The sequence below is a fragment of the Oncorhynchus clarkii genome, chromosome 19, assembly GCF_045791955.1.
Source record: "Oncorhynchus clarkii lewisi isolate Uvic-CL-2024 chromosome 19, UVic_Ocla_1.0, whole genome shotgun sequence".
Lineage (NCBI taxonomy): Eukaryota > Metazoa > Chordata > Actinopteri > Salmoniformes > Salmonidae > Oncorhynchus > Oncorhynchus clarkii.
In genome coordinates, this window is record NC_092165.1 from 28,879,414 (window position 1) to 28,951,502 (window position 72,089).

The following is a 72,089-nucleotide window of genomic DNA, read 5'->3' on the forward strand; positions in this document are numbered from 1 at the left end:
GTCTATGTCCAAAGAAACATCTTATGCTGACCTGAGGAGCTCTGGCCAGCAGGAGAGACACGTCTTTGTGGTTGTAGTCTCTGGCCTTGTCCAGGGCAGTCTTCCCTGCCTGGAACACACAGCAATTAATTGAAAGGTCGCGTTGCTGACAAGGTCCCTGCGCTGTTGACAATGCTCCTTTTAAATGCAACCCCCCTATATAGTACACTGGTCAGAAGTACAGCACTGTATGGTAATAGAGTAGCATTTGAGATGCATCCACTTACGTTGTTTCGTGCGTTGCCATCAGTCCCTGCCTCCAGGAGGAGCTGAACAGTTTTCTTGTGGTTTAGGGCAGACGCCACATGGAGAGCAGTGTCCCCTAGCTGGGGTATAGGAAACAGACAGGTGACTAACCCTAACCCTATCCCCTAGCTGGGCACAGGGAAGAGTTGACTATAGGTGTGAGAGCAGTCAAAGGAGCCCACCCCCCTAGGGTTAGGCAGGATAAGCTGATCCTACATCTATGTAAAGGTTACCTCTACCCAGAGTTGAGCAGTCACTGACTGGACACAGTCTCTCACTGACTGGACACAAACTCTACTGTGGCATCAAACTAAACAAGTAATCAATGACGTGAAAGGAGCTGTAGTAACAATATAAATCAAGCTGGGACCTACCTGGTTTTTCTCCGTAACAGAGCATAAGGCGCCCACCAGAATCTTGATCATGGCCAGGTGATTGTAGCGTGCTGCCACATGCAAACAGGTGTCCCCCACATTGTTCTTGATGTCTGGTCTGGAGCCTCCCAGCAGCAGCACGTGGGCGCTCTGAGCATTGGCATTCTGACAGGCCAGGTGGAGAGCTGTGTTTCCTGCCTAAGAACAAACACACAAAGCCTAGTGTGGCAGAACCGAGCCGTCAAGGAGGAAAGTCTGTTGATGTGCCCTTGAGCAAGGCACTTAACCTCTCTGGGATAGGCGGGACAGTCGCGTCCCACTTGGCCAATAGCGAGGGAAAATGCAGAGTGCCAAATTTTTAAAAAATACTATAAAAATCTAACTTTCATTAAATCACACATGTAAGATACCAAATTATACCAAATCTGGGGCGCTGTACTACTATGACTGACCCTGTGACACAACACTGCACCTATCCGGTGTATGTGTATTTTTATAAAAAATTACAGCGACACCCTATTATGGTGCACTACTTCAAAAGGAGTGCACTACATAGGGAATAGGGTGCCATTTGGGATGCAATCTGACAGTGGCATGAAAAACCTGTCAGGCACCAGACAGAAAAACATTTCAGTCCTAATGATTTTTACCATCATTGGTCACATTTGAATTGCTGTACCTTGTTCCTGGCGTGAACGTCAGCTCCAGCCTTGACCAACAGTTTGACTGACTGACAGAAGCCATGCCATGAGACCTCATGGAGCGCCGTGTTGCCTTCCTATCAGAAACAGCGAGACGTAAAGCACTGTCATTAGAAGGAGTGAAACATTTGTTTTTCTAATAATGTAATTTAATTAATCTGCCCGGACCTCATATAGATTGCTAATACAGTTCAGGTACATTACATTCCTCCCTGTGTTGTGAATGCTTGTATTTTTGGCCCTCCTGTACATTAAATTAAGGAAATGTGACTTTGTCTTCAGACTTGAAGATTCAGTGACATTTCAGTAACATTGCTTCAGATTCCTTCATGTGACATTCAGAGTCTGTGTCCCACGTGGTGCCCTATTCCCTCTATAGTGCAATACATTTGACCAGGGCCCATGGGGACCTACAGTGTATTCGGAAAGTATTCAGACTCCTCGACTTCTCCACATTTTGTTACTTATTCTAAAATTGACGACATATTTTTTTCTTTCCTCATCAATCTACACACAATACCCCATAATGACAAAGCAAAAACAGGTTTTAAGAATGGTTTGCAAATATATTCACAATAAAACACTGAAATATCACATTTACATAAGTATTCAGACCCTTTAGTCAGTACGCTGTTGAGGCACCTTTGGCAGCGATTAACAGCCACGAGTCTTCTTGGGTATGACGCTACAAGTTTGGCACACCTGTATTTGGGGAGTTTCTCCCATTCGTCTGTGCAGATCCTCTCAAAGGATGGGGCCAACAGAGATGGCCGCCTCGCTTCGCGTTCTTAGGAAACTATGCAGTATTTGTTTTTTTATGTATTATTTCTTACACTGTTACCCCAGGAAATCTTAAGTCTAATTACATACAGCCGGGAAGAACTATTGGATATAAGAGCAACGTCAACTTACCAACATTACGGCCAGGAATACGACTTTCCCGAGGTGGATCCTCTGTTTTGGACCACCACCCAGGACAATGGATCGGATCCCAGTAGGGATCCTATTTCAGGGGCTGAGTCACTGGCTTACTGGTGCTCTTCCATGCCGTTCCTTTTTCAGTCTCTCGGTCCCATTCCTTTACACTTGTGTGTATCAGGTAGTTGTTGTGAAATTGTTAGATTACTTGTTAGATATTACTGCATTGGATCTAGAAGCACAAGCATTTCGCATTAATTGATGCTAACCATGTGTATTTGACCAATACAATTTGATTTGATTTGAAGCTCTGTCAGGTTGGATGGAGAGCTTTGCTGCACAGCTATTTTCAGGTCTCTCCAGAGATGTTTGATTGGGTTCAAGCTGGGCCACTCAAGGACATTCAGTGACTTGTCCCGAAGCCACCCCTGCTTTGTCTTGGCTGTGTGCTTAGGGTTGTTGTCATGTTGGAAGGTGAACCTTCGCCCCAGTCTGAGGTCCTGAGCACTCTGGAGCAGGTTGTCATCAAGGATCTCTCTGTAATTTGCTCCGTTCAGCTTTCCCTCGATTCTGACTAGTCTCCCAGTCCCTGCCGCTGAAAAACATCCCCACAACATGACGCTGCCACGACCATGCTTCACCGTAGGGATGGTGCCAGGTTTCCTCCAGATCTGACATTTGGTATTCAGGCCAAAAAGTTAAATCTTGGTTTCATCAGACCAGAGCATCTTTTTTCTCATGGTCTGAGAGTCCTTTAGGTGCCTTTTGGCAAACTCCAAGCTGACTGTGAATTGCCTTTTACTGAGGAATGGCTTCTGTCTGGCCACTCTACCATAAAGGCCTGATTGGTGGAGTGCTGCAGAGATGGAAAGTTCTCCCATCTCCACAAAGGAACTATGGAGCTCTTTCAGAGTGATCATTGGGTTCTTGGTCACCTCCCTGACTAAGGCCCTTCTCCACCGATTGCTCAGTTTAGCCGGGCGGCCAGCTCTAGGAAGAGTCTTAGTGGTTCCAAACTTCTTCCATTTAAAAATGGTGGAGGCCACTGTGTTCTTGGGGACCGTCAATGCTGCATAAATGTTTTGGTACCCTTCCCCAGATCTGTGCCTCGACACTGCTCTACAGACAATTTCTTCGACCTCATGGCTTGGTTTTTGCTCTGACATGCACTGTCAACAACTTATATATAGACAGGTGTGTGCCTTTCCAAATCATGTACAATCAATTGAATTTACCACAGGTGGACTCCAATCAAGTTGTAGAAACATCTCAAGAATGACCAATGGAAGCAGGATGCACCGGAGCTCAATTTCGAGTCTCATTGCAAAGGGTCTGAATACTTATGTAAACACGTTTCACTGTATATTTGCACAAATTTCTAAAAACCTTTGTCATTATGGGGTATTGTGTGTAGATTAAGAGGGAAAAAATGAATTTATTCCATTTTAGAATAAGGCTGTAACATGACAAAATGTGTAAAAAGTCAGAGTCTGAATACTTTCCCGAATGCACTATATACAGTTGAAGGTGATTGAAGTTTACATACACTTAATTAAGTTGGAGTCAACCATTCCACACATTTCTTGTTAACAAACTATAGTTTTGGCAAGTCAGTTAGGAAATCTACTTTGTGCATGACACAAGTACTTTTTCCAACAATTGTTTACAGACAGATTAGTTCACTTATAATTCACTGTATCACAATTCCAGTGGGTCAGAAGTGTACATACACTAAGTTGACTGTGCCTTTAAACAGCTTGGAAAATTCCAGAAAATGATGTCAGGGCTTTAGAAGCTCCTGATAGGCTAATTGACATCATTTGAGTGAATTGGAGGTGTACCTGTGGATGTATTTCAAGACCTACCTTCAAACTCAGTGTCTCTTTGCTTGACATCATGGGAAAATCAAAAGAAATCAGCCAAGACCTCAGAAAAAAAATGGTAGACCTCCACAAGGCTGGTTCATCCTTGGGAGCAATTTCCAAATGCCTGAAGGTACCACATTCATCTGTACAAACAATAGTACACAAGTATAAACACCATGGGACCATGCAGCTGTCATACCGCTGAGGAAGGAGACGCGTTCTGTCTCCTAAAGATGAACGTGCTTTGGTGCGAAAAGTGCAAATCAATCCCAGAACAACAGCAAAGGACCTTGTGAAGATGCTGGAGGAAACAGGTACATAAGTATCTATATCCACAGTAAAACGAGTCCTATATCAACATAACCTGAAAGGCCGCTTAGCAAGGAAGAAGCCACTGCTCCAAAAACCGCCATAAAAAGCCAGACTACGGTTTGCAACTGCACATGGGGACAAAGATCATACTTTTTGGAGAAATGTCCTCTGGTCTGATGAAACAAAAATAGAACTGTTTGAACATAATGACCATTGTTATGTTTGGAGGAAAAATCAGAAGAACACCATCCCGACCGTGAAGCACGGGGGTGGCAGCATCATGTTGTGGGAGTGCTTTGCTGCAAGAGGGACTGGTGCACTTCACAAAATAGATGGCATCATGAGGCAGGAAAATTATGTGGATATATTGAAGCAACATCTCAAGACATCAGTCAGGAAGTTAAAGCTTGGTCGCAAATGGGTCTTTCAAATGGACAATGACCCCAAGCATACTTCCAAAGTTGTGGCAAAATGGCTTAATTGAGGACAACAAAGTCAAGGTATTGGATTAACCATCACAAAGCCCTGACCTCAATCCCATAGAAAATGTGTGGGTAGAACTGAAAAAGTGTGTGCAAAGTGTGTGCAAAGGATGCCTACAAACCTGACTCAGTTACACCAGCTCTGTCAGGAGGAATGGGCCAAAATTCACCCAACTTATTGTGGGAAGCTTGTGGAAGACTACCCGAAACCTTTGACCCAAGTTAAACAATTTAAAGGCAATGCTACCAAATACAAATTGAGTGTATGTAAACTTCTGACTCACTGGGAATGTGATGAAATAAATAAAAGCTGAAATAAGTCATTCTCTCTACTATTATTCTGACATTTCATATTCTTAAAATAAAGTGGTGATCCTAGCTGACCTAAAACAGGGAATTTTTACTAGGATTAAATGTCAGAAATGGTGAAAAACTGAGTTTAAATGTATTTGGCTAAGGTGTATGTAAACTTCCGACTTCAACTGTATTGGGACAGATCCAGATTCAGAGACATTTCTCTCCCTCACCTTGTCCTGCAGGTCTAGAGCGCAGCCTCCCTTGATGAGTCCGTCTATGATATCACTGTTCCCCACCATGGCTGCTCGGTGGAGGGCTGTCTGGTGGCCCTGTGATGACAGAAGGACATGGGCCTGGACTGCCTCCCTGTCACTCATCACTGCTCACTACTGTCAACACAACACACAGAATACTAACATTAAACACACACGTGTACACATGGACGCACACATGCATACGCACGCACACAAATGCACGCACGCACGAGCACACACATCACTAATGTGCAACCCAACACACATTACACACTCAGGTTAAAATGTTAAAAATGATAAACTCTATCTCAATCACAAAAATAGTGCATCAACCTCCAACACGCAATCTAAGATAAAAAGCCATTCATCTCTATGTACCAAATGAAGTCTGGTATGATCACGTAAAGATAGTGTAATGGGATGAAAAACTAATCTGGGTAACAAAAACATGATCTAATAGGGATTATTGTTTGCTGTATCAGATCATCAATAATGATTTCATTCTTTTTTTTTAAATAACATCAAGGACAATATCTAATGGTCGATATGATGAATATATTTAAAATCTAAATGGTCAATATTTTTCATCTGATCTGAAAGCATTGTTTTACCTCATCCAGGATGTCCGTGTTCCAGCAGGATGTATCCCAATCCCAGATTGATGCCTGAGAAAAGTCAAACAACAAACCGACGACTGATGGGCTCAATCCAAATACGTATTATAAAAAATATATAATATGGCCTCTCCTTACAAAAGGCATTACAGCATTGTAGTAGGCAAATAAACATCGACTGAAATGAGCTCAGCTAGACTGTAAACTGCAAATAGTCACTCACTCCTCACACAACTGTAATCTGCTGCTCTCGGACAGAGTGCCCGCTGTGTATGCATGCGTGTGCACATCCACGTGCATATGTACATGGTCATGTGTGTATGCCAGCCAGTATGTGCATTGGTGAGTACGTATTTATGTGTGTTTGTGTGTGTTGGCGAGTCTGTGGGTGTGTGTGCCAGCTAGCAGAATTAAAGGCAGTAAACAACTCCATGTATAATCCACAGGGGGGAAGCGGAGGAGATCCTACTAGCTGGCTCTGCTATCTATCTGTTACAGATAAAGGCTGGGAGTGGAACACAGAGCAGACAGGGAGCAGAGAGGGTTAAACCCTGCCCAGATACCACCACACAACCGCTCTGCCTCCAGACCACCCAGTATAAGCTATAGGCACAGAAGTTAATTGTATGATCGCTATGGTTATAAACCTGTCGGGATTATAAAATGACAGGGTAAAATAGATTGCTATTATGCATAGTGTTTCCTCATCTACCATTTGACTCGCCCCTGTCACTCCAATGTGTCCCAAATGGCACCCTATTCCCTTTACAGTGCATGGGGCCCTGGTAAAAATGAGTGCACTATAAAGGGAATAGGGTGTGATTTGGGATGCAACGCAAGTTTCCCCCCTTGGCATAAGCCCTAATTAAAAATTATTCTCACTCTGCGTCTGTCCTCCCTCCACCTTGGACTATTAGGAGACACCTCCTGGTTTAATTTTTCTCCTCTCACTCCCTCTATCCCCCTCCCTATATTGCCTCTCTATCCATCACCCACTCAGTCAGAGAGTGTGACCAATGTGTGCATCAGATCAGTGCACAAGTGAGATTTACACCACAGAGACAGAGCTATGACAGCAACACAGTGAGATATCCATCCATTTAACAAAGGCTTGATGGTAAAGTCTTCCAGTACAGTCAGAGAGGCAGGCAGAGGAGAGGAAAGGCAGTGACCCTGCTATGGGGCTTTAGTTGCCCTGTTCCAGATGTTGACTTCCTACCACTGCAGCTGTACACCGGGATGGACAGATGGAGGAAGGTTGAACTGGTTTCTGCTTGCTTTGCTGAATGCCTGGATCTACATTATGTTGTTCTAGTTATTTCATACAACAAACTGTGTGAAAAGTCTGCTCAGCTGATGTGAGAAGTGTATTTCACAATGTTTTTTGTATATCCACAGTCATATTGTCTTTTGCCTTGACATTAGTAGCTGATTTGGTTTTGGGTGCCGAGATACGGTATGAAAGTGATGCGTAGTTTTCAATGAAATAGCCTTGTAGTTTTTTACTTTTTACTCCCATCTTAATACATCCGGACCCGTCCCTTCAGCTCGTGGTGGAGGTTGACACCTCGGACGTCAGAGTGGGGGCTGTCATGTCCCAGCGTTCTGCCCAGGACCAGAAGCTGAATCCCTGCGCTTTCCTTTCCCATCGTCTTAACCCTGTTGAGAGGAACTATGACGTGGGAAATTACTCGCAGTTAAGATGGAGTTGTAGGAGTGAACGGCACTGGTTAGAAGGGGAGGAACATCAATTATTGGTGGGGATGGACCATAATAACCTGAAATATTGCCACACCTCAAATCCAGGCAGTGCCCTGTTATTCACTCGTTTCACTACCTCCTACCACCCGGGGTCCAAAGGGGGAGGAGCCGACTCTGAGCCGGATGTTTGTCCCGGACTCTGCCCATGTTCCAGTCCTGGAATGGGCACATTCCTCGAGACTCACGTGTCATCCTGGCTCCCGTCGGACCTTGGCTTTCGTCCGACAATGTTTTTGGTGGGCCACCATGGTTCCTGACGTCTCCGCTTTCATTGCCGCCTGCACTGTGTGTGCGCAGAACAAGACTCCGACGCAAGCTTCGGCTGGCCTCCTTCAACTTCTCCCTGTTCCTCACCACGCCTGGTCCTATATATCCTTGGACTTCGTCACGGGTCTCCCTCCATCACATGGCAACATAACCATCCTTATGGTGGTGGATAGGTTTCCCATTTTATCCCACTTCCTAAGTTGCCCTCAGCTAAGGAGACGGCCCAGCTCATGGTGCAGCACGTCTTCCGGATCCATGGACTTCCGGTCGACATGGTCTCCAATCACGGTCCTCAGTTCTCATCCCGTTTCTGGAAGGCATTCTGCACTCTCATTGGGTCGTCGGCCAGCCTGTCCTCTGGTTTTCATCTCCAGTCTAATGGCCAGTCGGAACGAACCAATCGGGACCTGGAGACGACACTTCGTTGCCTTATCTCCACCAATACCACCACATGGTCAGCAACTAGTGTGGGTTTATATGCCTGCAACACCCTTCCCTGTTCTACTACTGGTCTCTCGCCTTTTTAGTGTTCCCTGGGATATCAGCCCCCGCTCTTCCCGGAGCAAGAGGAAGAGGTCAGCATACCTTCTGCCCAGATGTTCGTCCATTGCTGTCGTCATACCTGGAAGAGAGCCCAGGCTACTCTTCATAAGACCACCTCCAGGTATCGACGACAGGAGGACCGCCATCATTTTGGGCAGAGGGTATGGCTTTCCACTCTGGATCTGCCCATCCAGGTGATGTCCCGCAGACTTTCCCTCCGTTTTATCAGCCCTTTCCCCATCTCTAAGGTCCTTAGCCTCTCTGCTGTTTGCCTTCTGTTGCCATCCGGTGTACATGGTGAGGCGCCTAATGAATGTTCGACCTCGAGGCAGGGGATTCCAGTACCTGGTTGACTAGGAGGGTTATGGTGTTGGGTGCAGGAATATCCTGGACCCAGTCCTCATTGCAGACGTCTGCCGTCGACACCCCGGTCGTCAAGTCCCAGGGTAGGACATGTCCCAGGGTAGGACACCAGGTAGCGCCCCTAGAGGGGGAGGGGGGTACTGTCAAACCCTGATCTGTTTCATCTGTCTTGTGATTGTCTCCAACCCCCAACAGGTGTCTCCCATTACCTAATGTGTATTTATACCTGTCTGTTGCCAGTTGGTCTTGTCCCGTCAAGTCCTACCAGCGTGTTCCCGTGTACTATCCCTGAGCCGTGATAGTCAGTCAGATTAAAGATGGTTGCCAGGGAGCATTTGTAGTCTGTGGTTCCTTTGATCCTCAGAAAGCCTATATGGTCTTAACCAGGGGGTTGTGTTGTGTTGTGTGTACGTACGTACAACAAAGCACCCTTCAGCTCGGCTTATCCTTATTCCTCCCTCAGTAAGGTTTCTTAGAACAACCACATCAGAGATATTCTAAAAGTCTGATCTCACATATCCTATTAGATTACCTGAATTTCTGGAACACCTGGGAATGTTTGTTAAAGGTACCAGAATTTTGCAACCCTACATGATCTGAGTGATAAGGAGAGGGTTTTACATTCATCAAACCCCCAAACTATCTCCGTCTCTGGTACCCAGTGTTCATAGTGGTGGTGCTGTTTCTCATCATGTTTCTCTTATCTATGTTACCCAACTAATTCTGATTATTCCCCAACAACCACCAGTTGTTTCACACATTTAATCTATTCGAACACTAGGATCAAGGGTTGTGGAAGACAACTGAGTTGATAATAAAAACATGAATGAGTCTTTCCTTCTAGAGAAATTAACAGTGTACATTCTGCTGTCCACTCCCAAGCCAAAGAAATACTAGCTTTTAGATGGTGCGGCTGGCTAAAACATTGTCAAGAGGGTTTGTGAGACAGAGGATCTGATAGCAAGTGCCGGTAAGGACGCTATAGAGTTAAGCAAGTAGCTATACAGTTAAGCCTGTTACATGAGTGCTAGTATTCTCTGTCTAGCTCTCTAGGTTAGCTGTACAAATACAATAATTTGGGGGTGCTTATATTTGTCCTGTTACACACAAGTGTGTAATGGAAATATATTTTTTTGCATATCCATACTCCCCCTGAGACTCGGGCAGGCAGTGCGGTCATCATTGTACAGCGTGGCTGGCGCAATTAGGGTTAACCTCCTTGCTCAAGGGCACAGAAACAGAGTTTTGTACATTTTCGGATCTGGTATTCCAATCAGCAATCTTTTGGTAACTGGCCCAGCGCTCTAACCTCGAGGATACCTTTCACCCCCTAATATACAGTATAAAGCTTCCTATCACAATGTAACCCCTATCAACTCTGGAGTGATTGGTTATGATGGCAGATTAAAATAAATAGGTTTAAAGCAAATGACTGGGAGAAAAGCTGCTTTCATTGAATGCGTGCACAGCTATTAGCCTGGGTAAGCATTTGCTATCACTGTCTCCACTAAGCAATTGAGAAGAGTCTTTCACAAAAGATTAGTGAAGACTTCACTGAGCTTTTGAAAATATGTTAATGCAGCATTAAGATCATATAGGGAGAGATGACACAACCCCCCCCCCCCCCCACCCCACCCACACACACCCACACACACACACACACTGAGGTCATCCACTCTCCTAACACACCTGGTGTCTTACCACGCCAGCCAAGCAGTCCCAGGAGTAGTGTCTGGATGAGGAGGGGAAGACCTTTACACTCAGCTCAGTGAACACTAGAGACGAATACAGATTTGCCAAGGGATTGCTATCAGTATCTACACAAATGTGCCAAATTGCATAGGTTCCATCAGAAAAACACATTTGAGTGTTCCATAATTAACAAAGCTGTGAAATTTTACATAAGAATTTGCAGTATTGAAGTATGCTTGGCCTTAGTAATACTTAGTAATGTTTTCTTTGCATGTGATTACAAATAGAGGTGGAGTAATGGTAGAGAAATACTACTTAAACCACAATTCAATAAGTATACTCGGCTTAATTGGTCAACTCAGTGCGGTGCAATCGTCCTGTCCACTTCTCATCCAGCAACTTCTCATCCAGCTCCACAAGTAAATATGTCATTTGAAAACACTCCTAAATGAGACAACCTCTATAAATAAAGGATAAATAAATACAAAGAATGAACAAACATATACAACTTGATTTGTGAGAAGAAAAGCAGTTTACTCACCGTGTCCCTGGACCCCTCGGCGTCAGTGTGTCCTAGAGTTTAACCCAGCTGCTGCTCTGGAGTAGAGCATCAGTTGCACGCTTCCTGAGAGAAAGAGAGCGAAAGAGAGAGAGAAGAGCGAGAGAATGGGAGAGAGAGAGGAGAGAGAGAGAGACAGAGAGAGAGGGGAGAGATATAAATGGGAGAGAGAGGAGAGATAATAGGAGAGAGAGAGAGACAGAGAGAGAGAGAGAGACATAGAGAGACAGAGAGAGGGGGCTATCACACTGTTGAGCCAGTATAGTTCTCACCCTCTCAGCTGTAGCTCTACTATACCCCTTCCAACCCCACCACTTACTACACCCCAACCAATGCCGTATCACAATGGATTTAGTTTAATCACACGCTTGTATATGTGGAGTGCCATGACAGATTAACACAGACCTGGCGGTACACTCGCCTGTCATCATTATTGTCCGAGACATCACATTCTCTGCACATTCTCTCATCGCTCTCAAGGGTAGACTGGGACAAAAATCCAGCCCTGGCATTTTAAGCACACCAGCCGCATTACCGCGTGTGATCTCCTCTGTTGTCACTCTCTCTGTCGTCTCTGTCTGTCTGTCTGTCTGTCTGTCTGTCTGTCTGTCTGTCTGTCTGTCTGTCGTCAACATATTAAGGAACTGGCAGTACATTTGTGTCTCTCTGTTTTCTTCCTACCTCCACTGCACTCACCTGTGAGCTGTCTTTGCTAAGCCTAGCATCCTTTCCCACAGCACTGTTACCAGAAGACCAGCGGACCACACTACCTGAATGAATAGAAGATCAAGAACAAAATTAGAAGATTTAGAAGATCACATTTAGAAGATCAAGAACAAAATGACTGAATAAATGCCTAATAGATGACCATTGGCTCACTTTACCTTATAAAAGTGCCTGACTTTCATACATGTGCCCCCCAATCCTAAGGGTTAATTACTATTACATACATAATATAGAGATAAAATATTAATACCAACTGGTAGTACATGTGTGTCTCTCTCTCTCTTTCCTACCTCCACTGCACTTGACTGCTGCAGTAGCAGCTGAGCTGTCTGTGCTGCTAAGCCTAGCATCACTGTAACAAGAAGACCAGGGGACCACACTGACAGTACTGAGCCCAAAACCATAATAAACCATTTATAACGCATTTACAAACCATTTATTCACCATTTATGAATCATTACCCCCACATTTGTAAATGTTAGTAAGCTAGTTATTCACACAGGTATTTACAGTGCCCTCTGTAATTATTGGGACAGTGACACGTTTGTTGTTGTTTTGGCTCTGTACTCCAGCACTTTGGATTTGAAATGATACAATGACTATGAGGTTAAAGTTCTTTAGCCAGCACATAAGGTTTCTTATTACACTCATAGTCCTTCGATTCTCTACAACCCTAATCCTACCCCTATTTTTCATACTGTTTAAGTACATCTGTACAAAAAGTGCTGTAATTTGTTAAACGATTCACATGATATGGATGAGAATACTCTGGAATTAAAGATGATAGTCTGCATTAAGGCCAGTAGCAACCATTATTTTTCATGGTCCTTTCGAGCTGGATCCAGATAACTGCTGAAGCCCAAGAATGACAGTTAACAGAGAAGATTCTCCACAAGATGTGGTCCGTCCGCGTCGACCAGCTCACGTGCCACAATATCTCGGAAATTGGGCGAAGGCTACAAGTCATGGCACAGACACACATCCATATACCACTCCTACGAGGGAGAGCAGCTAGAGGGTTTTCTTGAGCAGTCAAAGTGTCCGTCTTCCCCTTCAACAACTCATCACCGGTCCAAGTCACCACCCAGAGTGATCAGCAGACCTTTTTATTAGTTACTAATTCACTGAGTTCCCACCTCAGGCTAACCTCGACCAGAGATCGCCAAGATCAGCGTTGAACCTCAGGATCAGCATCTGACCTCAACCAAAGATCACCGGGATCAGCGTCGACCTGAGCATGGATCGCCAGTGACAACCGGAAAGGTCTCACTGCGTTTACACAGCCAGTGTGACGAGATTGATGTACTCATTGAGGCAGTCCAGAAGATGGAAGGTTCCTACAGTCCATGTGACCACCGTCGCAGTACTTACTTAGGTGTGAGCGTCTCAGCCTTCAATAGTTCTCTCCTCTTACAACTAATAGGCGTCTTAGAGGGGGAGTGCAAGGACCTGTGCCACCAAGCTGACGACATCATCTCAGAGATCGTCATCCAGCTCAGATGTCGAAAGATTTTTTTATTGAACCTTTATTTAACTAGGCAAGTCAGTTAAGAACAAATTCTTATTTACAATGATGGCCTACCCCTGCCAAACCCGGACGACGCTGGGCCAATTGTGCACCGCCCACGGCCCGGATGTGATGCAGCCTGGATTCGAACCAGGGACTGCAGTGACACCTCTTGCACTGAGATGCAGTGCCTTAGACCGCTGCGCCACTCGGGAGCCCTAAATGCTTGAGACACAGCGTCATTCTGCATCAGCGTCAACATGTGACTGGAGTCCCTCACAGTGGTGCTACAGCTTTCTCCAGGGCCAAAAGGAGCTACCAGAGTTCACCGTGGTGCAGCACCCTACCACTGTGCTCCAGCTGACCCCAGCCGTGCAGATCCAGCCGGTTCCAACAATGGAGCTCAAGTTAGTAGTGGGGCCTACTACACCGGCTCCTGCCATGGAGCTTCAGCTCGCTACTCCCACAGCTGTGCTTCAACCAGCTCCTGCCACGGAGTATCAACTGGTTCCCACAGTTGTGCCATCTCTAGTGACAGAGGTTCTGCCGACCCCTGTTCCGGACCCAAGATTTATCCTTACCTCCCTGCCTATTCGCGAGCAGGAAGATCTACAGCCTTCTTCAGGGACGGAGGAGATACCAGAGTTCATCCTGAGGGAGAACCCTACACCTACTCCAGCTGACACCTCTGGATGTCAGTTGGTCCATAATGCGGGAGCCCTGTCTGTAGTTGCTGAAGGCGCCATGACCAGCCCTGCCACTCAGACCTCTCTGGTGGGATCTGTCTACTCCTACCTTCAACATACAGCCTACTTGCTCTCCAAAGACGTCTCCCTGCTCCTCCCTGGGAGCCCCCTCCAGTCTCTGCTGCAGTGGCTAGGTCAATATCTGCTGTCCAGGCCCTGTCAGTCCCTGCCTGGTGGAACCTGCCAGTCTCAGCCCTGGGGTTCTTGCTATCCCCTCCAAACTGTTTCCTGCTAGTTTCAGCCTTGGGAGACCCTGTGGGGAACCCTCCTGACGTCCCCATGGGGGACCCTCCTGACCGAGGTGTTCAGTATCCTTTCGTAGGAGACACTTCACCTTTTGCCCTACTAGATCCCAAGTCTATAGCGCCAGGAGGTCAAGAGTATCTTAGCCCTGAGTTTCCTGATTCCCTAGTGGCTTCACAGTTTCTGGCTGAACAGGGTTGGACAGGACTCCTGCTCCTCCCCTGGGACATCTTACAAGCCCTCACCATTGAGGTACTCATGTTGCCTGTTCCTGGGCAGCGGGGGCAGCCCATTCCAGAACTCCTTCACAATCTGCCCTGGCCATACCAGTTTCAGTCGCCCTGGTCTGTTGACCACAAGAACCTTTGTGATGGGGTGGCCACGTTCACCAAAAGACAGGCCTTCTTTTGGACCAGTCGCCCGTCTGGTCTACATTCCTGCCTCTCTGGATGACCACAAGTATTCACGCCATTCCTCTCAGTGACTGTCTGCCCTTGCTGCCCTTTGTTGTTGATTTCAAATCTGCACAACTAATTTTAGGGCGGTTATTAAAATGGCCAGCTTCAGTTAGCTGATTCTAGCCGTCCTTTATGGTTAGTTCTAGTCAGGCAGCTTAGTCTCCTATTCAGAGGACCCCCACTTTTGTTAGTGTCTTCTTGGTCAAGGTGACACCAAATACTTATCACCACATCTCGTTCGGCCTATCAGCAGTCTTGATTCCTGCAACTTCAGTTTCAGTTGGTCTATGTCCCAGCACGCTGTGTGTACAGAAACGTGCCTTCCACATCCTGATGAGCACTTCCACAGTTTCCCCTCCTGCTGAACTTATCCTCCTGTGGACTGAATCCATGTATGTCTGATGTTTAATTGTGCATACATCTAAATGACCACATAGTCAATGTCAGTTCTCACTGGACATGATTCTCAGTTATCTGAACTGGTCAGGTGTGTGTGTGTGTGTGTGTGTGTGTGTGTGTGTGTGTGTGTGTGTGTGTGTGTGTGTGTGTGTGTGTGTGTGTGTGTGTGTGTGTGTGTGTGTGTGTGTGTGTGTGCAAGTGCGCGTGTGTGCAAGTGCGGAGTCACTTTTATTGTATGTATGAATAGAATATGTCTCTAAACACGTCTACATTAATGTGGATGCTACCATGATTCCTGATATTCCTGAATGAATCATGAATAATGATGAGTGAGAAAGTTACAGACACACAACTACCAATGGTCATCTACAAGGCATTTATTCAGTGATTTTCTTCTTTGTCTAATAGATGTGTTTATTCATTCACTAATGGATGAGTTACAGAAAACATAAAAAGAAAAGGAGTTCCTTAATGTTTTGGGAGTATAAGTATCTCTCTCTCCCGCTCTCTCTGTTTTCTTCTATTGAATTCAATATAAAACCTTCAGTGTTTCTCATAGAACGATGCCAGGAGTACTTTATGTGGATGCTGATAGATTTCCAGCGTCTGCTTCATTTGACAGTGCAGCTTATGCGTATCTTTCTGCCAAGAAGTGACAGGCCTTAGGCAGGAAATAGGCGGGACTTTCCAGCCTCCAGTGGCGGTGGCTATGTAATGTAATTCGACACCAGAGTCACTTGTTACTACAGCTCATAAATTAAGACCCACTCGCTGGCTGAAGACTCAGATTCAGGAGAGAATAAACATTGATAAAACAATTTAAATATACAGAGAGTCCCTGAATTGACCTTTCACAGAGGATTATTTAGCAATTATGGATTAATCCAGTGTTTCATGTTTTAAATTACTATTTACAAGCATTTTGCTACACCCGCAATAACATGTGCTAAACATGTGTATGTGACCAATAAAAGTTTATTTGATTGGCTTGATGGCTATTAGCTTATGTGTTATAAAAGCCAATCTAACAACTTTTAAGGCTATTGCAAGTTGATACCTGTCATATCTGTTCCTCCGAATCCCCCCTTCCATAATTAGGCCTAAGTGATAATAAAACTACTATTTAATATGATATACAGACAAAATATGAATTGGCAGCAGTAGGTTAAATCTGTGCCAGTGTGTGTCTTTGTTTTCTCCCTACCTCGACTGCACTGTCTTCTGCAGCATCATCTGATCTGTCAATGCGCCTACATCATTTCTCAGACCAGAACTTTTAGAAAATAAGTTGGTTAATTTTACACGTTTAGCAGCGTCAGGCTCAATAGCCTTTTTTTTTGTCTCTTTTTAGCACCACCTTTCTGTTTTTTATGATCCATGTTCTGGGCCGACTGATGAGTTTTAGCAGGTCTCTTTGCTGATGTGTGTTTAACTTTGAACTGGCCATTTTGTGATTTAAAAAGTCAATTTTGAACAGTCCACCCAACAAAAATATGTTTCATCTGGCATTTGCCAGAACTGCCAGATGGCCAACCCACCCATGATCGCTTTGCGTGTCTTTAGAGATTATTTTTTGAATGTATTATTTGAGGATTAGAGAGGCAAGCCTCCTCTCTCAAGACACCCTACTGTGGACTCAGTAAAATCAGAGATTTGCTGCATGCAATACAGTGGGTATCATAAGTATTCACCGCCCTTGAATTTTTCTTACATTTTGTTGCATTACAAAGTGGGATTTAAATAGATACATTTTTTTATCAATTATCTACATAAAATACTTAATTATGTCAAAGTGAAAAGAAAATTCTTCAAATGTTTACAAATTAATACAAATGTAAAAGCTAAACTAAATGTTGAATATTTTTTACTTTCACAATCACTATGTCAAGGAAATGTAGTATTCCTTCTAACAAAAGGTATCGACAGTTGAAGTCGGAGTCATTAAAACTAGTTTTTCAACCACTCCACAAATGTCTTGTTAACAAACTATAGTTTTGGCAAGTCGGTTAGGACATCTAACTGAAAAACTACTTTGTGCACGACACAAGTCATTTTTCCAACAATTGTTTACAGACAGATTAGTTCACTTATAATTCACTGTATCACAATTCCAGTGGGTCAGAAGTTTACATACACTAAGTTGACTGTGCCTTTAAACAGCTTGGAAAATTCCAGAAGATTATGTCATGGCTTTAGAAGCTTCTGATAATAGACATCATTTGAGCTAATAGACATCATTTGAGTCAATTGGAGATGTACCTGTGGATGTATTTCAAGGCCTACCTTCAAACTCAGTGCCTCTTTGCTTGACATCATGGGAAAATCAAAAGAAATCAGCCAAGACCTCAGAAAAATTATTGTAGACCTCCACAAGTCTGGTTCATCCTTGGGAGCAATTTCCTAAACGCCTGAAGGTACCACGTTCATCTGTACAAACAATAGCACACAAGTATAAACACCATGGGACCACGCAGCCGTCTTACCGCTCAGGAAGGAGACGCGTTCTGTCTCCTAGAGATGAACATATTTGGTGCGAATCAATCAATCCCAGATCAACAGCAAAGGACCTTGTGAAGATGCTGGAGGAAACAGGTACAAAAGTGTCTATATCCACAGTAAAACGAGTCTTATATTGACAACCTGAAAGGCCGCTCAGCAAGGAAGAAGCCACTGCTCCAAAGCCTCCATAAAAAAGCCAGTCTACGGTTTGCAAATGCACATGGGGACAAAGATCATACTTTTTGGAGAAATGTCACATTGCATCATGAGGCAGGAAAATTACGTGGATATAGTGAAGCAACGTCAATACATCAGCCAGGAAGTTAAAGCTTGGTCGCAAATGGGTCTTCCAAGTGGACAATGACCCCAAGCATACTTCCAAATTTGTCTTAAGGACAACAAAGTCAAGGTATTGGAGTGGCCATCACAAAGCCCTGACCTCAATCCTATATAACATTTGTGGGCAGAACTGAAAAAGTGTGTGGGAGCAAGGAGGCCTACAATCCTGACTCAGTTACACCAGCTCTGTCAGGAGGAATGGGCCAAAATTCCCCCAACTTATTGTGGGAAGCTTGTGGAAGGCTACCCGAAATGTTTGACTCAAGTTAAACAATTTAAAGGCAATGCTACCAAATACTAATTGAGTGTATGTAAACTTCTGACTCACTGGGAATGTGGTGAAAGAACTAAAAGCTGAAATGAATTATTCTCTCTACGATAGACATTTCACATTCTTAAAATAAAGCGGTGATCCTAACTGACCTAAGTCAGGGAATTTTTACTATTAGTTTACATGTATTTGGCTATGGTGTATGTAAACCTCCGACTTCAACTGTACATATATTTCAGGATGTTGTGTATCCCTTCGGAATTCATGTAAACATAACAGTTTTGAAAACATAGCTTGTCCCCGAAAAAAGTGCTGTCTTAGCACAACTTATCCCGGGTATGGGGTAAATTGAGCATAGGGACAGGGTAAGTTGATCTGCCTTGGGGTAAGTGGGTGATGGTGTCCTATAACAGTGGGTGATGGTGCTGGTAGGTCAAAGTTTAATTCATGGAATGGGGGTGTGGTACATTGTATGTCTTAAATGTATGCCTGCTTTCAGGTATAGATCTCTCTGTTCAATATCACTTACCTACCATTTCTTGACCAGTTGTCCGGGACAGGGACGTTGCTCCAATGTGCAAATTCATAGTCCAGTACTCTGCATTTGAGGCTACTAAGTCAATGAAACTGGTCCGCAACATTCTTTATATTTTTAGCAAGCTCAGACTGACTCCATGTCATCAGATAAGACCTTGTGTTCCTCTACCACTCTATCATAGCTTCTCTTTTGCACAGATACATATTCGTTTTCTTTATTGTCAATGTACCCCTTCAGTGTCATTCAGTCCATTTATGGTTACATCTTGCTTCTCAAATGGACTTCTTCCCTTCTCTCACTTCCTTGGCTGCTTTCAATAATCTCAAGGGGGGCTAGACCCCTGCTTGTTTTATATGTGTATACACAGTGCTCGGTGACGTCTGCTTGGTAACAATACAAATATTTTGTTAATATGCATGACACATTGCAAAAATACGCATATTATGCATAAAGCTGACAAAATGTCATGACCATTTGCATGGGGTTTGACAACCACTATCTTAACTTACCCAATGGCCATTGGCTCAACTTACCCTAAGGCTAACACTTGACTATATTAGCCCACACAGCTACATGGATGCACTTACATGCTAGGTTTAAGACCTCATATTGTAGCTTGTAGAGACCCCAACTGATGTATAAAAACAATGATAAAACTATCTACTTTGGTTTAGATACAACACCATGAAACCTATAAAACAATACATTATTTCGACTTTGTTAAAATCCCACGTGATTCATTGTGTGTATGGTTTCCCAAAAACAAGAGGTGGGTGCCTCAACTAACCCTTCCCTCAACTTACCCCACTCTCCCCTAAGTACAAAATAGTGTACACATCTCAAGATCCGCACGAGAGAAGAGCTAATTGATGGGACGAGGTGCATGCTATAATTTTTCATTTGCATTGCAAGTTTTGCCCCTGATCTGACTCGGCGCTGGCATCTTTCCAACAAGTCTGAATGTGGGGAATTGTTGCAGTGTTCTGCAATTTCTCTCGCAGGCGGACTGGTATGCTGGCCAGCGAGCATGCTTTATTCACACGGAGGAAGAGGGGGTGAAAGTTCATAATGGTTTGCACATATCAGGTGACAATGCTGTGGAAAAGTTGGTCAGCGTCTGTGGTTTAGCCTAACCAACAGAGACATTTAAGAAAATGACCAGCAGCAGCGAGGGGGTTTCGAAGTACACCGAGGTCGAAGACGAAGAAACATTGGCGATTGGTTATTACGATGACGACGACGACGACTTTGATACATTCACAGACGGGAATCTGGACTGTAGCTGCGAAGACGGAGGTAGTGGCAAAACTTTTCTCCCTCCGCGTCAGGAAGGTCATGAATATATTGACACAATGTTTCATCTTACTGTATCCCAGCTATGTAGACTACGAGGTGAATTGTGTCTAAACCCTTTGAAGTTCACTATTTGTGTGAAATGTTTATACATAGCGCAGCGTAAAATAACCTCCAGGCGCTTTCACACCGAACGCGTGGTCGTTTGGCAACTACATTTAAATGAGCTACTGTAATCTACTGTGTCAACGAGGCTAGCTAGGCGAGAGCTGTGTTCATATTGAGCGTTGGCCTATGAGAAACGTGTTGGCTTGCATGCGTCATGTTACCTAAAAAGGAATCATTGGTCAGTTTTGACTAGAGAAATTGAAGCCTGTCCTGTGGCGCCTCTGCATATTCACGGATTTGCTGCCTGACATTCAGTGCATCTGAATCTGATTGACATAGTCTTATTACATTTTTTTGGCATTATTGTTAAAAAAAAAAACACCCCAAACTATTTGATAATACCTTTATTAACGTTTGATAAGCGATTACAATCTATTACCATTAAAGAACTGCCAAAATAAGTGCATGTATTCCAATAGGTAGCTCAAACATTCTCACAAATCTACAGTTTGTTCTTTTAGATTTATATCCGGATTCTTCTCCAATCTTTCATTTGATGCAAGCAGACTCCCTGTCAGAGGTATAGGACTGTGTGACCTGCAGATAGTGAAATTATGTATTGAAGAGTCAATCCAAATTATACTATTGGATCAAATAAGCTACATAAGGTGTGGAATGTTTGCATCCCAAATAGCACCCTATTCCCTATAAAACGCACTACATAGGGCCCCTGGTCAAAAGTAGTGCACTAAATAGAGCATCGGGTGCCATTTGGGATGTTGGTTATGTCTGTATAATTACTCAACTGTCACATGATAGACAGCGCCTCTCTAGCCTCTCTTTCTCTAGTCAGAGAGTGTTGAGAAATTCAACGGGGGATTTCATCATTCTCCCAGACAATGTGTGTTCTGTTAAATGACCAGTCACCACTGTCTCTTACATTACAATGATCTTCCAATAATTCTGCAATAGCACACTTTCATATGCTCAGAGGTCCTTCTTTTTTTTCTTCTAAAAGTAACAGTGATCTCAATGCATACGCTGCTAATTGCCTAACTGGGCCTTCTCTTCATACCCCCCAGCCAGCCATTTGTCATGAATCATTCCAGTCAGTGAAAGAATAACCGATAGAACAGTTCCTTTTCCCGAAGCTATAAACTCCCGAATGCTCTTCAGAATCCATAATATATTACCACTGTGGTGCTACCCCATCTCAACCACATTCCATTACATGAGTGCCAAGTCTCAGTCTCGGTTTACATCCCAAATGGCACCACATTGTTTTTTACCAGGGCCCATAGGGAATAGGGTGGCATTTGGCCGCAGCCTTATAACGTTACAGCATTAGGAAGGCCAGCCCTGTGGTGACAGAATGCAGACCACATTCTTCCCTCAGTAGAGAGTTATCAAGGTCAGAGGAAGCATTTGATTGGGCCAGCTCAGTACCAGGGCCAGAGAAGGCACTGTCCGCATTACAAATGGCACCTTTTTCCCAATGTAGAGGACTACTTTTGACCAGGGGGCTTCGGTCAAAATAAGTGCACTAGAAAGAGAATAGTGTGCCATTTGGGTCAGATAAACTGTGGCTCTATGGGGCTGATGAGATTCCATGCTATATGATACACATCATGCCAACTGTGCTGTCGGAGTGTGAGCTACACTCATGTGGTGTTGGTTGGTCGGTGTATGTGGAGCACATGTTCCCTGAGTATGAGTTGCTCTTATGTATTTAATTGGCTTGCGGTAAAATCATCACCAGGCTAAATAGTGGTATGCGAGTAACCAGGAAGTCACCATTGAGGTTACAAGGCCTCTTTCACAAGAGTCCTGGCCAAGAAGGGCAGCTCAATTTTAAAAAAACAAATACACAAACCATTCATCAGTCCAGTGCATACACAGCAAAAATATAAACATCGATATTAATAAATACACACCGTTGTCATAAAACACATCTCTCCCTCCCTCCCCCAGGTGGTTTCAGTGACCCCCTCAGTGGGGAGGTGAAGCCCAGGATCCTCCTCATGGGTCTAAGGCGTAGCGGCAAGTCTTCCATCCAAAAAGTGGTGTTCCACAAGATGTCCCCCAACGAGACCCTGTTTCTGGAGAGCACCAATAAGGTAAGATGTAACCGAGTTAGATCACACCGTAACCTCACTCCCCAGGTAGAAATGACTCCACTCGTGCTATCGAATTGACCCAACTGGCTGAGATGTTGTCTCGGTGCGGTCACAAGACAGAGGATCCCTGGCCTGGTAAAGGACAGTGTTCCGTCCCAGATAGACTATGGAAGCCATTCTGTTAAGCATGCACCAGTGACTTTTGTCACACAGGGACAGTTGAAGCTTTTAAATCACGTTTGAAAACCCACCTTTTTCGCGTGGTGATGATTTTACTGTATTTTTTTTTGACTGCATTTTTTATGTTATTTTATACATCTCTTTTTATTGCCTTCTGTTTGTTTTCTATCTCCATCATTGTATTGTTTTACTGAATTTTACTGATTTTAAATCCACTCTAACCAAAGTTGAATTTGATTTGAATAAGATCTGCAGAGAGGACGTGTCCAACAGTTCCTTCGTCAGCTTCCAGATTTGGGACTTCCCTGGACAGATCGACTTCTTTGACCCCACCTTTGACTACGAGATGATCTTCAGAGGAACAGGGGCCCTCATCTTTGTCATCGACTCACAGGTGACTACATGGAAACGGTGGTGTCCATGTTAGGGTTTCAAAGTTCCCAAAACTTCCAGAAAATTCTCTGGTTTTCCATAAATCCTGGTTGAAGAATGCCCGGTTGGAGGATTCCTTCTGGGATCAATAAAGTTCAGTTCGGTTCAGTTCAGTTCAGTTAAATTCAAAAAAGTTCTCAGAACTTTTGAGTGTACAGCGAAAGTAGAAAAGCAACGTCTCCTAGGTCTCTAATAGAAACTAGGTTGTTAGATGTGTTCCACACCTCTTTGATAAGGAGTCTTGCTGTGAGAGCTTCAATCAGCAATCGGGAATCCTTTTGGTGACTTGGCTGTCTTTGAACCATCTATGTGTTATTGAAGAGCTAGGGCCAGATCTCGTCTAAGTCCTTGGTGTTATGCATTGTGAATGCATCAAAAGGCATTTATGCATTTGTATACAACAATTGTATTAATGTTTAAAGCATGTCTAGGGTGTAGCCTCGGATGCCCAGACATCGCTCACGTTGTCAACGAGACGAGATTTGGAAGGAAGGACTCAAGCGACTACTAGGAGTGTAATACTAACCATATAAGGCGCTATAAATGCATTAATTACACACAGGCTGTTCATAGAAAGCGCTACCTTCCCTCTGTTATAACAGTAACTGTCCATCCTGTCCCCAATGTCTTGTCTGTAGGATGACTATGTGGAGGCGCTGAGTCGGCTCCACCTCACAGTAACCAGGGCCTACAAGGTCAACCCAGAAATCAACTTTGAGGTGTTTATCCACAAGGTGGATGGGCTGTCGGACGACGCTAAGATCGAGAAGCAGAGGGACATACACAAAAGGGCCAATGACGACCTGGCTGACGCTGGCTTGGAGAAGATACATCTAAGGTAATACCACAGATAGAACAATGAGCTAGATATTTCACCAGATGTATAAATGTGAAGCATCCGGTTGGCATTTCCACAAACTACCAAATATAAGAAGCTCAGTGGTCGGCAGTGGGAGAAGACGGAACTAGATGGGTTTTGTGCGACATTCTTTACATTTTCTCATCGATTAAACATTTGATCTCCATACAGTTTTCTGTTTCCAAAACTAAAATCTGTAACATAGTGAACTGCATTTTTAAAATGTTTACCCTTTGCCAAAGTTTCTAAAATTGCGTTGTTTAGAACGAGTACAAGGGCGGATTGAGTTATTGAACACGTGAACGTCACAGAGTAGGCGTTCCCTAATGGAAATATGCAAATAAATACTAGAACGCACCAATTGGATTTTTCTAGCTCGTACTTGGCTCTGCCCACGTCCTTGCTTGTTCTGCCCACTATGGTTTGCTCCCAGTGGAAACGACAGTCTATATTGGGTTAGTTATAAAAATCTTTGGTAATACCGTCAGCGGCCATTTTGTAAGATGGCTGCCACATCCCCCTAGGGCTAAATCTCTGGTTGCTCCATATTTCAATATTTTCAGGGTAAATAAATCTACCTCTGTAAAAAATGTGGCGCTTTTATCACAAAATGCACAACCGATTTGCTTATCCGCTCGACTATAAAGAGGTGTTTTCAAATGAAGCTACCATAATGTGGATTACTAGTGTGTGGCCAGAGTGTTCTCTCCAAGCTACATTACCTACATTTTGTTCACATTCATTTTTGCTATGCACTTGTGAGTAGATCCAGTCTAACTGCTGCTGTAGGTGGTTACAGTTATACCCAATTGAAAGGAACTGACTGTTTTCCCCTTTGACCCTTCAGTCTTTACCTGACCAGCATCTATGACCACTCCATATTTGAGGCCTTCAGCAAAGTGGTGCAGAAACTCATCCCTCAGCTGCCCACTCTAGAGAACTTGCTCAATATCTTCATATCTGTGAGTACACTCAACCTTACTCAGTTAGCGTGATATCTGTGAGTATGTTACACGCCTCGGACTGAGACGGGTCAGCAGATAATAAACCCAAATTAACAGGATAGAATGATGAGACGCAGAAACGTTAGTGGTGTTCAGTAGTAGGCATTCTACAATGTTTTAAAAAATATGGTTGTCTTTTGTTAATATTTTTGTTGTGAAAATCAATTCCACACTACAATTGCATTGTAGTAGTACGTTGTTATATTTCCATATTTCAGTATCAAAAATAAAGTAAAAAAACCTCTCGCCATACATCTACACATTCAAACACATTCACATATTACCTTTCACTAATGGCCAAACCAATAGTGCATATAATCTGAGGCTATTCAATCAGTAGTATTTAGCATCTAGCAACAAAATCTATTTGGCATGTAAAACCATCAAATTGTACCATAAGAGGCTACATTACATTATATAACTTACTGTACTAGCAGTATCAATTTTCAAAAGCTACAAATGACTGGAGGCCTGTGCTAAACAATGCTACAACCATGACCTTTTAAACCATTAACACATAAGCTAACAATAGCTGAAACCCACTAGCCTAAAGCTAGCTAGCGCTTAGCAAAGCTATATTTGGTTAGCATAAAGCTAACAAACTGTTAAACTTTAAAACATTTTTTTTTACAAATATCAACAATTTAACACATTGTATCATCACATTGCATATTTACATATACAATTGAAGTCGGAAGTTTACAAACACTTAGGTTGGAGTCATTAAAACTAGTTTTTCAACCATTCCACAAATTCCTTGATAACAAACTATAGTTTTGGCAAGTCGGTTAGGACATCTACTTTGTGCATGACACAAGTAATTTTTCCAACAATTGCTTACAGACAGATTATTTCACTTATAATTCACTGTATCACAATTCCAGTGGGTCAGAAGTTTCCATACACTAAGTTGACTGTGCCTTTAAACAGATTAGAAAATTCCAGAAAATTATGTCATGGCTTTAGATGCTTCTGATAGGCTAATTGACATCATTTGAGTCAATTGGAGGTGTACCTGTGGATGTATTTCAAGGCCTACCTTCAAACTCAGTGCCTCTTTGCTTGACATCATTGGAAAATCTAAAGAAATCAGCCAAGACCTCAGAAAACAATTGTAGGCCTCCACAAGTCTGGTTCATCCTTGGGAGCAATTTCCAAACAGCTGAAGGTACCACGTTCATCTGTACAAACAATAGTACGCAAGTATAAACACCATGGGACCACGCAGCCGTCATACCGCTCAGGAAGGAGACGCGTTCTGTCTCCTAGAGATGAACGTGCTTTTGTGCGATCTTGTGAAGATGCTGGAGGAAACAGGTACAACAGTATCTATATCCACAGTAAAACAAGTCCTATATCAACATAACCTGAAAGGCCTCTCAGCAAGGAAGAAGCCACTGCTCCAAAACCTCCATTAAAAAAGCCAGTGTACGGTTTGCAACTGCACATGGGGACAAAGATTGTACTTTTTGGAGAAATGACTTCTGGTCTGATGAAACAAAAATAGAACTGTTTGGCCATAATGACCATTGTTATGTTTGGATGAAAAAGGGGAAGGCTTGCAAGCCGAAGAACACCATCCCAATCGTGAAGCACGGGGGTGGCAGCATCATGTTGTGGGGGTGCTTTGCTGCAGGAGGGACTGGTGCACTTCACAAAATAGATGGCATCATGAGGGAGGAAATTATGTGGATATATTGAAGCAACATCTCAAGACATCAGTCAGGAAGTTAAAGCTTGGTCGCAAATGGGTCTTCCAAATGGACAATGACCCCAAGCATACTTCCAAAGTTGTGGCAAAATGGCTTAAGGACAACAAAGTCAAGGTATTGGAGTGGCCATCACAAAGCCCTGACCTCAATCCTATAGAACATTTGTGGGCAGAACTGAAAAAGTGTGTGGGAGCAAGGAGGCCTACAATCCTGACTCAGTTACACCAGCTCTGTCAGGAGGAATGGGCCAAAATTCCCCCAACTTATTGGGGGAAGCTTGTGGAAGGCTACCTGAAACACTTGACCCAAGTTACACAATTTTAAGGCAATGCTACCAAATACTAATTGAGAATATGTAAACTTCTGACCCACTGGAAATGTGATGAAAGAAATAAAAGCTGAAATAAATCATTGTCTCTACTATTTTTCTGCCATTTCACATTCTTAAAATAAAGTGGTGATCCTAACTGACCTAAGACAGGGAATTTTTACTGGGATTAAATGTCAGGAATTTAAATGTTTAAATGTATTTGCTTAGGTGTATTTTAACTTCCGACTTCAAATGTATTTCCTGAACTAAACTGAGCCTTCGGTCATAGAAAAAAAATAAAAATAGGAGCTAAAAGTACAAAACGTTTGTGCGCCATCTTAATCCCTACATGTAAATCATGAGCAACCTAGCCAACCTACTTACAATGGGGAACGTAACAACACGTTTTCCCTCTCTATTAAAACTCCCTCCAATTGCCTTAAAACGTCACCAAACTCACAGACTATGTAAGTAACCATGTTACCTCAATATTTTGAGAGTCATCTTGCACTTTTGCACATTACATACCATAGAATGATAAGACGGAGAAACGTTAGTGGTGTTCAGTAGTAGGCATTCTACAAGATTGAAAGAGAAACCTCCAAGATCTCACTAACTCTCCCATTTGAGGTCACCGCTCCCCGTAGTGGCAGTCCTCATGCACATTCATTTACATGCAAATACCTAGGAGGCCTAAAAAATGATGCAAGGGATGGTCCAATAAAATAACAAATGAAAATAAAACATAAAAAATATGACCAGACATATTTGTTTGTCACAAGTACACTACTACTGTGCTGTTTAAAGTCGCAGTTTAAACAAAAGTTTCTCCTGGCCGATAGACTACTTTCAGGGTGAGAATCATCCAACAGTAAGTTGTCAATATACTGAACCTACCCTTTAATATTTTTCTATGTGTGAATGCACAGAACTGTCCTCATGACACCTCTAGAGTGATTGAGTGAGTGAGTAATAGGGTATATTTCAGACAAATGGCACCCTATTCCTAGTGCACTTCGAACATGGCCGATAGAGACCAAACAGGCTGGTTGTTTGGGCAGAAGTGCTTTGACAAGGCCTGAGCAAATAAAGCAATTGTAATTTGGTCAATTTTGTGCTCAGCTGAATGTGAGTGATAGCATGGCACTCACAAAGCCAAGGGTCATGTGTTTGTTTCCCGCTGGGGCCACCAATACAAAAAATGTATGCATGCGTGACTGTAAGTCGCTGTGGATGAAAGCGTCTGCTAAATGGCATATATTGTTGTTGTTATTAATATTATTATATTATTATTATTATTATTATTATTATTGCTGAATCAAATGGTTTATTATGAACACTTTGAATTTCATCCAGAAGGTGGCAGTAATAGGTAAGAATGGCAGGGGTTTGTAGAAAGAGGCATGATCCCATTATACTGTGTAGAGAGAAGATTGAAAACAGAATACATCATTCAGTTCATTTATTGTATACACATAAATTAATTTACAGATTTTTGTTTTCATTGGATGTTCATTTGTGATCAAGCTACACAGAAAATTAACATCATGAGAGATATTGGTCACTCACATCTTAGGTGAAGCCAAAGTCATACCCTCGCCTTCAGTTTATAACTACAGACATATGAGAAAACAACTTTCTATGATTTAAATCATTATTCATATCACGGGTACAAACGTTTCTTAGAAAAATAGATTTAAAATGTTTTTTATGCTTAGTGTGGAAGATTGGGGCAGCAAACGCCTCTCTCTGCTTTTGTGCCTTCAGTGTAATCAGCAAAGCGTTTGTAGTATCTTGTTGGTCTGTGTATGTTAATAAGTACAGTACATGAGAAACCATTAATCTCTTAATGGACATTACATTAGCAACGTGCATGCCACGCCCACCTGAGGATCTGTCCTTTTCAGCCATCCATTTCCTGTGTTAGAGGGGTTCAAATGCACTTTCCACTTAAATCTCGCTGGATTCAATCCTGCTTTCATTTTAATCCTGTGACTCTTTCATACTCTTGCTTGTGCCTGTCGTTTTTCCCCATTAACGTTACACTGTTTGTGATGACCTGTCAAATACCCTGGTAATGGCTGAAAATGGGCTCAATACATTGTCTTGAATACATCTTACCGTTGAATCAAAAACAACGCTAAAGTTTCTTTGGGGATATAATGCACCATCTCGACACTTACATCACAAGAAAGATAACTTTATTTTGATGGGTGTTAATTTTTTGTGTAATTGAAAAAGTAATAATTTAATACCGTTGAAATGTTTACAAATTAGATGCGCTGAAATGAAAGCAACTCCCGAAAATGAGCATTCAGATTATAGTGATATTATCTCTGATTTCGCAAACAATGTAAAGCAGGGGTTCCCAAACTTTTTTGGCCCACTACCCCATTTAGAAATCACATTTATTTCCCGACCCCACCATGTAACTATATTTTTTTGTAATCAATGGCCAATGTTGACTTTTTTATTTGGGCTATGACAGTCTATTAGAAATCAGTCAGACAGTATTTTTTTGATAGTATTTCAATCTGAAGACTATGGTTTGAAGTGACTGAAATGCATCAGAAATGTATTCAGAAGAGCATCAGGCAGTAAGTTCAGAAGAGCATCAGGTAATAATGTTGTATGATCTTCTGTGTAGACATTTTTCCCCCAGTCTGGTTTAGTGTCTGGTCTTGTCCACTCGGTTCTAACGGCTTGTGGGCATAGTAGAGGGAAACAGTACGTACATACATACATGTTCTTATCTTTCAGTGATGGAGTCATAATAGTTTGTAGCTTAAACCATTCAAAAGCTAGAGCCACATTCGTAGGAAGAAAACAGAAACCACTCTATTTATTACAACCGCATCTAGCAGCTACCCCGGTTCTATTAACCAAATGTAATTTTTTTTTTGGGGGGGGCGACCCCAAGTTTGGGAAACCATGATGTAAAGTATGTTTAGATAGGCGTAATCTCCACCCAAGCATGTTGATTTTCAATCTGAGGGTATCCTGCTATTGACACACTTGTTGAACGTGACAACAACATTAATTAATGAGGCAGTCTAGACAGTGCAGGTGAGTGCAGGAAGGGAGGGTAGACAGAGCAAGTGTTTGGTGGCTGCAGCCCTCTTCCACCCCTTTATGTTAATGTGTTCATATATGCAAATAGAGCCATGTATTTATTCAATTTAGGTACATAATTTAATTTTAATTTTAACTCAAAATATATTCTCTAAATACCTGATACAATAAGAAAATGTACAGTGCCTTGCGAAAGTATTCGGCCCCCTTGAACTTTGCGACCTTTTGCCACATTCCATGCTTCAAACATAAAGATATAAAACTGTATTTTTTTGTGAAGAATCAACAACAAGTGGGACACAATCATGAAGTGGAACGACATTTATTGGATATTTCAAACTTTTTTAACAAATCAAAAACTGAAAAATTGGGCGTGCAAAATTATTCAGCCCCCTTAAGTTAATACTTTGTAGCGCCACCTTTTGCTGCGATTACAGCTGTAAGTCACTTGGGGTATGTCTCTATCAGTTTTGCACATCGAGAGACTGACATTTTTTCCCATTCCTCCTTGCAAAACAGTTCGAGCTCAGTGAGGTTGGATGGAGAGCATTTGTGAACAGCAGTTTTCAGTTCTTTCCACAGATTCTCGATTGGATTCAGGTCTGGACTTTGACTTGGCCATTCTAACACCTGGATATGTTTATTTTTGAACCATTCCATTGTAGATTTTGCTTTATGTTTTGGATCATTGTCTTGTTGGAAGACAAATCTCCGTCCCAGTCTCAGGTCTTTTGCAGACTCCATCAGGTTTTCTTCCAGAATGGTCCTGTATTTGGCTCCATCCATCTTCCCATCAATTTTAACCATCTTCCCTGTCCCTGCTGAAGAAAAGCAGGCCCAAACCATGATGCTGCCACCACCATGTTTGACAGTGGGGATGGTGTGTTCAGCTGTGTTGCTTTTACGCCAAACATAACGTTTTGCATTGTTGCCAAAAAGTTCAATTTTGGTTTCATCTGACCAGAGCACCTTCTTCCACATGTTTGGTGTGTCTCCCAGGTGGCTTGTGGCGAACTTTAAACAACACTTTTTATGGATATCTTTAAGAAATGGCTTTCTTCTTGCCACTCTTCCATAAAGGCCAGATTTGTGCAATATACGACTGATTGTTGTCCTATGGACAGAGTCTCCCACCTCAGCTGTAGATCTCTGCAGTTCATCCAGAGTGATCATGGGCCTCTTGGCTGCATCTCTGATCAGTCTTCTCCTTGTATGAGCTGAAAGTTTAGAGGGGCGGCCAGGTCTTGGTAGATTTGCAGTGGTCTGATACTCCTTCCATTTCAATATTATCGCTTGCACAGTGCTCCTTGGGATGTTTAAAGCTTGGGAAATCTTTTTGTATCCAAATCCGGCTTTAAACTTCTTCACAACAGTATCTCGGACCTGCCTGGTGTGTTCCTTGTTCTTCATGATGCTCTCTGCGCTTTTAACGGACCTCTGAGACTATCACAGTGCAGGTGCATTTATACAGAGACTTGATTACACACAGGTGGATTGTATTTATCATCATTAGTCATTTAGGTCAACATTGGATCATTCAGAGATCCTCACTGAACTTCTGGAGAGAGTTTGCTGCACTGAAAGTAAAGGGGCTGAATAATTTTGCACGCCCAATTTTTCATTTTTTGATTTGTTAAAAAAGTTTGAAATATCCAATAAATGTCGTTCCACTTCATGATTGTGTCCCACTTGTTGTTGATTCTTCACAAAAAAATACAGTTTTATATCTTTATGTTTGAAGCCTGAAATGTGGCAAAAGGTCGCAAAGTTCAAGGGGGCCGTATACTTTCGCAAGGCACTGTATTTCTACAACTCTGTGGTCAATTTAATTGATTGGACAAGATATGGAAAGGCACACACCTGTCTATATAAGGTCCCACAGTTGACAGTGCATGTCAGAGCAAAAACCAAGCCATGAGGTCAAAGGAATTGTCCGTAGAGCTCCGAGACAGGATTGGGTCGAGGCACAGATCTGGGGAAGGGTAGCAAAACATTTCTGCAGCATTGAAGGTCCCCAAGAACACAATTGGCCTCCATCATTCTTAAATGGAAGAAGTTTAGAACCTCAAAGACTCCTAGAGCTGGCCGCCTGGCCAAACTGAGCAATCGGGGGAGAAGGGCCTGGTCAGGGAGGTGACCAATAACCCGATGGCCACTCTGACAGAGCTCCATAGTTCCTCTTTGGAGATGGGAAAACATTACAGAAGGACAACCATCTCGGTAGCACTCCACCAATCAAAGCTTTCAGTGCAAGATTCTCTGGTCTGATGAAAACAAGATTGAACTCTTTGGCCTGCGTGCCAAGCGTCACGTCTGGAGAAAACCTGGCATCAGTGAATCATGGTGGTGGCAACATCATGCTGTGGGGATATGTTTCAGCGGCAGGGACTAGGGGACCATTCAGGATAGGGGATAGATGAACGGAGCAAAGTACAGAGAGATCCTTCATGAAAACCTGCTCCAGAGCGCTCAGGACCTCAGACTGGGGCGAAGGTTCACCTTCCAACAGGTCAACAACCCTAAGCACACAGCCAAGACAGCACACAAATACAAGTTCAATCTGTACTTCAATGCACATCTGGTGTGCATTATAAAAACAGAGGAAGAAAGAGGTGGCGAGAGAGGTGTGAGAGTGTAAAAGACAGAATGGGAAAGTGGTAAGAACAGAGGAGCATGGAAGACAGCACATGATTCATTAATTTCAGTGCTACATAACTTAATATTTTCTCAGTTCATCACAGTTACATAATAGTGTCTCTAGCGGTGTCTCCTAACCAGCCTTGGGCCCCCAGTTGGCCCGAAGGTTATCTGAAGAGCTGGTGAGATGGCAATGACGGGACTGGGGGTTGGCATCCTCTCTCACATCAAAACATACCTGAAGACAAGAGACAGATGGAGAAGGAAATGGCATGATTGAGCCCTTGTTTTTTTTTATTCTAACACTGTCAGTCATCATAATCATCAGGAGGTGAAATGCAAAACTGACCTTGGATCATTAACTCTGGCACTACTACATCTCTATCTGTATTTCAATGTAAAACATCTCTTTAATAATACTTCCTGTTGACCTGACCAAGTGACCTCTCACCGCTGATCATGCTGTGCCCTCTATGTAGCCAGTTCGGATGCGGGAGGGGTTTCACAGATGATGCGGGAGGGGTTTCACAGATGATATAACCTAGAGCAGGTGTGCCCAACCTTTGATGAGAGATTTACCTTTTCATTTGCCAGCCTGATGAGATCTACCAGTCTCAACATCTAAACCAACCAACAAAATGTATGAAACGCAACACACCACTGAGTATGGACCTGCCGCTGTGATACTTATTTGATACCCAAATGTAATGTGGACTAATAACATGTCTTCCACAAATAAGTGCAACTAGTTTAATTTCCTGCCTTAGTGTGACTTTTGGCATTGTGTGGAGGCAAGTAGTTTTTCATAGTCAGGGCTGTAAGCAGCTTGTTGCAAGTCTCATGCAGGCCACAAGGTGGTCATCAGTCAAAGTAGATCTGTACTTGGACTGTATTATTTTCATGTGAGAAAATGCAGACTCACAGAGGTAGGTTGATCCACCAAGGGCTGATAAGTTGAGAGCACATCTTATGTTGGGATACTTCTCATCTAGCAGTAGCTCCCAGAACTCTTCTTTCATTTCAGTGGTTGCCCTGGATTTCCGCTGAATGTCATTTTGAAGGGGGAGAATTTCAGTTTCTGCTATAGTGAGTGGTGTCCAACTGAAAAAGGTATCCCATTTTGGAGGCAATGACTTCCACATTTATGTCTGTGCCAAACAGAAAGCACATATAAGTGGCAATAGGCTCAAGTGATGCAAAGTCAGTGAAACGACTGTCAAACTCAGATAAGATTCTCTGGACTTGCTCCACGGTACGTGCACTGTCAAGCTGTGTTGTATCTGAATGCATGTGTTGAAAGAAGTGCAGTTACGTTGCCGTTTTTTGTGAGCAGTTGAGGTTTGCATTTAAGTGTTCACAGAGCTGATCATGTCGATTACATGTTTGCCTTTTCCTTGCAGTTCTACATTCAATTAATTTAGCATGTAAGTTAGGTCAGTGAGAAAGGCTCAATCCAGGAGCCTCTGTGTGTCCTCTAGCTGTGCATATTCTGCATGTTTGACCTTCAGAAACTCCTTGATTTCAGGCAACAACTCCCTGAGTCTCCCTAAAAATATAGTTCAGCACATCCGTGTGCACACATCCGTGTGCAGCAGCAGGTCTGTGTGTTCCGCTTCAGTCTCTTCTAAGTGAGCTCGAAATAGCCTCCGCTGTAGGCTTCTTGCTCGAATAGAACACACAATCTTCATTGCAACATTCATCACCTCTTTCATGTTTAACATCTTCCAGCACAAGGCTTGCTGATGAATTACGCAGTGATAACTAAGAAAGTCAGGGAAAGAATCATCTTGTTTGCACAGTGCAACGAACCCACTAATGCGGCCTAACATAGTGGGTGCCCCATCGGTAGTAATGAAGACAAGCTTTACAAAAGGGCCGTTGGAATTTGTTAGCAAACTCCATAAAAGCTTGGAAAATATCTTCACCCCTTGTTTTCTTTTACCTAGGCAAGTCAGTTAAGAACAAATTCTTATTTACAATGATGGCCTACCGGGGAACAGTGGGTTAACTGCCTTGTTCAGGGGCAGAACGACAGATTTTTACCTTGTCAGCTCGTGGATTTGATCCAGAAACCTTTCGGTTACTGGCCCAACACCCAACACTAGGCTACCTGCCGCTCCTTGTATGTCCTTTCAGTGGCAAAATGGTGAGTAGTTCCTCCTTTGTACTCATGTTGTCAATGAAAATGCATAACTGTGCCACATCTACCATATCTGTGGACTCGTCAAACTGGAGGGAATAACACTGGCAGTTGTCAATATCCTTCTTCAGTTGATCCTCGAGGTTCTCTGCTATTCCCTCACATCTTCTTGTCACTGTATTTCTGGACAACTGAATGTCATTGATGGCAGCCATCATTTTAGTCTTATTCTTAAAATCCCCAAACAGCGAGTCTGCAGCCTCAATAAATGCTTCCTTGATCATCTCCCCATCTTTTGGAAGGACTTTTTATGCTTAGCAAGAACGCGACTCACACGATAAGATGCTATGGTTGCCGCCTTCGCTTTGGTCACAGGCCGTGTGAAAATTGACTGCTGCACTGCCAGTTGACCTTTCTTCTTCGTAATTCAGTCTTTGCTGGAAAATCTCTTTCCTGGGCTTTGTGTGTGGTTTATAATGTAATTCTATGTTACCTTTCTTTGGGATAGCGATGCTATTATGGCAGATTTTATTTTACCTTTATTTAACCAGGCAAGTCAGTTAAGAACAAATTATTTTTTTCAATGACAGCCTAGGAACAGTGAGTTAACTGCCTGTTCAGGGGCAGAACGACATATTTGTACCTTGTCAGCTCAGGGGTTTGAACTTGCAACCTTCCGGTTACTAGTCCAACGCTCTAACCACTAGGCTACCCGGCACACATTTTGAGTTTGATTTGACAAAAAAGTAATCCTCCTCCCATTCCTTGTGGAAATTATACGTTTTCAGTTTTTTTGTATCCTTCCCTTCACTAATTATTGCTGCTGTTGACTACACAATTTAAGAACAACTTAAGAACGGATCTAGCTACAAAGTTACCTGCCTGGCATCACCTTGACCTCGACTTGAAGTTGGCGGGCGGCATCTGACCACGCCAACTAGTCAATAAGTGGGCAGGGACTGGTCATATTTTATGTAAATCACATGACTTTTCAGACATTGCTGTGAATGGAGGACTGTCGAACGTTAAAACAGAAAGAGATTATAGGCATTGATTTGTTGTGGCTGAATTTTAGTAGATGTATTATCATCTCACGATCAACTGGCAAGCACTCCACGATTGACCAGTAGATCGCAATCGACTGGTTGGGCAACCCTGATCTAGAGGATTTAGGGAGAAGGTGGGAGAGTGATGAAGTGAAGGAGAGAGACTGTTATTGAGAAAATAAGTTGGTTAAAAAGACAGTGTTCAACAGGAATCTGTGTGTGGCCTCACCTGGTGTCCACACTAAGTGGCTGCAGAATACTTTATACTGAAAAACATGCACAGACACACAAGGACAAACAATATAGCGTAGTTATATAAATAATGAAGTGTCTTACTATCCTCCTGTTTATTCTTTGAAGGTGGAAGGAGCTGCAGTTATACACCTGAGACACAATCCATCAATCAGATTGATACACAAGTGTGTACAGTAGGTGTGGGTTATAGGGTGTCTAATTGTTTCAATATACAAAAGTAAAAAATAGCGATAAAATTAATCACTTACCTTTGATGATCTTCATATGGTTGCACTCACAAGACTCCCAGTTACCCAATAACTGTTTGTTTTGTTCGATAAAGTCCCTCTTTATATCCAAAAACCTCTGTTTTGTTGGCACGTTTTGTTCAGTAATCCATTGGCTCAAAGGCAGTCACAACAGCCAGACGAAAAATCCAAAAAATATCAGTAAAGTTTGTAGAAACATGTCAAACAATGTTTATAATCAATCCTCAGGTTGATTTTAGTCATAATAATCAATAATATTTCAACCGGACAATTGTTTCGTCAATATAAAAGAAAAACAAGAAAGGCATGCTCTCGGTCGAGTGTAGAAAACAGGTCTGGGGACTTTCCACTATCCACTGACTCAGAGTGGTCTTACTCCCTCATTTTTCAGAATACAAGCCTGAAACAATTTCTAAAGACGGTTGACATCTAGTGGAAGCCGTAGGAAGTGCAATCTGAGTACTAAGTCATTGGATACTGTATAGGCAGTCAATGGAAAATTACAAACATAAAAAAAATAATCTCAGGTTTTCACCTACCATATCAGTTCTGTTATACTCACAGACATTATTTGAACAGTTTTGGAAACTTTAGAGTGTTTCCTATATGCGTATCCTAGCTTCTGGAGGTGAAAATAGTGCCCCCTACCCTAGTGAGGTTTAATTGAAATGCATTCCAGGTGACAACCTCATGAAGCTGGTTGAGAGAATGCCAAGAGTGTGCAAAGCTGTCATCAAGGTAAAGGGTGGATACTTTGAAGAATCTCAAATATAAAATTATTGTGTTATTTCATAGTGTTGATGTCTTCACTATTATTTTACAATGTAGAAAATAGTAAAAAAATAAAGAAAAAACTTTGAATGAGTAGTTGTGACCAAACCTTTGACAGGTACTGTAGCTAAGTATCAGGACCCGGTGTGAGAAACAGTCACTTAGCAAACTGAGCCACTAATAGTCGGCAGAACCCAGAAGATGAGGCAGACACAGCAGTACTTGAGACAGTGTTTTTAATAAAGTAAAAAGGAAAGTATTCATGCAAAAATATAATTCCACAACGTCAAAAGTAATTCCAAGAGAAAAAGGTAATCCTCCAAGTGAAAAGGTAAATCCACAAGGTGATAGGTACAGCAGGAAAAAAGCCTCAAAAGATAATCAAAAATAAATAAACGAGAACAAAAACAAAGTACCACAAGAGAGTCCAACTGGAGTAACAAATGTTCACAGCATCGCTGGGGCTGGGTGCTAACATTCAAACACAGAGCAAAGATCTGAGGAAAACTAAGGGTTTAAATACATCCAAGGGAAACGAGGCACAGGTGCAAATAATAACTGGAAACAAGGGAAAACAAAAGGGTCAAAAAAGCACAATGGGGGCATCTAGTGGCCAAAACCGGAACAATCCTGGCCAAATCCTGACACTAAGTAAATGGAGGAATACTCTTACTCTTAAGAGCCTTTGGTTGTGCATAGTGTAGTCGTTTGTGTTGCCAGGGAACAGCATCCTCTTCGAAGAAGTAGGAGGTGAAGGCCTCCGGCACATGGATTGCCTCTCTTGCTGCGTTGTTGACCACCCTCCTTGAAACATCCTGCAGAGCAGCAGACTTCTCCTCTGGCACACAGCGGCGAGCTGCAGAGACCCTCCTGGTCCTCGATCATTTTGAAGGAATCTCCAGTTACAAGGTATCTGTAGGAATATGGAAGACAATGTATTTATTAGACTTTTACATCACCAGGTCATTGTGGATTACTAAAGTATAATATCCCTTATAACGAATCATGATAACATTGGATTGATAGAGGCATGTGCACAGACATGTGCATGTGTAACATGTGACAACGGCAGGATCATGTCAAGGATAGCATCACACATGAATACATAAATAACACTTGAAGCTTGATGATGAGTTGATCATTTGAATCAGCTGTGCAGTGCTAAGGCAAAAACAAAACTGTGCACCTCTGAGTCCCCAGGACTGAGAACCACTGCTCTTCATTGGGACCTCTTCATCTGCAGACAGGCTTTCACAGCTCTCTGTGTCTGAGGACAGAAAACATCACAGGAAACAGACTTCATTATACTTAAATAATACAGTACTGAATATTATGTTACTTTTATCTCCATCCTCATTTCTATGTGCTGGAACTACACAAGTACCTGCCCTATACTCTCTCACTTTGACAGTTGGGGCCGCTATCCTTTCACCCTCCTTCATGGCTGTTAGCTAGCTACCTACAAATGCATTTAGAGTTAGTTTTTTACAATGATAACTACATCAAGATAGCTAGCTAATATGAAGTTAGGTAGATGGTGACATTTAATTCGCTTACTGTAGCTAACTATACTTTATGTAAAGTTGGCTAGATTGCTAGCGAGCTACGTTAGCAGCTCATTTGAGTTAGCCTGTAGCACTGTAATAAATGCATGAAATGGAGAATGGATTCAACTATTCACCCATTTAATAACCAGAACTTCATACAAACTTGCTGTGCTGAATTCTTGACGCACAATCTAACGTGCTGCTGCTATATGCTGCCAGCACACCCACAAGCGAGCCACTCTGGGCGGCTGGAGCAGCAAGCTGCAATTTACCACGTACTAATGTACACGTACGGTTAGGCTATTGATTATAGGACTAATTAAGTTGGTTTCCTCTGTCCTCAATTTTCTTAGACAAATAGGTTAAGGCAAGGGCTGTTTCCTTGTCTCTGCTGCTGCCACTGCCGCATTGTTCTCAATCCCAATATGCTGGTTAATTTTGCTATTATACCCATAGCAACATAGGGAAAGGCACCAATTTTAGGGCAAAGTGAAGATTATGTTTCAGAACCACGGACAGGGACCGTATCCAACGCGGGAGAAAGCACATTTGTTCTAAAATAATATTAGATGTATTAGTGTTGCACCATTATCTTTACATAATATAACCATATACAATTTCAGTATCACATTTCTTAGTGATCGACTGTGCCATCCCCATGGCCTCTGCAATGGATTAGTCCACTGAGACAGGCGTGAATCAGACAGGTGTCTTGTGTACCGTGAAAAAATACATTGCGACTGCTCGACTAAAGAAATTTCGGTCGACCAACAGCTTGTCGACCAAACAGTCGACTAAATGGGGTCAGCCCTAATAAGTATTCACACCCCTGAGTCACTACTTTGTAGAAGCACCTTTCGCAGCGATGACAGCTGTGAGTCTTTCTGGGTAAGTCTCTAAGAGCTTTCCACACCTGGATTGTGCAACATTTTCCCATTATTCTTTTCAAAATTCTTCAAGCTCAAATTGGTTGGTGATTATTGTTAGACAACCATTTTCAGGTCTTGATTTTCAAGTAGATTTAAGTTAAAACTGTAACTCGACCACTCAGGAACATTCACTGTCTTCTTGGTAAGCATCTCCAGTGTAGATTTGGTCTTGTGTTTTAAATGATTGTCCTGAAGAAATATGAATTAATCTCCCAGTGTGTGGTGGGAAGCAGACTGAACCAGGTTTTCCTCTAGGATTTTGCCTGCGCTTAGCTCCATTCCGTTGATTTTTTATCCTGAAAAACTTAACGATTACAAACACACCTATAGCATGTGCAGCCACCATTATGGGGCGGCAGGGTAGCCTAGTGGTTAGAATGTTGGGCTAATAACCGGAATGGTTGCAAGTTCAAATCCCTGAGCTGACTGTAGTTCTGCCCCTGAACAGGCAGTTAACCCACTGTTCCTAGGCCGTCATTGAAAATAAGACTGACTTGCCTAGTTAAATAAAGGTACAAAAATAAAAAATGATGCTTGAAAATATGGAGAGTAATGTGTTGTATTGGATTTGACCCAAACATAACACTTTGTGTTCAGGACCTAAAGTTAATTACCCCATTTTTTTGCCCCATTTTTTGCAGTATTACTTTACTGCCTTGTTGCAAACAGGATGCATGTTTTGGAATATTTGTATTCTGTACAGGCTTCCTTTTTTTCACTCTGTCAATTAGGTTAGTAATGTGGAGTAACGAAGCTAACATATGGAATTGTTTTAAGATGGTCATACCATGGTCATGCCATGAATTTTAAGGCCCCTTTAGGTATATACAGTTGAAGGCGGAAATTTACATACACTTAGTTTGGAGTCATTAAAACTCGTTTTTCAACCGCTCCACAAATGTCTTGTTAACAAACTATAGTTTTGGCATGTCGGTTAGGACATCTACTTTGTGCATGACACATTTGATTTGCACTTTTCGCACCAAAGTATGTTCATCTTTAGGAGACAGAGCGCATCTCCTTCCTGAGCGGTATGATGGCTGTGTGGTCCCATGGTGTTTATACTTGCGTACTATTGTTTGTACAGATGAACGTGGTACCTTCAGGTGTTTGGAAATGTGATATATATATATATATATATCACATTTCCAAACACCTGAAGGTACCACGTTATATATATATATCACATTTATATATTACATTTACATAAGTATTCAGACCCTTTACTCAGTACTTTGAAGCACCTTTGGCAGCAATTACAGCCTTGAGTCTTCTTGGGTATGACGCTACGAACTTGGCACACCTGTATTTGGGGAGTTTCTCCCATTCTTATCTGCAGAACCTCTCAGGCTCTGACAGGTTGGATGGGGAGCGCAGCTATTTTCAGGTCTCTCCAAAGTTGTTTGAGCAGGTTCAAGTCCGGGCTCTGGCTGGGCCACTCAAGGACATTCAGAGACTTGTCCTGAAGCCACTCCTGCAATGTCTTGGCTGTGTGCTTAGGGTCATTGTCCTGTTGGAAGGTGAACATTTGCCCAAGTATGAGACCCTGAACGCTCTGGAGCAGGATTTCATCATGGATCTCTCTGTACTTTGCTCCGTTCATCTTTCCCTTGACTAGTCTCCCAGTCCCTGCCGCTGAAAAACATCCCCACAGTATGATGCTGCCACCACCGTGCTTCACCGTAGGGATGGTTTCCTCCAGACGTGACGCTTGGCATTCGGGCCAAAGAGTTCAATCTTTGTTTCATAAGACCAGAGAATCTTTTTTCTCATGGTCTGAGAGTCCTTTAGGTGCCCTTTGGCAAACTCCAAGTGGGCTGTCATGTGCCTTTTACTGAGGATGTGCGTGCCGGTTATGATTTTTATATGCAAATTTTTGTGGAACGGTTTAATTTCCTTTATATCTCAAAGTAGTATCATGTGGTTAATCAAAATTCTAAAAGTAACTTATATTTGCCAACTTTGTAAAAATAGCCTACATAAAGCCAAGAAATAAAAACATTGCCGGCTGCAGATAGAACATTTCCTGATTTAAAATAAATATCCTATAAATCACATTGGCTACGCATGGCTTGTCTGAAAGTAACTTGAAACATTCTATCAACTATTACCTTGGGTACAGTCTGAAGATTGTTCTAGAAAACTTGCAACATTGTATAACATTTTCTGGGCCCTCCGTTTCCTGCTCCAATGAGCTCCAGACAGACATAGCTGTAGGCTATTTGCACAAGGGATAAGAAGTAATCAGGTAGGCTTAATATATGACGTTTCCACCGGATCAGAGCATGACATTTTTTTCCCCCCTTCACGCTGAGCTGTTATTGAAAGAGAGATGGAAAGATTTTTCAAATAGGCTACGTTGAGGAACTATTGTCATTTTCAATGGATGCTAAAACAGACTTTGTTTACTTTCTGTTTGAGGTGAAGAAAAAAATCACTTTGAGAATTTACACACCGGTAGTGGGTATAGCCCATATTTCTATAGCCCATAGAAATGCATTGAATAACATATTCATAAATTGCAAAATACAGACAGTACATATTTTTTGTGAGGATTTTAAAAAAAAAAGTGTTTGTTCTATGTCTAGGAGATATAAGAAAGATCAGGAAATATTTTTGTTATTTTGGACACATATTTAACCCCTTAATTTGTTGCCAAAAAACTACCTCCATACTTCCATGAATTTGGTTACCTTAAGACGAGTCCCGTGACACTTGTGGGTCGTCTTTTCATCTTTCCATAGAGTGGTCATATAATTTTTTTGTGACAGATGTTTTTGTGAGTAGACCAAATCTTGGGCTGTTTCATAGTCTGACAACACCACTGTTGCCACCTTCCACCACCAACAGCCACCTTCCACCGTAGATGCTGAAGGCCGACATAGGCGGATGCGGCGGATTGAGACGGATATCTCTAGCTTAAACTGACAGATTTTGATGGGGATTTTTTTTTATGTTACTTCGATTGATGCACTGGTGCGTCAATAAAGTCTTAAGGATTAAACTCTGTAACTGTTTTACATTCACCATTGTCCTCATGGTGAAGTCCCTGATCCCTATCTTTGCAGTAAATGGGTGTATGTATTCACCATCCAAAGTGTCATTTATAACTTCACCATGCTCAAAGAGATATTTAATGTGTGCTTTTTTAAATTTGTACCTATCTACAAATAAGTGCCCTTCTCTGCGAGGCATTGGAAAACCTACCTGTTCTTTGTGGTTGAATCTGTGTCTGAAATTCACTGCTTTACTAAGGGAGCTTACATATAATTAGTTATATGTGTAGGGTACAGAGATCAGGTTGTCATTCAAAAATAATGCAACTTATTATGTGACTTGTTGAGCACATTTTTACTCCTGAACTTATTTAGGCTTGCCATAACAAGGGGGTTGAATACTTATTGACTCAAGACATTTAAGCTTTTCATTTTAATTTAATTTGTAAAAAAAGTAAAAAATACATAATTCCGCTTTGACATTATGGGGTATTGTGTATAGGCCAGTGACGGAAAAACGCTCAAATTGAATCAATTTTAAATTCAGACTGGAACACAACAAAATGTGGAAAAAGTCAAGGGGTGTGTGTACTGTACTTTCTGACGAAAATGCCCTATTCTTATTGTGACACCTGGAGGACACATTTGGGTTTACTTGTAGTATGGTATGGGGTTATGGGTAAAGATGGCGCTCTAGTTAATTGGACCTGGTGATACTGTATTTAAGATGACTTTAGACCAACCCGTTTTCTGATTTTATATTTGTTCTATAATATAAAATGGCAAGGCCAAAAACAAAGCAATGCATATAAAATAACTAAACAGGTACCAATTAACTAAGAATAAAATATTTAATTTATAATAATAATTAGCAAAAACGTTTACTCTCTTGACACTGAGGATGTGCTTTGATTTTTTTTGCCCCCATGTGCTTTTTTTGTTGTTGTGACATTCTATTTTGAATATTCACAAATACAATGTACATCTATTGTATTCAGTTTATACAGCATGTTACTGTTGATCATACAGTATAATTTACGCTGACAAGTACATTATATTTTGTTACAGTAGCTGGCTATTAATACAGAATTTCTTCACATTTGAAAAAATGTATTTACCTACTTGAATAGGTTCTCCCAATAATGGGCAATCTTCAAGATATTTTCAATGGTAGCTGAGCACAGCCACGTGGACAGGATGAATGGAGGCAAGGAAAAAAGCGTTTGTCACCAGAGGGGTTTAGAACATGTTGTGCTGTTTGACTTGATCAGTGTAATCCACTTTCAGTTTTAATAAATGTACATCGCAGTCTGTCGACCACACTTGATAACTTAAAAACTAGCATAGGTAACAGTTACCTGGTAATGCACGTAACATAACAGCTCTCATTCTACGGGTGTGTGGGGAGAGAGTTCTTGAAATGTAACATCCAATCATAATCTTGCCAGAGGACTATTCAAACCGTTTTTGCAATACAACATTCTCCAGACCTCCAAGGGAGGCGTGACAACAACGTGATTTTGGAGGTATGGCAACACGAGACTAGGGTATGCCTGACATCAGCAAAGACTGGGATGTTTTTCAAGATAAAAAGAAGCGGGATGGAGCTAAGCACAGGCAAAATCCTAGAGGGAAACCTGCTTCAGTCTGCTTTTCCTCAGACTCTGGGAGTGGAATTCCCCTTTCAGCAGGACAATAACCTACAACACAAGGTCAAATCTACACTGGAGTTGCTTACCAAGAAGACTGTGAATGTTCCTGAGTGACAGTTTTGACTTACAGTACATCTGCTTGAAAATCTATGGCAAGACATGAAAATGTATGTTTAGCCATGATACCCAACACTTTGACAGAGCTTGGAGATTTTTGAAAAGAATAATCTTCAAATATTGCACAATCCAGGTGTGCAAAGCTCTTAGGGACTTACCCAAGAAGACTCACGGCTGTAATCACTGCCAAAGGCGATTCTAACATGTATTGACTCAGGGGTGAATGCTTATCTAATCAAGGTATATTCGTGTTTTATTTTTCATACATTTTAGGATTTGTGTAGATTGTTGACAAAAAAAAATGACAATTGGCTACATTTTAAACCCACTTTGTAAGACAATAAAAAGTGAATAAATCCAAGGGGGGCTGAATACTTATGATTGGCACTGCACAGTATGTCTGAAGATTGAAGTTACTCTATGTGCGTAAATCTACATTTACAATGCCAATTTAATTCATTTAGCAGACACTGTTATCCAGAGAGAGATACAGTCAGTGCATTCAACTAAGTTAGTAAATAATAACCACATATCAGCGTCAGTCCAAGTAGACTTCTTCAAAATAGTGGAATCAGTGCTCGGAAGAAAAACAAAACAAGTGAGTGCAAGAAAGACAAGTATGTTAGGATTAGACCCAGAGTGATGTAGACTTGTAAAACCAGATGAGTGGACTAGCCAATCAATTGCATCAACTGGTCGTCAAAGTAGGAGGGAGAAGAGAGAATACCTGTCATTCAGTGTCAACACAGATCATACAGAAGTCACTTTACCTCATCAAACGTCAGTAATCTCTTGCTGCCCATAGATTAGTACTGTATCTAAAATACATTATCGACATATGGAAAGAAGGTTCAAAAGCCACATGGGACATATATTTTTTTGGGGAGATTTTAGTTAATGGGAAGAATGTCTGAAAACCTTGGCTTTGGGGCTTTATTTCCAAGCTTTCAAGTGAGTGCTCTTTCATTCTCTCGCTCTCTCAATTCAATTCAATTAAAAAGGCTTTATTGGCATGGGAAACATATGTTTACATTGCCAAAGCACGTGAAATAGATAATAAACAAAAGTGAAATAAACAAGCCTCTCTATCTCTCGCTCTTTCTCTCTGTCTCTCTCCCTCTGCTTATGTAAATTGTTTCCAGTGATCTAATATTCACAGAGGAGAGGGAGACCCAGATGACTGTGTTAGTGCTATATCTTCAAAGTGTAGACTCTGTTGGAGTCCTTTTCCCACCACCGACCCCTAGTGCTCTGGAGTTCTTGGTTCCGTCCTGAATGGCACCCTATTCTTTATATAGTGCACTACTTTTGAATGGGCCCTAGTCAAAAGTAGTGTACTATATAGGTAATAGGGGGCTATTTAGGACGCAATCCTTTTCATATCCCTGGTTGGTGCTCGGTGCTCTCTACTTTCTCTTCTTTGATTTACTTAACTTTGGTCCTCCCTGCCCCCCTGGCGAGCATACACCATGGCTCTCAACCTCACTCGTTAGTTCCTCTACAGGGCTTTTTGGTCTTGCCAAAATATATCCCTCCCTGCTGTTTTGAGTTCTTAGAAAGTAGAGCATCTCCAGTTTAGTTTTTGCCCCGTCCTTGCTTTCTTTTCCCCCTGTGTGAGGTAGTCAAGTGTCAAATGTCGGAGAGAAAACACACCAGAATGATGAACTGTTAAAAAGCAGCGGGTGGCTGCAGTGTTTTACGGATCACCTGCTGGGTGGCGGCGAACTGTGGCAGTTCAACATGTAGAATCGTCAGGAAATTGATGGATGATATTCTAGCAGGAGACAATAGCGTGCCCACCTGCTGCTTCTAATCGCTCTGGTGTATTTGCTCTATTATGTGTTTTCCAAGTGTAGCGTGTCATCTCTCTCCGTGTACTTTCAGAACTCGGGCATAGAGAAGGCCTTTCTGTTTGACGTGGTCAGTAAGATCTACATCGCCACAGACAGCAGTCCGGTGGACATGCAGACCTACGAGCTGTGCTGCGACATGATCGATGTGGTCATAGACATCTCCTGCATCTACGGGTGAGTTGAAAGTTGTGTGGAGGTACTGTGCCGGCAAAAACCAACACATTTCTGTTGTATCCTGAGTATAATGGACCAACAAAGATGTTATTGTCTTGAGTCTCACAGTCACAATCATACCTTCACACCAGGCAGGGCCCTTCAGTTCTAGTCCTGGGGACCCACAGGCTGTGCAGGGTTTTGTTCCAGCCCAGTTCTGGTAATAAAATTGTCATTTAGCAAACGCTTTGCCCTCAGAACAGAGTCTGTGTGAATCCTGTTCTTCATACTCACTGTGTCTCTGTTCAATTTCACTCCAGCTGAGACACTAATTAGATCCTAATCTGAGTTCCCAGTCTGTTTTAGTAGATAGTTATTCTCTTTCACACACACACACACACACACACACACACACACACACACACACACACACACACACACACACACACACACACACACACACAAATGAAGAAATTATGAGTACAAGCACACCTTCATCTACGTTATTCCTCTCACGAATAGCTGCATTCGCAGTTGAATGTTATATTCTCTAAATCTAGCCTTTATTGATATTGGGGAAAATCAAAAAACATTTACTTTCACTTCAAAGTCGTTTTAGCAGACATTCTTATCCAGAGTGACTGAAGGTTAGTGGATTAAATGAAGGCAGCTAAGACAACCACATCACAGTCATTGCAAGTAAAAAACAAACACATATTTGCACTCTGAGTTTATTTACATAGAGAGTTCATATGGTAATGTAGGTGGTGCTAAACACGGAAGGCACACAAGTGTATCCTTTTGAGTTGAGCCTTTTAAGCACGGTGTGGTGCACTCAAGAGTTCTGCTTTGCTTTGCAAACACCTCTCTTATCTTTCCACCTGGCTGCCTGTCAGGGAGCTCTATTGCATCAAAACCTGACAAACACAGCAGGTGATCATCTGTTTTATGTCTCCTCAGTCTTCACCCTAGCCCTGAACACACCCACGCGCGCACACACACACACACACACACACACACACACACACACACACACACCTACCTACCTCCTGTCCTGCCATGTCCTGTCCTCCTGTTCTGTACATCAGGCTGATGGTAGAACCTTCCTCGTAGCCATGAGAGGACGGTAGTAAACAAGCCAGCCCGTGGTAAGCCATGTGGTAACGTTAGCTCCCTCTGGGTCCGTTGACCCAATATGAACCAGGTCTGATGTGCCTTCGTTGGGCTGCTGTGCCCTGGCAGGGAGGCTGCTGCTGGGGCTGGGGATATAGGCCGAGGCCTTACCCAGGGCACTGCAGCTGTGGGTTGGGATGGGATGGAGATATGCCACGCTGTGGTTTAGGAGGGCTGAGCTGGGGAAGGCTGTTGACTGTGTTTACGCTTCAGGGCACAACACTCTAGATGAGATGAGCTCTCACCGTATATAAGTCTGGGAGACTGCACAGACTTTGAGATATTTTCCAAGGGGGAACGTGTGTGTACAGTGACTTCAGAAAGTATTCACACCCCTTGACTTTTTCCACATTTTGTTGTGTTACAGCCTCAGTTATAAATTGTGTCACTGGTTTACACACAATACCCCATAATGTCAAAACAAAACAAAAAACAAATTAATTACAAATTTAAAACTGAAATGTTTTGAGTCAATAAGTATTCAACCCCTTTGTTATGGCAAGCCTAAATAAGTTCAGGAGTAAACATTTGCTTATTAACAAGTCACGTAATAAGTTGCATGGACTCTGTGTGCAATAATAGTGTTTAACATGATTTTTGAATGACCACCTCACATCTGTACTCCATACATCCAATTGTCTGTAAGGTCCCTTAGTCGAGCAGTGAATTTCAAACACTGATTCAACCACAAAGACCAGGGAGGTTTTCCAATGCCTGGCAAAGAAGGGGACCTATTGGTAGATGGGTAAAAATAAAAACAGCAAACATTGAATATCACTTTGGATGGTGTATCAATGCATCCAATCACTACAAAGATACATGTGTACTTCCTAACTCACTTGCCGGAGAGGAAGGAAACCACTCAGGGATTTCAACATGAGGCCAATGGTGACTTTAAAACAGTTACAGAGATTAATGGCTGTGATAGGAGACTGAGGATGGATCAACATTGTATACTGAACAAAAATATAAATGCAACATGCAACAATTTAATTGATTTTACTGACTTACAGTTCATATAAGGAAATTAGCCAATTGAAATATATTCATTAGGCCCTAATCTATGGATTTCACATGACTGGGAATACAGATATGCATCTGTTGGTCATAGATATATAAAAAAAAATATAGGCCTCACAATGGGCCTCAGGATCTCATCACCGTATTTTGTTTGCATTCAAATTGCCATCGATAAAATGCTCACTAACAGAGATGTAAACAAATGTTTGCACAAAATATGTGAGAAATAAGCTTTTTGTGCGTGTGGAACATTTCAGGGATCTTTTATTTCAGCTCATGAAACATGGGACCAACGTTGCGTTTGTCACGAATATTACCGAAGGTGGCTCCCCTTCTTGTTCGGGTGGCGCTCGGCGGTCGTCGTCACCGGTCTACTAGCTGCCACCGATCCTTTGTTCCGTGTTCGTTTGGTTTTGTCTAATTGTTTTCACCTGTTCATTGTTTGGTTGTTAGGGTGGTGTTATTTAAGTTCGTTTAGCCCGCTTCTGTTTGTGCGGGCTTGTTCTTCTATATTTGTGAGAGCTGTTAGTGTTTTGTTGGGTTTTCTCGCTGTCCTGGTATTTTTACCTAAGGGTACTTATTGTAGTAATAGTTACGCCTGTGTTGGGTATAACTATTTTGCTCTTTTTGATTTTGGACATTAAAAGGTGTTTTTTCCCTCATCCTTTGCTCTCTGCGCCTGACTCCACACCCATTCACTCATTGAGCGTTACAGAAGCCCGCACCAATCTTATGGAGTCAGCAGGAGCAGCGACCACCCCTCTCCCCACGATGGAGGAGAGAGTCCTTCATCACACGTCCATCCTCCATCGTATCAGCGATGGATCAAATGATGGAGAGGATGGACCGTTGGGAGAGGAGTGGTCTCCCTACTACCCTCCCACCAGCAACTCTACCATCTCCTCCAGCGGGATCCGGTGCCAGCGCTCTGCGCATCACGCTCCGAGGGAGTATGATGGAGCAGCGGCGGGGTGCCAGGGATTTCTGCTACAACTAGAGCTCTACCTGGCCCCCGTTTGGCCGGCTCCCTCGGACGAGGAGAGCGTGAGTGTCCTCGTCTCTTGCCTGACGGGTAGAGCCCTGGAGTGGGCCAATGCTGTCTGGAACGGGCCCGACTCAGCGAGTGGCAACTACCCGGAGTTCACCCGCCGTTTCCGGGCCGTGTTCGATCACCCTCCGGAGGGCCGAGGGCGGGTGAGAGGTTGTTCCATCTCCGGCAGGGGACGAGGAGCGCGCAGGACTTCGCGCTGGATTTCCGGACCTTGGCCGCTGGAGCAGGGTGGAGCATCCTCTGCTCTCTGCGCCTGACTCCACACCCATTCACTCATTGAGCGTTACAGCGTTTATATTTTTGTTCAGTGTTGTTACTCCACAATACTAACCTAAATGACAGAGTGAAAACAAGGAAGCCTGTACAGAATAAAACATATTCCAAAACAGGCATCCTGTTTGCAATAAGGCACTAAAGTAAAACTGCAAAAAAATGTAAAACTGCAAAAAACTTTGTCCTGAATACAAAGCATTATGTTTGGGGCAAATCTAACACAACACATCACTGACTACCACTCCTCCAAACATTGTAGTGGCTGCATCATGTTATGGGTATGCTTGTCATCGACAAGGACTAGAGGTTTTTGGGATAAAAATAAATAGAATCGAGCTAAGCACAGGCAAAATCCTAGAGGAAAATCTGGTTCAGTCTGCTTTCCAACAGACACTGGGAGACAAATTCACCTTTCAGCAGGACAAAAACCTAAAATACAAGACCAAATATACTGGAGTTACTTGGGCTCTTTAGTGGCGGAGTGGTCTAAGGCACTGCATCTAAGTGCAAGAGGGGTCACTACAGTTTCTGGTTCAAATCCAGGCTGTATCACATCCGGCCGTGATTGGGAGTCCCATAGGGTGGTGGTTTGGCCGGTGTAGGCTGTCATTGTAAATGTGAATTTGTTGTTAACTGACTTGCCTAGTTACATTGAATTTAAATAAAACACTTACCAAGATGACATTGAATGTTCCTAAAGTTTTGACTTAAATCAGCTTGAAAATCTATGGCAAGACTTGAAAATGGCTGTCTAGCAATGATCAAGAACCAACTTGACAGAAATGGAAGAATTTAAAAAACAATAATGTACATATATTGTAAAATCCAGGTGTGAAGAGCTCACAGCTGTGCATGTATTGACTCAAGTGGGTGAATACTTATGTAAATGAAATATTTCTGTATTTCATTTTCAATACATTTTGAAACATTTCTAAAAACAGTTTGTCCTTATGAAAAATTATTTTTTAATCTATTTTTAATTCAGGCTGTAACGCAGCAAAATGTCAAGGGGTATAATTTTTTTCTGAACGCACTTGACATATTCTTGTATGTAGGTAATTGTGTGTGAGTGGCCAAGGCATGCAAATTGAGCTCCAATTTAGCTCTTGAGGGTTCATTGGACCAGTTGATTTTACTCTCCTCCAAATACTGGGATTACTCACATGACGTTTGAACATCATTATCATGGATTGCTTCCCAAATGGCACCCTATTCCCTATATAGTGTATATACTATGTAGGGAAAAGGGTGTTATTTGGGATGCAGAACCATGACAAAACGGCTGGGCTATTAACATTATTTAGAGGTTTCAGCAATGTTTTTTTCCCACCTCATTTAGTTAATGACGCACTCCCCTGACCAACATATTGAATGTCTGCTTCTTTTCCTAGTAATTACATTTGACATTTTTGTCATTTATCAGATGCTCTTATCCAGAGAGACTTACAGTCGGTGCATTCAACTAGTAAGGGAAAACAACCACATATCACAGTTATTGCAAGTAGGCCCTTCTTTGAAAGGGTCTTTCTTGATTGAGGTTATCCTTGTTTTATTTTCACAAATTATGACTCCATGTGAAACCGTTCATGTTTTTTTTGCGTTGTTTTCCTCCCCAGTGAGAAACTATTCTTGGTTTGCAGACCTTATGTTAATGCATTACCCCCCAAAGCTCCTGAAAGCATGGGATTAGATTTGAGCTTTTATTCATTTTGATAATTACCATTTGATCCGGCATCTGTTACATAGCACAGCTTTTTATCGTATGTACTAGATGGTGTTGGCAGAGGGGACACAGGTACACATGTACTTTCTCATTTTAATGCATGGCGGGAATATACAGTAGATTATTTGTGTCCCTGTATTTAACTCAGGGAAAGCCAGTGTGAGGGTTTGTGCTCGGGTTAATATGGATGTTTGCCGGTGTGTGGGAGAACACATATCTGTAGAGTTATGTAAGTACTCGCACTCAAACCATATAAAAGGAAAAACCAAGGAGGCAAGATGCAAAAATATACTTCAGTTAATGTATGCTTGAAATGATAACAAAGGGTGCTAATGCAAAGTGCTTTTTTTTGTTTAGCACTTTGCACTAGCAACTTAAATTTCTTCGATCATGGATTAAATGACGTATATTTTTGTTTCTTGGCCTCCTTGGTTTTTCCTTTTCTTTGTTTGACGGCGAGTACCTACGTTATTCTACCTAATAGGCTATCAGCTCTGACTTATAACTGCTGCTGCCACAGTATGCCATTGACTTTCTCAGTGAATAAATCAAGATGGATGCCTTAACTGTTCTACTTGTTTTTAATTGATTGTTATCACTGATTATGCAGATGGTGGCTATTGTGAAGGTTTTACTGGTAATGGTTTTGCTATGTGGTTGCACTTATTGTTAGTTTGCCATGGATAAGATCTGTTAAATGAGCTAAACGAGTTTAGCCATACATGTGTTGCCTTCATTCCTAAAAATATTAATTTAAAAACAGTGTGGGGGGCTAGATTACATGGCCTTATTGCTTGTTGTTTTGTTAACAAAGAGAGAGATAAGACGCCCTCACTTAAAGCCATCATCATCTCTCCAAACTAACAAGAAGAACCCAGTTTCAGAAGTTAGAGCACTTTTAAAGAGTAGCTCTTATTGTATGATTTTACATGATACTACAGTGAGTCTATGAGAACGAACAGTCCCTAAAGTGAACAGAGAAGAGAACTTGGGAAAAGGAATGGGAAATAGGCTTTATTTCGAACAGAATCCCAAAATAATTTAAAGGGTATTCAACTCTGACCCTACGAGGTCCGGAGCCTGCTGGTTTTCTGTTCTACCTGTTGATTAATTGCACCCACCTGGTGTTCCAGGTCTAAGTTGGTCTCTGATTTAGAGGGAAAGAATGAAAAAAAGCAGTGGAACTGACTTCCAGTTCCAGAGTTGAATATGAGGGGTCTATTGAATATTCATTGAATTGAACTTCTCCTTCAGTTCCTTGGCCGACAATGTAAAAGCACAAACAAAATACATTATTAAACCAACAACAGCAGGGTTTCTTTTATCTCTGTATTCATTTTAATCTCCGTACTGGTATTCTTAAGTTTAGGATGTGCATATCACCCTCCTTTTCTTCTTTGAATGAATTTTAGCCTAAATCTCGCTATCTCAACCTTTTGTTCTCTTCTCGCTCCCATCCCCTCGTTCTCATCCCTCTCTCCCAGGCTAACGTGGGCCGAGGCAGGCACACCCTATATCACTCACTCTTCCTTGGTTCTCGTCCCTCTCTCGTCCCTGGTTCTCTTCCCTCTCTCATCCCTCGCTCTCTTCCCTCTCTCATACCCTTGTTCGTACCCCTCTCTCTCCCAGGCTGACGGAGGAAGAGGCAGGTCAGCCCTATGATAAAGAGTCCATGGCCATCATCCACCTGAACAACACCACCGTCATGTACCTGAAGGAGGTCACCAAGTTCCTGGCTCTGGTCTGCTTCCTCCGAGAGGAGAGCTTTGAGAGGAAAGGTAACAGAGAGTTAGGGAGGAGAGCTTTGAGAGAAAAGGTGAGAGTTAGTTAGTGAGGAGAGCTTCGAGACGAAAGGTGAGAGAGTTAGGGAAGAGAGCTTTGAGAAGAAAGGTGAAAGAGAGTTAGGGAATAGAGAGTCTCGAGAGAAAAGGTGAGAGAGTTAGGGAGGAGAGCTTTGAGAAGAAAGGTGAGCGAGAGTCAGTCTCTATCCCAAATGGAACCCTATTCCCCTTAAAGTGCACTGCTTTTGACCAGGGCCCAACCTGGTCCAAGAAGAACCCCTAGCCTTATAGGAGAATGTGCTGTGACTTTATAGGGATGAATTCTAACTTTGGGTATTATGTGCTTGTACTAACACAAAGTTTTATGTTACATACCTAGTTTTTTAGATGTGTCGTTGGCACTACAAAATATTTTCCAGGAAATGTCACACGTATCTCCTGTTAACACCAATGCATGATTTATTCAAACATCTGAGTTACATCAATGCATGATTTTTGCCAAGGTCCGAGTTAGCAAAGCTACATGCGCATATTCAGATATCACGACGACCAGACATGACATGAATCCACAAGTGCAGTACTCTCTCTCTCTCTCTCTCTCTCTCTCTCTCTCTCTCTCTCTCTCTCTCTCTCTCTCTCTCTCTCTCTCTCTCTCTCTCTCTCTCTCTCTCTCTCTCTCTCTCTCTCTCTCTCTCTCTCTCTCTCTCTCTCTCTCTCTCTCTCTCTCTCTCTCTGTCTCTCTGTCTCTCTGTCTCTCTGTCTCTCTGTCTCTGTCTGTGTGTGTGTGAGAGAAGAGTGTGGTTACCTTGGCACCGATGATCAAAGGCTCTCATCTTCCTTTTAACTTGTCAATTGCTCCCGGCTTGTTAGATTGAGCCTTGGCTGTCTGCGGCAGCTAAGAGATTGGACGACAGATGACACTCCACTTGTGATAATAGGCATTCATAAGACTGTTCTCTTTGTACAGTACATGGGAAGGCATGGCACCCAAACTACGGGAACAGTCATTTGCAAGCTGTATTTATTAGACACAGCGAAGTCAGTGCAGGGTTGTGTATTTCCTGTTTTTTTTATTGCGTGTATTTTTATATAGTATGGTCTTTGACTTTTTTTTTATGTGTTACATTTGAACATTTCCATCGGCATTGATAAGTCTTTCCCCCTATCATATTTGTCAGCAGAACAAAAGCATGGAAGCTTCTTACATCTGGTAAACTGTTTGTCAGCGAGTCACAAAATAGCCTCTTTTCCCCAATATTACAATAGGCCAACAATGATAAGGTTACATGAATTACCTCATTATCATGTAGAATGTATTCGTTAACTTTAGTGGTTTTTACAACAGGTCATATCATACAGGTGATATTATTCACGGTCGCATCATGCATTGTTTTCACCTGCGGTTTCAAGTACTTTTACCCTCCAAAACTTTGGAAGAAGGGAGGGTAAAAGTTGTCTTCAAAGCATGTATGAGCCCATAGCATCTGTATTCTATTCCCTTGAATTGTAAAATAATATTTCAGTCTTTATCAGCGTTTTGACACTTTCAACTCTTTAGACAAATACCACTCAACAATGGTATGTTTAGCTTGTCTTCAAATTCAGTGATATAAAATAAAAACATCTCATGTGAAGAGCATTGCTCCAAACTTATATTTGACTATCTAAATAATTAGAGATGGCTAGGCTTTGATCATTTGACAGATACATTAAGCATGTATTACCTAACTTTAAGCTAACAAGCTAATGAGACAGAAGAGATTTAAGTACATCATTTTGTGTTTCTTGCAATTGCAATTATTATCTGATTCACAATGTAGGATATTTCCTCTCATAATTGATATTATAAGAGCGAGATGAATTTGTCATTTTAACATTCTAATTGCTATGGTAACTGCTCATCCTGTCTGACTACTGATCTCATCCTATCTTGTCTTTATCCCACAGGACTAATTGACTACAACTTTCACTGTTTTAAGAATGCTATTCAGGAGGTGTTTGATGTACGAGTGAAGGTGCAGAAAAACAGAAAGCTACTCAGCCAGAGGAGGTGGAGCAAACAGGCCTCAATTGAGTCCTCAGCAGCCACCACTGAACGCCGCCCCATTGGTGGCATCACATGTCAATCAACCATCTTTAAATCAACATAAAATAAAGAGGAGGTGATATGTGAAGGGCTGTGGGCTGTATGGCCCCAAACACACTCAGGTTGTACAACTGCTGTACAACACATTTGACACAACGTTTGTGATACAACAGAGAGTTTTTTTTAAAACACAATAGTAAACATTTTTGTGCAAGTGCAGGTCTTCACGACTGTTCAACAATCACTAATGGTTGCATTTCAACCATACAAACCAGCAGATATAGGATCTTAATTTGATCACTCTTTTGTTGCTGAGAACATGATAATTCACATTTCCTGTTACAGAAAGATTACTTTCCTGCTGTAGCAAACTGCCTCAAATTAAGATCTTACATCTGTATAACTTGGGCCAGAAGTTTTTGTCTAATCATACAAGACCTGACCCGGAAATATATATATATATATATATATATATATATATATATATATATATAATTACCACATTTGTTACAGTTGACCTGTATGTTGAGTGTCAGCCCATAGTAGGGCATGCTGAAGTTGTATCATTTTTTTTTTTACAAGTAAGGGCCTGTAATGTCATCTAATATTGTCACTAATAATAGTACATGGTCATAGTCAAAGTAATATGGATGGGCCTTTTGAATACTGTAGAAGTAGGATGGACACTGAAATCACCTTGGCTGCATCCCACATGGTACCCTATTCCTTTTATAGTGTGTAAGCCCCATCGGTCTCTGGTCAAATGTAGTTGACTATATAAGGAATTGGACGTCATTTGAGATGCAGCCATGATCTTTATGGAAGCAGCCCACCAAAGGAACAGATTGTAAGAACAGATGTTCATAAAGCTACCAGACCAGGTTCAAATACTATTTGAAATCATTTCTGTGCTTGACTTACACTATACAGTGAGGGAGTTTGCCCACTGACAAAGAAATGATCCATCTATCATTTTAATGGTAGGTTTATTTGAACAGTGAGAGACAGAATAACAACAACAAAATCCAGAAAAATGCATGTCAAAAATGTTATAAATGGATTTGCATTTTAATGAGGGAAATAAGTATTTGACCCCTCTGCAAAACATGACTTAGTACTTGGTGGCAAAACCCTTTTTGGCAATCACAGAGGTCAGACGTTTCTTGTAGTTGACCACCAGGTTTGCACACATCTCAGGAGGAATTTTGTCCCACTCCTCTTTGCAGATCTTCTCCAAGTCATTAAGGTTTCGAGGCTGATGTTTGGCAACTCAAACCTTCAGCTCCCTCCACAGATTTTCTATGGGATTAAGGTCTGGAGACTGGCTAGGCCACTCCAGGACCTTAATGTGCTTCTTCTTGAGCCACTCCTTTGTTGCCTTGGCCGTGTGTTTTGGGTCATTGTCATGCTGGAATACCCATCCACGACCCATTTTCAACGCCCTGGCTGAGGGAAGGAGGTTCTCACCCAAGATTTGACGGTACATGGCCCCGTCCATCATCCCTTTGATGCGGTGAAGTTGTCCTGTCCCCTTAGCAGAAAAACACTCCCAAAGCATATTGTTTCCACTTCCATGTTTGACGGTGTGTTCCTCCTCCTCCAAACACGGCAAGTTGAGTTGATGTCAAAGAGCTCCATTTTGGTCTCATCTGACCACAACACTTTCACCCAGTTGTTCTCTGAATCATTCAGATGCTCATTGGCAAACTTCAGACGGGCAAACTTCAGACATGTATATCTGCTTTCTTGAGCAGGGGTACCTTGCGGGCGCTGCAGGATTTCAGTCCTTCACGACGTAGTGTGTTACCAATTGTTTTCTTGGCGACTATGGTCCCAGCTGCCTTGAGATCATTGACAAGATCCTCCCGTGTAGTTCTGGGCTGATTCCTCACCGTTCTCATAATCATTGCAACTCCACGAGGTGAGATCTTGTATGGAGCCCCAGGCCGAGGGAGATTTACAGTTCTTTTGTGTTTCTTCCATTAGCGAATAATCGCACCAACTGTTGTCACCTTCTCACCAAGCTGCATGGCGATGGTCTTGTAGCCCATTCCAGCCTTGTGTAGGTCTACAATCTTGTCCCTGACATCCTTGGAGAGCTCTTTGGTCTTGGCCATAGTGGAGAGTTTGGAATCTGATTGATTGATTGCTTCTGTGGACAGGTGTCTTTTATATAGGTAACAAACTGAGATTACGAGCACTCCCTTTAAGACTGTGTATATACAAAAGTATGTGGAAACCCCTTCAAATTAGTGGATTCAGCTATTTCAGCCACACCCATTGCTGTCAGGTGTATAAAATCAAGCACACTGCCATGCGATCTCTATAGACAAACATCGGCAGTAGATTGGCCTTACTGAAGCACACATAGACTTTCAACGTGGCACCGTCATAGGATGCCACCTTTCCAACAAGTCAGTTCATCAAATTTCTGCCCAGCTAGAGTCTACCCCGGTTAACTGTAAGTGCTGTTATTGTAAAGTGGAAACGTCTAGGAGCAACAATGGTTCAGCTGCGAAGTGGTAGGCCACACAAGTTCACAGAACAGGACCGCTGAGTGCTGAAGCGCGTAGCGCGTAAAAGTAATCCGTCCTCAGTTACAACACTCACTGCCGAGTTCCAAACTGCCTCTGGAAGCAACATCGGCACAAAAACTGTTCGTCCGGAGCTTCATGAAATGGGTTTCCATGGCCGAGCAGCCATAAACAAGCCTAAGATCACCATGCGCAATGCCAAGCGTCGGCTGGTGTGGTGTAAAAGTCGCCGCCATTGGACTCTGGAACAGTGGAAACGCGTTCTCTGGAGTGATGAATCATGCTTCTCCGTCTGGCAGTCCGAAAGACTCATTTGGGTTTGGCGGATGGCGATCGAACACTACCTGCCCAAATACATATTGCCGACTGTAAAGTTTGGTGGAGGAGGAATAATGGTCTGGGGCTGTTTTTCATGGTTCAGGCTAGGCCCCTTAGTTCCAGAAATCTTACCGCTACAGCATGCAATTACATTCTAGACGATTCTGTGCTTCCAACTTGATTGCAACAGTTTGGGGAAGGCCCTTTCCTGTTTCAGTATGACAATGCCCCCATTCACAAAGCGAGGTCCATACACAAATAGTTTGACAAGATCAGTGTGTAAGAAATTGGCTGGCCTCCACAGAGCCCCGACCTCAACCCTATTGAACACCTTTGGGATGAATTGGAACACTGACTGCGAGCCAGGCATAATCACCCAACATTAGTGCCTGAGCTAACTAATGCTCTTGTGGCTGAATGGAAGCCCCCGCAGCAATGTTCCAACATCTATTGGAAAGCCATCCCAGAAGAGTGGAGACTGTTATAGCAGCAAAGGGGGGACTAACTCCATATTAATGCCCCTGAGTTTGGAATGAGATGTTCGACGGGCGGTTGTCCACATACTTTTGGCCAAGTAGTGTAGCTTGCCTGTTGCAATGGAACCAATAGAAAAGTTCAGTTGTGCAAACCCCACCCACCAGGCACCATGCAGACTAAAGCAAACTCTCAAAGTATTTGAAAGATGTCAAATAGTATTTGAACTCAGGTCTGAAAGATAGAGAAGAGAAAGAAGAGTCTCAGAATGTCAGCTAACTGACTGTCAATAACTTTGTGTTTTTAAAAGGTGCTTTATTACGTTTTTCAGGCACAGTGCGAAGGCAAGATCAAAGATAGCAATAAGGGTTGTTCAATATAACTATGTACCCGTCCTTATAGCTATGTTTATCATCTGTAATGTTAACTGTACATCACATTTAACTGTAACACTCCCATTCAAATAGTATGACACTATAACTTTATTGTAAATGTATATGGAAATACATTTTGTAAGGTCAGCATACAAAATACACAAATCAATACTCTATAAAACAGCAGAGTGCTATTCAAAAATGTCTTGCATTATGTATGTATTATTATAGTATATTGATTTTGTGTAGCCAATGCAAACGTATCTCCTTCCATGCTTTATACAAGATAACATATGTCAATTCTAGGAACACCAAATCTAAATGTGCTAGCAATTACAATCGACAGTTTGAATCACAATTGTTGTGTCTCAAAGTTGTTTAATCACGGCATCAATACTACTATTTTAGCAATGCTAGAACGTTCTACTAACACCTTGTTGACTTTGACAAGCAATTTGCTTGTCGGCTTTCAAAACCAATTATTTTGACCCATACTTGTATTACTTTACTACTTTACTGAACCATTTAATTTATTTTAAAGTTCTATTTATTTATTTTGTTTATCAATAAAATAAGATTTGTTTACGTTGATGTATCTCATTGTCACCTTAAATCACAACCCATTAGGAAAAAATGGATGCATTCACAACATATTTCCACATCATGAGTGTGTGAGTGGTTTTTTTTGCCTGTTTTCATCTGTTAGAACAAGCATTCTGTCATCATTATGACTGCACCATTAGGTCACTAGGGCATTACGCAATTTCAAGGTTGCACAGAACACACACACATTGTCTCACCACCCACTTGGAGCCCTATGGGAACACATACCACGCTAACCCCACAGGAGATACCTGTACACTGTGTGAGGAGGCTGTGTGCGTGTTTCTGTCTGGGTGTGTCGAGAGGTCAAACATGGATTGCGCAGCAGCTGCTCTTTGCTGGACAGCCACAGTGTGTTATCGTCTGCACTACAATGTGTTACGTAAGACAATTTGATGTTTCAAATTATAATCCTCCATGCAGCACAGGGCCAAAATCCTCCATTCGGTTAGAGCACAACCCAGCTGTGACCTCCGGATATTTCCTGTTACTTACTCACTCACGCGCCACTCATTGTTACAAACATAGGAGACGAGAGAGACACACACAAACACAGCCACGTGATCGAGCCTAAATAATAAACAAGCAAATGTTAAATACCTCGGGGTTGCGTCCCAAATGGAACACTCTTCTCTAGGTCCTGGTCAAACGTAGTGCACTATAAAGGGCCCCGTCACCTGTAAGGAGCCTCAGACGTGTTCGATGATGTGGGTGGGCTGGCCTCATGCCTGTCAGTCAGTAGAGAACTGTTTGAAGAGCGGCCCTGAAGTCTCTTACATAGTTGGAGAGCGATTGCCAGCGGGTCATAGAAAGGGGGATACCCAGACATTGCCAGACAAGCAGAGGCAGAAGGGTGGACTGTGTCTGTGTGTGTAGAGATGTTTGCTTTGTATCCTGCTGCTGGTTGGGAGGTATGTGTGTGTGTGTGTTTCGTGTTAGAGACTGTCAGTGTAGATCAGGCTGTTCCTAAGGCTTAGCTAGCTGTCACACACACACACACACCGTGGGGAGTTCTGCCGGGGTTCTAACTCTGAATCGACTGTGGGAAAGAGATAGAGGGAAAGAGTAAACTGTTTACAGCAGGGCTCTCCAACTCTGCTGATGGAGAGCTACCCTCCGATAGGTTTACACTCCAACCCCAGTTGTAACTAACTTGATTTAGCTTGTCAATCAGGTAATTATTAGTATCAAGTGTGCGAGATTAAAGTTTGGGTAAAAACTACAGGATGGTAGCGCTCCAGAAACAGGGTTGGAGAGCCCTGGTGTACAGTATATTCATAGCATGTTTGCCTCCTATTATTCATGATGGGAAGGAAATGGTGGATTGGTGCGAACAGATGCATTATGCTGTGCACATCTGATTTATTGTATCTATACAGGGGTAAAATTGTGCATAAGAAAACAAAGTCATGAATGTACAGTATACTTTGCATATGTGGCAAATTGATATACGGCAATATAATTGTGCAATATCAAACAGATGCATTCTTCTTGTAAATAGTTCTTGCATGGAAATGCGAACAATGTATGTGTCCCAAACAGCATCATATCCACTATATAGTGCTATGCAACATTTGTTGGATTTAACCTTTTATTTAGTTTAGTATTGTGTAGTGATATACAGTACCAGTCAAATGTTTTTATTTATTTGTACTATTTTCTACATTGTAGAATAATAGTGAAGACATAACAACTATGAAATAACACATATGGAATCATGTAGTAACCAAAAAAGTGTTTTAGATTTTAGATTCTTCAAAGTAGCCGCCCTTTGCCTTGATTGACATCATTGCACACTCTTGGCATTCTCTCAACCAGCTTCACCTGGAATGCTTTTCCAACAGTCTTGAAGGAGTTCCCACATATGCTGAGCACTTTGATGGCTGCTTTTCCTTCACTCTTTGGTCCAACTCATCCCAAACTATCTCAATTGGGTTGAGGTAGGGTGATTGTGGAGGCCAGGTCATCTGATGCAGCACTCCATCACGCTCATTCTTGGTCAAATAGAGCTTACCCAACCTGGAGGTGTGTTGGGTCATTGTCCTGTTGCAAAAAAAAGGTTGTTCCACTAAGCGCAAATCAGATGGGATGGTTTATTGCTGCAGAATTCTGTGGTAGTCATGCTGGTTAAGTGTGCCTTGAATTCTAAACAAATCACCAACAGTGTCACCAGTAAGGCTCCCCCACACCATCTCACCTCCTCCTCCATGATTCACGGTGGGAACCACACATGTGGAGATCATCCGTTCACCCACTCTGCATCTCACAAAGACACGGTGGTTGGAACCAAAAATATCAAATTTGGACTCATCAGACCTAAGGGTAGATTTCCACCGGTCTAATGTACATTGCTTGTGTTTCTTGGCCCAAGCAAGTCTCTTCTTGTTATTGGTGTCCTTTAGTGGTTTCTTTGCAGCAATTTGACCATGAAGGCCTGATTCACACAGTCCCCTCTGAACATTTGATGTTGAGATGTGTCTGTTACTTGAATTCTGTGAAGCATTTATTTGGGCTGCAATCTGAGGTGCAGTTAACTCTGCTGCAGAGGATAAGTTCATCAGAGGTAACTCTGGGTCTTCCTTTCCTGTGGCGGTCCTCATGAGAGCCAGTATCAACAGCTTCATGATGACTTCAATAGAAATCTCTATTCTGATCACACTAGATCCCCTGGCCTGGCACATTTACAGCAAGGAAACACACCATCTTAACACAAATTAAATAACCATGTCACTAGCCTGGCGCAGCGGTCTAAGGCACTGCATCGCAGTGCTTGAGGTGTCACTACAGACCTGGGTTCGATTCCTGGCTGTGTCATAACCGGGAGTCCCATAGGGGGTGCACATTTGGCCCAGTGTTGTCTGGGTTAGGGGAGGTTTTGGCTGGGGGGGGGGCTTTACTTGGCTCATCTCGCTCTAGCAACTCCTTGTGGCGGCCGGGCGCCTGCAGGCTGACTTCGGTCGACACATTGGTGCAGTTGGCTTCTGGGATAAGCAGGTGTGTGTTAAGGAGTGCGGTTTGGCGGCAATGAGACAATATCATAATTGGATATCACGAAATTGTGGCGAAAAAGGGGGTAAAATACAACAACAACAAAAATGTAGGCTGTGCCAAAAGGCACCCTATATAGTGCACTACTTTTGACCAGAGCCCTGTTCCACTCTACACACCAATTCATGCGATGAAGTCATTGATAGTTAAAATAGATCAACAGCTGTTTCCAGTGATAGAAAACATGCTACATGTGCCAAAGCTCAGGATTAACACGTTCTACTTGTTACCACACGTGATACTATAAACATGTGTCAACTGAATGGGTTAATGGGTTTTTTCCTTTGGCAGAGAGAGACAGAGAGAACATGGAAAGTAATCAATCTGACTAACACTATCGTCAGATCGTGAAACTTTACTTTTGTACAGCCAACTTAAAGTAAACTATTAGAAGAGGTCATCAGAAGAGACTTGGAATTGTACTTACGTTTCATATTCTGGTCAGATTCAGAAGGCTTTGTGGTTCCGTTGTGGGGTAGCAACTAGCTGATAACATCTACGATATGTTTGCACCAGTGGAGACATCAAATGGAATTGCATCAAACACCTGGAAACCATGTGTTTGATGTATTTCATACCATTCCACTGATTCTGCTCCAGTCATTACCACGAGCACGTTTTCCCCAATTAAGGTGCCACCAACCTCCTGTGGTTTGCACAAAGAGGAGATATTGATTGTCGACAGTTGAGCCTTCTATTACAGTAAAGGGCTCTGGTCAACAGTGTTTTGGGCATTCAGCCAACAAGCTGTCCCTGAGTAAAGTTTGGCTTAGGTGAAATAGTGTCCTCTGTCTTGAACAAATCTTCAGCAAGGTGCCAAAGCCGAAAACGTATACTTCAGACACCCACTCTTGCCTAGTGGTTAGAGCGTTGGGCAAGTAACCGAAAGGTTGCTGGATCTAATTCCTGAGCTGACAAGGTAAAAATCTGTCGTTCTGCCCCTGAACAAGGCAGTTAACCCATCGTTCCCTGGTAGGCCGTCATTGTAAATAAGAATTTGTTCTTAACTGACTTGCCTAGTTAAATAACAATTCTGCCAGTCAACAGGAAAATAAAGCTTCATGAACTGTGCATGAGTATAATCTCCAGATAGCCTATTAGATACTTACTTTTAAAAAATGTAATCCATTACAGTTAATAGTTAGGTCGCTGTGCCAAAAGGCACCCTATTCCCTATATAGTGCACCACATTTGACCAGAGCCCTATGCCATTCGTGACGCATGACACACCAGTTCATGTGATGAAGTCATTGATAGTTCAAATAGAACAGCTGTTTCCAGTGGTTGAAAACATGCTACATGTGCCAAAGCTCAGGATTAACACGTTCTACTTGTTACCACACGTGATACTATAAACATGTGTCAACTGAATGGGTTAATGTGTTTTTTCCTTTGGCAGAGAGAGAGAGAGAACATGGAATGTAATCAATCTGACTAACACTATCGTCAGATCGTGAACATGTACTTTTGGACACCAAGTAATAATAAAGTTAACTTAGAGTAAACTATAAGAGGAGGTCATCAGAAGAGACTTGGAATTGTACTTACGTTTCATATACTGGTCAGATTCAGAAGGCTTTGTGGTTCCGTTGTGGGGTAGCAACTAGCTGATAACATCTATGATATGCACCAGTTTGATGCACCAGTGGAGGCATCAAATGGAATGGCATCAAACACCTGGAAACCATGTGTTTGATACCATTCCACTGACTCCGCTCCAGTCATTACAACGGGCCCGTTCTCCCCAATTAAGGTGCCACCAACCTCCTGTGGTTTGCACAAAGAGGAGATATTGATAATCGACAGCTGACCCTCCTACTGTAGTAAAGGGCTCTGGTCAACAGTGTTTTGGGTATTCAGCCAACAATCTGTCCCTGGGTAGAGTTTGGCTTAGGTGAAATAGTGTCCTCTCTCTTGAAGAAATCTTCAGCAAGGTGCCAAAGCCAAAAACCTTTACTTCTTGCCTAGTGGTTAGAGCGTTGGGCAAGTAACCGAAAGGTTGCTGGGTCGAATTCCTGAGCTGACAAGGTAAAAATCTGTCGTTCTGCCCCTGAACAAGGCAGTTAACCCACTGTTCCCTGGTAGCCCGTCATTGTAAATAAGAATTTGTTCTTAACTGACTTGCCTAGTTAAATAAAATAAAAATAAAATATTAAATACACACGTCTTATAGCGTCAAGGCCTTCTGGCCAGAGTTGGGTAGGTTACTTTCTAAATGTAACCTGTTACAGTTAACAGTTAGCTGTCCAAAATTGTCATCAGTAATGTAGCTTTTGAATTACCCAAACTCAGTAACGCAATCTGATTACTTTCAGTTACTTTTGGATTTACTTTCCCCTTAATGTGATGCTCCAGAACTTTTGTATAATTTCAGCAGCTATTTTTGAAAGTGGTGCTCAGATCAGTTTCTGCGATGTTACCAACCATCATATTAAAGTAAACTTGGAGTCACGCAATGATATGTTGTGTGGTCCTCTCACTAAGACTTGGGGAAATCATGCAGTTTATTATGTTGGGGTCACATGCTATCGGAGTTATCGGAAGTTCTTAATTCTGACTGGAACGTTTCACTTGAACAACCCCCCCCAAATTGGAATTACAAAATGTTGTTCCCCTTGTTACCTAGTTGTGACGTTTCACCACTGACCTTTTATCTTTTCAACCAAAAGATGATAACAAATCAGTTTTTGACAACCACAATATTGTGTATGTTAAGCAAGCTAGCTAACTTTATCATAAACAATGTTAGCTAGCTTATCAAGCTAGCTAAAATCTTATTGGTTGAAGAATTGCACCCGAATGAAATAAAGTTGGATTTTCGACATCACAATAAGGAAATAAGAATCTCCGACGAACACGTAAACGCAGCATTCGGCTACAGATTAAATAAATTAGGATGAACTTCAAAGGGTGGTGAAAGTGGACGGTAATGAGTTTGATGCCCTATTCCAATAAAGATCAAGGGTCTTATTCTGGTCACAAGATGATCGATGCTTGGCTGCTGTTTGACAAATAAAAATGATCTTGCTCTTTTGTCCATAATAATTTCATCATGTAGGTATGCTATACACGAGAGCTGTTGGCTAGAGCGCACGTGCCAATACATTGTGGGCACTTTCAATATAACTCAATAGTTTTGGTGACACAACCATCAGTAGAGTTGAAAATGCGATGTAAATCCATTCAACTTTGATTTAATATTCAGCACATGGAAATTTAACGCAAAAGTTATTTTTATGTGCACTACATCATCACACACAGCCTTTTATCCGCAACAGGTCAATTTGATCGAAACACATCTGTTGTGGGAAAATTGTTTTATGCAAATTTTTGAATATCACCAATTGGATAGAAATCTAGCTAGAGAGAAAGATGTCATAATATATTTTTTTCTGAATTTAAAAGTAATCCAAAAAAGTAATCATCTAGTTTTTTTTTAAGTATCTGTAATCTGATTACAGTAAAAAAAAAATTGTGAACAGATTACATAACTGATAACTGTAACTGATTTCATGTGCTTTTTCATTACTCCCCAACCCTGCTTCTGACAGACAAATACTACTACTACACACACACACAAACACACACACATGCACGCAGACACACACACAATACAAATCCACTATAACCCAGTGAGTGTGTTGACTGTTGAATGATTGGGACAGAACATTGAGTGTCTGTGAAGAAATATGTCTGAGTATACAGGAATGAAAATGGATCCAATTATAATCATAATTTCTTCACAGAGGCAGATATTGAATTTCACACATCTCCCTTAAAGCTGAACATAAATGCAGATTTCCTGGAATTGCAGAGGCCAATTCAAACCAAACATATTATTTTCTCAAGGGGACCCTTGGAAATACTCATAAAGAAGCCCCCATTGCAGATACATTGAGTTCTTTAGGGAAAATAATACCATAGTACAAAAAAATATATATTGGCAAGGATACCCTTAAAAATACTTGGAAAAGTCCCAGTTGGAGAAAGATAGAGAACTGTCGGGAGAATAACTGTACATGGAAAGATTTAGGACACAATGTTCAGAATGTTTCAGGTAGATATAGAAATGCATTAAACATTCAGAAGTTCTCTAGTGTCAATTCAACAAGGTAGAGAATTCCACCTGTTAGTGTTCTATGACTAGCCTGGATGCCAGTCTGTTTGGTGCTCTCCATACTCCTCGTGGAATTGTCATGTTTGGTGTTACAATGAGTGACAAGGAGTTGACAAGATAGTAGAAACAGATCTGTGACCAGGCTATTCTGACAATGACACCATTCCATTTTCTCTGTAATATGCTGAATGCTAAGCCCTGCTGAGTCTGGTGCCCTGTGCCCTGGCAAAGAGCCTATCCAGCTGTAGTGTCTGTTGAAGCAACACTAATAGCTCTGCCCCGGCCGGGAGAGAAGCAATTTACTGTCACGTATACTCCCTCTCAGGCCTCTAGGTCATCAGGCTGTTGATTATCCCGCACACCTGTCACCATCGTCAAGCGCACCAGCGCCTCATGACACTCACCTGGACTCCATCACCTCCTTGATTATATTCCAGATATGTGTCACTCCCCTTGGTTCTTTCCTCAGGTGTTATTGACTCTGTTTCATGTTGGTGCGTTGTTTGTGTTTCGTGTTTCACTCCCTGTACTTGCTTCCCGACTCTCAGCGCACTCGTTACATTTACCTTCAAATCACAGCCAGATAACAAGACCAATGTTTGACTATTGCCAAAACTTCCTTGGAAATAATGCCAGCACTTTAGGGGGGATCACTAGTTAGTGGCTGGCATGTTCTATTATGTCATTGTTGTTTACTCACAGTCATTGTTAGGACCAGTCCTGTAGCTCTCTGTCTGCATCCCAAATGGCACCCTATTCTCTACATAATACACCAATTTTGATCAGAGCCCTATGGGCCCAGGTCAAAAGTAGTGCACTGCATTCTCTGTAGCTTTCTGGGGTTTGAAAACATTCAGTCACACTGGGGGGACCTATGTGTGTGTGTGTGTATGTGATGCACCAAGCTACCCCCGAAACAGCGCCCCTCTGTCTTACAACATGTAGACCAGGGGTGTCAAAGTCAAATGGACGGAGGGCCAAATAAAAAAATCAGCTACAAGACGAGGGCCGGACTGTTCGAATGTTCATTGAAAAATTTTTAAATGACGCATATAGTCTAGTGAACCTAATTGAACCTACTGAAAACCTAACAAATATATTACAATATGATCAGATAAATAAAGCAATATTTTCTTATGGCTCTGTCAGTAATCTTTAATTTTCAACAGACACAAAAGACAAATTTCCTTTATATAAATATCCCCATAACATGAACATTAAATGAAAGAAACCGGTATTCAAGGCACCATCAGTAGACTATATTTTCTATTTTAGCAAAAGTGGGCTAAATTTACTTCAAAGAAAAAACAATAATAGCAATTTTCTATCATCCACTCAACTGAAATATTTTTAAAATATAATTGGATTGAAATACAAAAAAATAAAGTGCAAAAATCTATTAATCAAAAACAACACTTTGTTTAAGGAGAAGTAACATGCAGTGAAAACAAATATTAAATTTTAACTTTTAAACTTGAACTGAGTAAAAACTCTAAATATGTGATTGCACAGTAATGTTCACTTGTTTGAGGTTGAGGGTGATACTTGGTGGTGTCCCATCTTTTCCACAAGTTCATCAATGTTCGGGGTAAGGCTCTGAGCTGAAGAAATCCTCAGAATTGAGTGGAGGTGTTCAGCAGTAAGTCGACTTCTGTGTGATGTTTTGTTCAGGTTCATCAAAGAAAACAGTTGTTCACACAGGTATGTGCTGCCAAACATAGACAACGTTTGAGCAGCCTGGATGCGCAGCTGGGGCATTGTGCCGGGGAGGAAACGGGCGAACTCCGCAGCACCCACTGCGCATATTTTGCCCTCAGTGCATCATTGCATTGGAGGTCAATCAACTCCATTTGGAGGTTTGGTGGTGAGCTTTCCACGTCAACAGCAAATGGGTTACCGAGCAGTTCCAACCTGCTTTTTTGTGCTTCAAAGTCAGCAAATCGGCGTCGAAAGTCAGCGGCAAGCATACCTATTTTATCAGCCAACTGTGTGCTCGGGAACGCACTGGTAGAGAGCTTCTCTTTCATGGTCTGGCAGCTGGGAAAGTGGCTCAAATTTTCTTTCCGCATCTGCGTCTCCCACAGAGTCAGTTTGGTTTTAAATGCCTTCACTGTACTGTACATATCAGAGATGACACGATCCCGACCCTGCAGCTGCAAGTTTATTGCATTCAGATGACTCGTAATGTCACACAGAAAAGCCATTTCACACAGAAACATTTCGTCTCGGAGTTGTGTTGTGTCTTTCCCTTTGCTGTCCAAGAACAGACAAATCTCCTCACGAAGCTCGAAACATCTTTGAAGCACCTTTCCCTGGCTTAGCCATCGCACCTCTGTGTGATAAGGCAAATCACCATGCTCCGTTTCTAACTCCGTCAGAAATGCCTTGAACTGGCGGTGATTCAAACCTTTGGCTCTGATAAAGTTAACTGTGCGCGTGATGATGCTCATTACATGCTCCATTTTCAAGGCTTTACCGCACAACGCTTCCTGGTGTATGATACAATGATAAGCTGTCAGCTCACCTGTCGCGTTTTCCTCTTGCATCTTTTCCCGTATCTTCGCCACCAGTCCGCTCCTGTGTCCACACATCGCAGGTGCTCCGTCGGTTGTCAAACCCACGAGTTTTTCCCAAGGCAGCTCCATCTCATTTACACATCTTGACACCTCTTCATACAAATCATGCCCCGTAGTTGTGCCATGCATAGGACGTAAAGCCAAAAACTCCTCTGTCACGCTTAGGTTGGAGTCCACTCCGCGAATGAAAATTGACAACTGGGCAATGTCAGAAATGTCGGTGCTCTCATCCACAGCCAAGGAATATGCAATAAAATCTTTTCCCTTTTTCACAAGCTGCTCTTTTAGATTGATGGACAACTGGTCTACTCTCTCGGCAATGGTGTTTCTGCTCAGACTCACATTTAAAAAGAGTTGCCTTTTTTCTGGGCAAACTTCGTCACAAACTTTAATCATGCAGTTTTTGATGAAATCCCCCTCCGTAAATGGCCGGGCTGATTTAGCGATCTCTTCTGCCAAAATAAAACTGGCCTTGACAGCAGCCTGGCCTTGTGATTTGGCTTTTTTGAACAGAGCCTGTCGAGATTTGAGGCCTCGTTTTAATTCCTCTGCCTTTTGTAGCCTTTGTTCCATGTCCATATTCTTGTTTTTGTCCGCGTGTTTCGTTTCATAATGTCGTCTCAGATTATACTCTTTCAGTACCGCCACACTTTCTCCACACAGAAGACACACAGGTTTTCCAGCTACCTTCGTGAACATATACTCCGACTCCCACCTTGTTTGAAACCCCCGGTTCTCAGTATCCACCTTCCGTTTTGCCATTTTTGATGGGTATCTGAAAGTTAATTTTACTGTGATGCTGACGACTGCTGTGCCAATAAATATTGAAATGAAGCAGCCTACTGCTCGGTGCGTCACCTTTGCATTGTGGGAAATGTAGTATTGGTGCGTGTAAAAGATCTGCGGGCTGCCGGCTTGCTGCGGGCCGGTTCTAATAATAAATCAAGATCATCCCAGGGGCCGTAAAAAACCTTCTTGCGGGCCGGATGTGGCCCGCGGGCCTTGACTCTGACATATGTGATGTAGACCATGTATCTGATCCTGTCTGGACAAAAAATAATGACATGCCATACTCTTTTTGGCCCGACAGCATCAGATACATGCGCAACACATACAATTCCAGTCAAATGTTTGGATACACCTACTCATTAGGGTTTTTGGTTTTTGTGACTGCCCTTTCAAAGACACTTCTTGACATTTTTCGATTTGACTGACATTCATGTCTTAAAGTAATTATATACTGTCGTTTCTCTTTGCTTATTTGAGTTGTTATTGCCATATTATGGACTTGGTCTTTTACCAAATAGGGCTATCTAATGTACCTTGTCACAACACAACTGACTGGCTCAAATGCATTAAGAAGGAAAGAAATTCCACAAATGATCTTTTAACAAGGCACACCTGTTAATTGAAATGCATTCCAGGTGACTACGTCATGAAGCTGGTTGAGAGAATGCCAAGAGTGTGCAAAGTTCATGAAGGCAAATGGTGGCTACTTTGAATAATCTCAAATATAAAATATATTTTGATTTGTTTAAAAATGTTTTGGTTAATACATGATTCCATATGTGTTATTTCATATTTTTGATGTCTTCACTATTATTCTACAATGTAGTGTTATGACCATATTATAACAGTTTCTGACAAGCATTTCACTGCACATGTGACAAATAACATGTGATTTGTTTTGACTTGCACTGCCATTTATGTTATGGGTTATTCTGACTATTCTCTCATAATTGATTTCATATACTTATTTCAGCAATTTGAGAGTTTTCTCTATAGTTGTCTAATGTTGGTGGGGCATATTATTCTGTTTTCATGTTAGTCCTAAGCCACTGTGATAAATATAATTGTTTTTCTTGTGTGTATTTTTTAACAAAGCTGAGATTTACTTTGTAGTCTAAAGTGTATTAATACAGGTAAAATCAGTTGCTGACACAGACATGGTGTCATAGCAGGAAGATGGGAATGTTGTAAATGCAGAGGATGTGAGTTCAATTCCCAGGAAAGGACATGTTAAATAATAATTACTGAACAAATAACCATGCACAATGTAGTCAAAGTATGTCAAATATGTCAGTTGAAAACCGTGTATGTTAAAAGCACTGTGTATTCTAATGATTCACTTTTGCCTGCAGGGCATCGCCTACGAAATATCATGTGAAAATATGAATCCACATGTGAAACATTCATGTGAAATATCATCATGTGAATTGTTCCAAAACAAATGGTTTCATTGGATTTCACATGTGCAAAACTGTTATGTTCTCCAGTTTCTGTGTTGTAGTTTGTATTTGAGTGTGTGTGTGTTTCAGGAGATGGCTTCCTGAATTCTCCCCAAGCAGCTGATTGGTCAGCCCCGTTGATGATTGGAGCTGACCCCGCCCCCTCGTCAAGTTACAGCTGTGTCCGATTAGACTCCTTCTGAAGCTATATAAAAGCCAGTGTTCTGTTCAGAAGAGACAAGATTGCAGAAAGATCATTGCTGAGA

General features: G+C 42.1%; 2 protein-coding genes across 3 annotated transcripts in view; one reads left to right on the forward strand and one right to left on the reverse strand.

Moving 5' to 3' along the window:
* Positions 1-6,496, reverse strand: part of LOC139374199 (ankyrin repeat domain 6a) — a 14,538-nt gene extending 8,042 nt beyond the window's left edge. Inside the window, exons 1-7 of one of the 2 annotated variants that reach the window (XM_071115218.1) lie at positions 6,326-6,476; positions 6,100-6,153; positions 5,465-5,623; positions 1,339-1,437; positions 660-857; positions 267-365; positions 32-109 (exon numbers count right to left, since the gene is read on the reverse strand). In XM_071115218.1, the coding sequence (XP_070971319.1) occupies positions 32-109; positions 267-365; positions 660-857; positions 1,339-1,437; positions 5,465-5,611 (621 nt within the window). In that variant the 5' untranslated portion in view covers positions 5,612-5,623; positions 6,100-6,153; positions 6,326-6,476. Of the gene's footprint in view, positions 1-31; positions 110-266; positions 366-659; positions 858-1,338; positions 1,438-5,464; positions 5,624-6,099; positions 6,154-6,325 lie in introns of both variants that reach the window. The other variant, XM_071115217.1, reaches the window with a different exon arrangement.
* A 13,494-nt stretch (positions 6,497-19,990) lies between these two features.
* On the forward strand, positions 19,991-59,840 carry LOC139375015 (ras-related GTP binding D). Its single transcript, XM_071116376.1, has 8 exons — positions 19,991-20,309; positions 22,386-22,531; positions 22,959-23,105; positions 23,782-23,981; positions 24,850-24,964; positions 46,323-46,465; positions 53,314-53,462; positions 55,413-59,840. The coding sequence occupies exons 1-8, from the start codon at positions 20,168-20,170 to the stop codon at positions 55,613-55,615; spliced, it is 1,245 nt and encodes a 414-aa protein (XP_070972477.1). The 5' UTR covers positions 19,991-20,167; the 3' UTR covers positions 55,616-59,840.
* Positions 59,841-72,089: the final 12,249 nt, after the last annotated feature.

What these genes read in the sequence shown, in the direction of transcription:
- LOC139375015 (XM_071116376.1), top strand. Translation starts at nt 20,168, where the DNA reads ATGACCAGCAGCAGCGAGGGGGTTTCGAAGTACACCGAGGTCGAAGAC. An exon ending in TGCTCAATATCTTCATATCT is followed by an intron (nt 24,965 to 46,322) that starts GTGAGTACACTC and finishes GTGTACTTTCAG; the next exon opens with AACTCGGGCATAGAGAAGGC. An exon ending in GACATCTCCTGCATCTACGG is followed by an intron (nt 46,466 to 53,313) that starts GTGAGTTGAAAG and finishes TCTCTCTCCCAG; the next exon opens with GCTGACGGAGGAAGAGGCAG.